General features: G+C 52.8%; 1 protein-coding gene across 1 annotated transcript; it reads right to left on the bottom strand.

Moving 5' to 3' along the window:
* Positions 1–7,491: 7,491 nt before the first annotated feature.
* On the bottom strand, positions 7,492–45,704 carry LOC141977658 (nuclear receptor ROR-beta-like). Its single transcript, XM_074939206.1, has 10 exons — positions 45,427–45,704; positions 21,507–21,592; positions 20,779–20,920; positions 19,907–20,320; positions 18,756–18,877; positions 17,531–17,663; positions 13,080–13,187; positions 10,339–10,449; positions 9,303–9,415; positions 7,492–8,259 (listed from the first exon to the last, which is right to left on the bottom strand). The coding sequence occupies exons 1-10, from the start codon at positions 45,431–45,433 to the stop codon at positions 8,098–8,100; spliced, it is 1,398 nt and encodes a 465-aa protein (XP_074795307.1). The 5' UTR covers positions 45,434–45,704; the 3' UTR covers positions 7,492–8,097.
* Between the last annotated feature and the right edge of the window lie 20,693 nt (positions 45,705–66,397).

Below are 66,397 nucleotides of genomic sequence, written 5' to 3'. Positions count from 1 at the left end.
CAGGTTAGCTAACCTGAGTTAAGAATACACCTTTTTTTGTAGTGTAGAAATACCCAATGAAGCTACTCCAAGGTTAACAAGTACGCAAGGCAGAGGAGAATCAGGTCCAATGTCTCACGTCCCTCTGTGAGAATGGCTGAAGCAAAGTCAGGATTTCAGCTCTACGCCAGCAGAGCTCATTCTGTCTCTAGTGCAGAGGTCCCCAAACTGTGGGGGTGTGCCCCTGTAGGGGGGCATGGCAGGGCCTAGGCCAGCCCCCATGGGGTGCTGGAAGGGAGCACCAGCCAGCCCCTCCCCACCCCCCGCTCTGCTCCAGTCCCGCCTCCAGCCACGTCCCTGGGTCTCGGCCCCACGCCTGTCCCTGCCCCCAGCCTCGGTGTGGCTCCGCTTCTGGTCCTGCACCAGCCGCGGCCCCAGCCTCAACCCCCTTACCCCTGTCTGCTTTCCCCCTCCTCCCACGGAGCTGTGGTCTTGATCCTGCCCTGGCTCCGGGGAGGTGTGACCCTCAAAAGTTTGGGGACTGCTGTTCTAGTGAAGCATCTGAAAACCCAGCAAGGCTGGAAGCTTGATTGGGCTGCAACTGGGGAAGAAGGGGAGTTACATTGCACAAAACCTATCACCACCTTTTAATGTGTCCCTGTTTATTGAGGAGCACTTCCAATATAATTGAATTCTTAGCCAGTTTACACACATCTGTGGATATTAAACATTCATAATGGATTTCCAGCTTGTTATATGTAGGGCTGGCTGGCAAGAAAAATTTTCAGCACTTCCTTTTTGATGAAAAAGGTTATTTCAAATGGGAACGAAGATTTTCTGATTTTGAATGTATTGAAATTTCCTGACAGTGTCCATGAAAAATCAGAAACTGAGCAATTTCGATATAAAGTTTCAGTTTTGTAAAACTGAACATTTTTACCGAAAGCATTTTGTACAAAAAAAACCCCCAAAACAAACAAACCCCAAACAAACACACAAGAATGAGAGTCGCTTACTGTTTAAAAGATGGCTTAGTCTAAGTGCTCTAAAATCCATGTGCCAACTCAGAGTGTCTCAAAACGGGCTGGGCTTCATGTGGGCATAGGGTAGAGCGAGTGATCCAAATTTGGGGTTATTTGAGCCAGGTGTTGTGAGGTATAGCCCCCTAAAAAGCACATGTACAAAAATCGCCTGGTGTGAGGGAGGTATTGTTCAAAGAGGGCACAGTTAAGGCTGTGTTGCAGGGGTGAAACGATGTGCTAGGAGTTTTGGGCTGACCCAAGACAGACAAATCCCAGCTCAGACCCTGTCCCTGGGCAGCCCCTGCTTGAGCACCCTCCAGCCCCACAACAGACATGCCTGCCTTAGCTCCTCTTTGATTCTCCTCTCTAAGGAATATTGTCTCTCAGTAGGAAATTCAAACCCTTTTTATTCATGGAAAGTGACACAGCCTGCAGATCCCTCATAGGAAAACAGTTCCTCCCCAAAACAAAGTGACAAGTAAAACAAAGTGACAAGGCAGCAGCTCCTCAATCCCATTCAAAGGTCACTTTTCCCAGGTCACCCACCTTACAGTCATTAATCACTCTGTCCCCGTTCCTTTAGCCCCTGTTCCAGGGCCCCACTCTCCAGGGCATCCACCTGAGAGTTTCCAGACTTGCTTCTCTCCCACAAGTCTTCTCCTGTAGTCCTGAATCAGGTCTCCCATGAGAGGGCTCCCTGCAATATTTCACTCCCACAGGCCTCCTCCCCTTTGATTGCTATCCCCTGCTCAGGGGAACCTCCCTTCAGATCTTGTTCCTGGGCTCCTCCCGCAACCCTCCACTCAGGTCTTCTGCCAGAGGGTTCCTTGCAGTGTTTATACTCCCCAGATCTCCAAACCTGACAATCCTCCTACCCCTGCTCGTGGGTCTCTCCCTCTGGAGTCAACCCCTTGCTTCTGGGCCTGCCTTACACTGACCATGCAGGTTCTTCCGCTCATTCCTAGGGGACCTGCGCAAGCTTCCCTACCATCTGGCAGGGTTCCCCAGCTCTATCCAGGCCTCCTTGCAGGTTTCCTCAGAACTCAGCAGCAGCTCACAGGTTTCCCTAGATTCGTAGATTCTAAGGGAGGATTGTAATCATCTAAGTCTGACTTCCTGCGTAGCCCAGGTCAGAGCACTGCCCCCAAATCGTTCCTAGAGCAGATCTGTTAGAAAAACAGCCACTCTTGATTTTCAGCAATGGAGACCATGACTCTTGGTAGATTGCTAATTAAAAACATACACGTTATTTCCTGTCTGAATTTGTCTGGCTTTCAACTTCCAGCCCTTGGATTGTATTGGACCTATCTCTGAAAGATTGAAGAGCCCATTATTAAATATTATTCCCCAGGCAGGTACTTAGGATGGAAATCAAGTCACTCCTTAGCCTTCTCTTTGTTAAGCTAAATACATTGAGCTCCTTGCCTGTGTCACTCTAAGGCAGGTTTTCTAGTCCTTTAATCTTTCTCATGGCTCTTCTCTGAACCCTCTCCAATTTATCAAAATTCTTCTTGAATTGTGGGTACCAGAACTGGACAGTAACTCACCATGTACCACTTCCCTTCAGCGCTTTCCCTCAGGCAATTTGCCAATTCAACCAGGCACGTAAGCATATGCCTAACTGTAAGGATGTGAATAGTAGCATCGGTGCTTAAAGTCAGGCATTGAGTACCTTGTGAATGGGGCTTCAGTGACAGCCTGTCCCAAAAAGCCCCTTGAAATCCATGAAAAGACTCTCCCTGGATTCAAGTGGGCTTTCTGCTAAGAAACAGGAGTCAAATTCAATACTTCCAACACATTTTCCTCCTGTAAAACAGACTTTATTTTTCTTTCCATAAATCTTGTGCAATATACATCTATATCTCTATAGAATCCACCTCATTAAAAGGTCGCCCCCATACATTATAGTACTTTTATGAAAAATCCAAACAAAGCCCCCTCCCCCGCGCCTTAAATTAACATTTCCCCTCCCCCACCCGCCCCTTCCTAGCTGGCCAATTCATAAGAGGAAGTTTCATTATTTTCTAAGGTTTTTTTTTTCCTTTAAAAAAATAGAAATTACAATCTTACAAGATTCAGAGTAGCAGCCGTGTTAGTCTGTATTCGCAAAAAGAAAAGGAGGACTTGTGGCACCTTAGAGACTAACAAATTTATTTGAGCATAAGCTTTCGTGAGCTACAGCTCACTTCATCGGATGCATCTTACAAGACAGGACATTCAATGAGAACAGAAGTGTTTTCCTAAGTCTAAAAAGTAAAACATTTCCATAGAACCTGTCTGTACCTACAGGTGGTGGTGGTGGGTGTGTGTGTGTGTGTGTGTGTGTGTGTGTGTTGTGTTAGATGGAAAAATGCTTTGCATTTCTTCCTTTCATTCATCTAGATAAAAAATAACATAAAACTGACTGCAATGTTCTATATTTTCTCTTTTGCACCAACATTCACAAGAATATATATTAGCCATTTCTTCTTTTTATACACAGTGTGAGGGGTCTAGAGGTGGAAAAACACACTCAGCTAAATGTTCATATAAAACAATATATTAGATCTTCATCTGGGAAATAGTGAGCTCTCACTTTTTGTTTGGTTCCGCAATTCAACTTTTTTTTTTTTTTTTAAATAAAAAAGGAAAGCAAATGAATGAAACTCATCCAACTATCTAAAGTCTGCTCAGCCTGGAGCTATGAGTCAGAGACATTTGGTGTGAAATTTTCGAAAGCACCTGACTTAGGCTCTTAAGAGTCATTGGCCAAAATGACGTGGGAGCCTAAGACTCATTGAAAGTTAGAGGCTCCTAAGTACCCAAGTTTCTTTTGAAAACAGCACTTAGGTTCCTAGGCCCCCATTCTCAAAGGGATGTAGACGTCTGACTTCCACCAAAATCTGTAGTATTCAGACCAAGAGCCTCAAAGGTGTTTAAGTGCCTAAGTCACATAGGCACTTTTGAAAATGTTACCTGTGATCTTACCTTTATATCGCTTGGTGTGTGTGTATGTTGCATGTATCAACCAGGTCCGATTCCCACTTACACTGAGCCTCATTTAATCCACTCTGACAGCATAAAGGGGCCTTAAACTGTGCGTAATTGCACTTTAAGTCCACTTCATATTGCCAGAGTGGTGTAAAAAGGCCTTAATCTCATTTACACTAAGGCCCACCATGTATACTGGCATATAAACTGAGAAATGTATGTATACCCCATTGGTGCAGCATATGTTACAGGCCTGGCCTCTAATCTCTTACCCACATAAGTGGATAAGAGCCCATTATTGCTACCAGCCTGTGGAGTTACTCCTTTAGCTCAAGCAATAGAGGTCCCTACTTTCAGCCCTGCAATTCCCAGTTTCCTTCCCATATGGGGGAAGGGGCGCATTCATTACATCTGTTAGAATGCCAAGACATTAATTTGCGAGGCAGGTGGGTGACACACTCCTATGCCACTTTAGTACGGTGATTATGATAACCCAGTGACTGAACCTGGGGCCCGATCCCGCAAGGTGCAGAGCACCGTCAAGTGGCATACATGTCAGTGGGAGATGAGGGTGCTCAGCAGCTAGGTGTATCAGGCCCCACTGGCAAAACTACCCTTGACTACACTGGGAATAACATTGAACAGAAAGGGCAAAGGTGAGAGAAGCAGAGGGAAAGGTGTATAAGGTTCGGAAAGCTTGGGTGGGGGGGTGGAGGTTGACAGTGCAGCCAGAACAAGAGTATATGGAAACTGGCCTACGTGGGACACTGAGCTTTGCAGTGCTAAATTAGGGGGTAATTTATACAAGGGGTTAGCTTATATGCAAGTATATACGGTACACATGTAGGTGGAGATTTGCAATAGCGCCTAGAGGAGTTAGATGTCCAACTCCCATTCATTTCAACATGCCTAAATCCCCTAGGTGGCTTTGAAGATCTCAGCTGTAACAGGTTGTTTTAAATAATCACGCATGCCCTACTCTCGTTCAGCTGTTGGAGGTTGATGTCACTTGTGAAAAGGGCCAAAACTCCATGAGTTTTGACAAACTGGTTTATATATTTAAAAAAAAAAAATTCATTTCACCAACAATTCAGTGCCTTGAAAAAGAAAAAAGTCCTGCTTCCTGCACGTTGGCAGGTTGGGTTACAATGTCTTATGCTTCCAGTCTCTTGCTTAAATTTCCCTGGGGGCTTTTATTGCTCAGAATCCAAAATATCTCCCCCTTTGACATATGCTGTGTCGCAAGCAGGGAAATTGCCATTTCAGCGGCGAGGGCTCAGTCTTTCCAGATTTAAGGTGCTCTCTTGGCTTCTTCGCTGATGAAATGAAAATGGCGACTTTCAACCTAGTGCACATTGTCCGGAGAACATCAAAGACACAAGGGGGGGTGGGGCGGGGGTTGTGCCTTTTTTTTCAAACATTTCGGAACACCTGTGGCTATTGCCTTTAAGAAAGGGACTTCTGTCCTCTCGCAGAAACTGACAAAAGCCTCTTTAACAAAGCACCTCGCTCTGCTCGCCCCCTAAGGTCTGCCTTCCATCAAGGAAGATAGCCGATAAGCAACTGGTGCTGTGGGAAATGAGTTTTAAAAAGGCACAACCCCATGTATGAAAAAGGCAATACTGACTTTTCAAGTCCACAAAGCTCTGGGATCGGAGGGTGTAGCAAAAAAAGGAATATTACGTCCCCACCCTGGCTAACCCTGCCTTGGAGAACAATATATGGCACTCGATACTGCAAGGGGCTACTGGGAAAGCCAGCAGCCTTCTTCTGAAAGATGAGTGAATTTGGGAACATGCCATCAGTGGAGAAAAATGCCATGATAATAAACGGAGGTGGAGAATTCTGATATGTCCCACGACAGACATCTAACAGTGGTTAACGAGAAAAGAAATAATGCTCAGCTTTATTTTGTGTATGGTGGCTTTAAGGGAAATAAAGCCCCAAGTTCTGACTCCGTTTTTACTCCACCTTTAGTCCGGCAGAGTTCCCACTGACTCCATGGGGAGGTTTGCCTGAATAAGTGCCAAGCATGTTTCTCTCCAGGAGCTGGGCCACACGCAGAAGAAAAACCAATGACTAGTGCTGGCTAATGGAGTTACTTGCTCACCTCAGGAGATGGAGCGGGTTGGACTATAGATATGAAGATAGTAGGTTCAAACCTTCCTGGTGACTTATAGGATGGGGGAGGTTAATTACGTAAGGAATAAGTACGAAAAAGGGCAAGGAGTTGGAACTTTGATTATTTATCAGTAGGAACCACTGTTCCTCTGGCAACCAGGTTTTCTCCTTGTACGATTTGGCATTGACAACAATGGGAGCAGGAGCAGGAACTAAAAAATAATCCACAGCAGGTGACTGTTTAATCTCTCCCGCAGTATAACCAACCTCTGGGCTGTGCGTGGAAGGAGACGGTATCCCTCCACCCAAATGATTGCACAAGTACAGTCCCTCTTCTTTTTCCTCAGAGGCATCACCTTCTTCCAAAATTGCAACTCTGGGGAGGGGAAGATGCTAGAGGGGAGAATAATAACCTCTGCCCCCATCCCCGCCTAGTAACTTTGCTGTCACTAAAAAGATCCACTGAGAGAGAACCCTGATTTCTGTTCAACTCAGAGAGCGAATCCTAAAAGCTAGGATCCAAAAAGCTAAAAGCTCCTGAAAAATGGGGTCAAGGATGATTCAACCTCCAGGAACAGAGCAGGCACAGAGCCGCCACTCACTGCTTTTTCCTAATCCTGTTACACTTGGCAGGTACTGCGCTGTGCAGCATATGTTGCCTGGAGAACGAGAACATTAACCACCCTTACAGTGAGGTACAAGGCTTTGTGTGGGAACCAGCACCAAAGGAGGCCCGGGATGCCTTGGTAACACTGCTTTCCCAGCTGAGTGGGTTGCACTGAGTGGGTTACACCTCTGGGAGAAGAAGGGTTAACATGGCAGCGCTGGATGCAGTTAGGGAGAAGAAAAAGTCACCGGACCTGATCCGAGACGGGGAATTTCATGGGAGAGCGTTAAAAGGGGACTCTATACAAATAAATAAATACGGCAGCCGTGGCTGGAACGAACGACTGCTTACAATGCCAACAGTAACCACGGTGCTTGGCACCCCAAAGCACAGACGCTATGTACACACAGCACCTCTAAAATGCAGCTGCCTCTGGAAAGGACAACGCACAGCAGCACTGTACAGGAGCCGGAGAGCGGTATTTGGCCACAGGTCGAGCGGCAAACCCCTTCTCTTAGAGAAAGGGCCCGGGATCGTACAGGGCAGACAGGGACTTCCCTGAAAGTCTCACATGTATGGCATTCGGAGGGGTGAGAGGAACAGCTGACCCTGCATTCAAACCACTGATCACAGGGAGTCCACCCCTGTGCAGACCCCACTAAAGCATCCCTTCTGGTTAGGTTTGGACACTTACCCTGCTAGATTCTTCAGAAGGGGATATGATGTTGAATTTCTACTTCCCTGTTTTCCACAGAGCAGCCCAGTCATTACAGGCCTGGTTCGGTCCCCCTTCTCCTTGGGTAGTCATTAACCCCAGGGCACATTAAGAGTAAGATGCTATTTTTGTCTTCTTTTCCCCCATGCTTCAGTCCAATTCAACTCCGGACTTTATTTCTCTTCCCAACCCCTGCCTGGTTTTGGTGAGCCAGCTATCCCACCAAGTCTGTATTGCCCCTTTTTCATTCCATCTTTCTGGTGTTTATTTCATTTAAAACGAACAAATACATATGAAACAAGAGGAGAACAAGGGCTGGTCCTGGGATGAGTGCTGGCGGCTGGGCTCCTTTGCTGTATTGCATGAGCGTGTGTGTGCCCCATGGTGGTTCATGCATTAAGGAAAGGTATTGGTACGGTACTGGAGTGTCTCCTCGAGGGAGTGGAGATTTCACATTCATTTCACCGGTATGGCAAAGTCAGTTCACTTGTCCTTCAAGGTGCATTACATTCAAGAGCTATTGCAAACGACAGCGAGGAGGTGGGGCAGAGGGGCAGATCACCTCACCCCGTAGGGTCTCTCGGGTTTGGTTATTTGAGTTAAATGAACCTCCTCCTGGCCCCCAATGTTTCTGTCCCTCTCCAGGCTTTGGGAAATGAAACAGGGTCTGGCGGCTCCGAGCCTTAGCTCTCTCGCGGGTCGCTGTACTGGAGCTCCGAGTTGAATACTTCCTTGTACAGGGGCGGAAAGTTCATGGCTGTCTCCGGATGCAGGATCCGGAAAAACTCCAACTTGTCCAAGTGCAGGTTGCAGATGGTTTTCATCAAGGGCAGCTTGGAAATCAACTACAGGGGAGAGAAGGAGGGGAAGGAAGTGAGATTTGGGCTTGCGATCAGCATTGCTGTGCACCGGTCACGCCCAAGCTTTGCGGTCGCTGGATGGGGCTTCGCTAGCCGTGGTGTGGTGTCATGACAGTGATGCGGCGACAGCGATGTGAAACCCTGAAGATGGCGTGCTGCGTCTGGGTGACTGTCCCTGGGAATGGACCAGGACTGAGAGGCATCAGGTCAAGCCCCGTTTTGAACCGGTGCAATGCATCTATCCTAGGGGCTTGCTGTTTTCAGGGGGAAATGATTTGGCTCCCCCTGGATAACCATGCCTGGGAGAATAAAGGGAGCAGCTGAGCTGGTTTTCAACACCCTGAAAATTCAAGGCTGAGGTTTCCCCCTCTTGCTCACTGTCGCGCCTGCCCAATGGTACCATAATCCGTCGATCCTGAGAGTAACAAACGAGCCTTTGCGCTACAGACGGCTGATACATAAACCTCACCCACACCTGGTACTCGAACCGTAACCCCTCCGTTCTTAACACACAGGCCTCTTGCACTTGAGTGAGAGGAGAACTTCCTTGGCTGGTCCCTGCAGCAGGTTCCACTATAATTAAGCAACAAAGCTCACCCCAGGCTGTGGGAGAAGAACTCTGTGGTGATGCTCTGCCCCCTCCCAGCCCAGGCTGTATGTCATGCCAGAATAAAGCCTCGATGAAGCACCGTTAGCCCTTTCACTCAATGCTAGAGGCCTTGTGCTATGCAGGAAGTCAGGTTAGAAGATTCTAATGGCCTTAACATTTATGGAGTGAGACCTATTCCCATAGGACCTAGTGAATCCAGCCAAAGCAGGAGGATCCCTACGGTCTATCCATGAGGGGCTTTGTCCAGTTTAGTTGTAAATGTCCCCAGGAGTAAGGCTACCCTCCCCCACTGAGAGCCAATCCCACAATACAACGGTCCTCGGTGTCAGGACCATTGTCCCTTGACGTTCAGCCCTTGTTTTTCCTTAGTGCAGTTCCACCCCTGTTCTGCCTGGCTGCTCCCAGTCAGCTCCATTACCTTCGAGAGCTTATCCTCGCTGGAGTGTTTCTTCTGGATCTCGTGCTGCAGGGCTATGTAGATCTTGTCCTGGAGCTTCTGCACCTTCTTGGATTCCGTGAGCCAAGGGCGATCTACGAATCGATAGCCAAAGCTCACGTCAGCCCTGGGAAATGGATCTGAATCCTTCATAGCATGGCAATGCTGCGGGGGAGGGGGTATTTCCTTAACTGATTTTCCGGCCCTTCATATGCAGGGAGCTACAGGTCAACGCTTTGCTTTGTGATCATTTGCCACCCCCAGTGATGTGTCTTGGCTGGAGAGGGCTCCAAATTCCAGAGCCGGATCTGGTGGGAAGTGGAGAAAAGGGGTTGCGGGGGGGGGGGGGCGGGGGGGACGGGATGCTCAGTACAGCATTTAAGGTTACAGGGATTTTCCACTGGGACGTTGGTCTGACATGCTGCCTCTGTTGGTGGCGAATGCCTGATGCTTGAGAACAGTTTAGCCCCCACTAGTGCCCAATTGTGTACAGGGGCAGTTCTTTCCTGACACCAGCCGCCATTAGTTTTACACCCTTTCGCATGAGAGTTAATTACCCTTGTATACCAGGCTTTGAGGCTTGAAAGAGGAGAGCAAAGTTGGAGAAGGTCAGGATTTTGGAGTGGGATTTCTGTTTAGTACAAGCCTCTTCAACTAAAGGGCTCAGTCCCTCCAGCAAAGAGCTGAACGATATGCTACATGCAAGCAACTTCCCAAGCAACTGCTTTGCCCCTTGAGGGCAACCTCTGCTACCCCTAAAAGCAGCAGAAGCTCACGCTTCAGTCTTGCTCTCCCTGGGGAGTTTTGCCATGGACTCCAGCAGCAGCTAGCTCAGCTCCATGCGCTTAATTTGTTCCACCTGACAATGGTCTAGTGGGTCTTCAATTTCTCTAATAAGGTTTCGGGTTAACTCTCCCCAGAATCACAGCCAAAACCCTCTCTCCTGGAGCTCGTGGCTCTGCGAGCTCCTTGAATGGAGAACGGACATTGCCATTCGCCTGTCCCCCTCTGCACCTACCTGGAGCGAGCAGGACGGCTGCAGTGAACAGCGCAATCTCCTCGTCCGAGAGCTGTAGCCGGCACAGGTTCCTCCCCAGCTCGAAGACAGCATTGATAAGGTCGTCGCAGCCTAAAGAGAAGACATGGGAACGAGAAGCACATTACGTCCCAGTGCCGCAGACCCCTTCACTGCAAGAAATTTGCCTCTGTCCACGCAGGGCAACTCCTGCTCACAACGACAGCCAAGTCTCTGGGCTCCTCTCCTGAAGCAGGAGGGGGAAGGGAGTCACTTAGAAGGTTCCCGGAGACTAAGCAGGCAAATGGGGAGGAACCCAGCCGGTCTCCAGTAAAAGAATCCCTGCATCACAAGCCAAAGGCACTGGGGTGAATGCCACCTCCACATGGCTGGAGCTCATACCCCAGCCCGTCCTCTTTGTTAGTAGAAATAAGACAAGAAGCGTTCTTCCCCATGCAAGCCGCAAACGCCCTTCTGACAGCAGCCCAAGCAGCCGGCGAGCTCCCATCCAAGTTCTGGCCCAGCCTAGCTCAGGAAAGCCAGGAAGAGCTCAGCCCCACATAGGACACGTCTTCGGCAGGACTAGCTCTTCTGAGAATTCAGCCTTTCAAAACCCACCCACCCCTCCACCAGGCGTGCAAGAAGCGCACAGCACCCTGCAGGGCCACTGAGACCAGCATGGGAAAAGCGCCCCCTAGTGGGCCCCAGTGCCACTTTCTGGAGCACCCTGGAGGTCTCCCCCTCTCCTCCTGGGGATTATAGCCCAAAGCTGTACGGCTGCAGGCTTTCTGCACCATTGCCCAGGACAGCTCATAATCTGCCTCCCCGCTCCTATTTGCTATGACCCTGTGAACTCCCCCAAGTTAAGCAGGTGCAGGCTAGATCAGTAGCTGGCGGGGAGAACTGCAAGGACACTGAATGGCTGGTGCTCCAGCAAGTGATATTGCCCCATTTGCTCCAGTACAGAACTAGCAGCCCAGGGGGACGCTGTGCTCTACTTTGAATGATTCTAACTCTGCGGGCCTGCCTAGCACTAGTCGTTTAACGATCCCCTGGCACTTTTTGCAAGAGTTGGGGTATCAGTGCTGACTTGGCCGAAGTCCAATGTTAGTAATTTTGCTCGGCCGCCCTAACCTCTCCTGTGGGTTCAGGCAGAGCCAGCGCTGTTCACTGCCTGCTCTAAGATGTTGTGTAGCGTTGCTGGGGGTTGTTCTACCTCAGAGGGAGTGGCACTGCAGTGGTGGGTTAAATAATCCCTAGATATCTGAACCTCGTAAGGGTGTCTAAGGGATCAGAGAACTAGGGCCCGATCTGTCATTGCCCTACATCAGATGAGAATGGTAGCATTTTAAACTCCCTCTCCATGGGTATAATTGACCATCCAGGCTGGGGTTTGCATAGACACATAAGGGAGCTCGATGTCCAACTCCCAGTAACTGAACTCCCCGATGCATCTTCAAAAATCCCAGCCAGAGTGTGCAGGGGAATGGGGAATCAGGCCTGTCTGTCTGCAAAGAACTTGGAGATCCACAGATGGAAGATGCTAGAGGACGGCTTTGAGCAGGGGGTTGGACTAGATGACCTCCTGAGGTCTCTTCCAACCCTCATCTTCTAGGATTCTATGACTTCAAAAGAGCTTGTTTCATTTGCTCCTGGGACTTTGCAGGTAGGTGCGGAGCCACAAGCTGAACATTACGGGGCACGTGAGAGAGAAGCAGCAGGTGAACGTGAAGTAACCAACGTTGTGGTTTATCTCCAACCTCCCCGCCAGTAAAGAATGGGAGAGAAGGGGAAGATCCCAGGAAGCAGGCATGACCTAGGGGCAGTACAGAAGCAGTTACCATGGGTGAGAGGACTCAGGGCTCTTTGGGTTGTGCCTTCTCCTTCTGCCCCATCCGTCGGACCAGGTGCTGCCCAGGAGCCACGCTGCTGCTGACGTCAGTGGGAGATCCTGGGGGTGAGTCAAGGCCAAAGTGTGGCCCATGGGCAATATTTCCCCTTAACTGTGTTTAGTGCACCGAGCTGTCAGGCCCGGAGGACAAAGGGCTCCTTCCCCAGCACGCTGCAGCATGGGCAGCAGCAGATGGATTTTTCCGGACACTGCTCCACTGATGTACCTGAAGGGACTGCTTCTCAGGGCTGTGGGGTTTGGCCTCTGCCACCTGTTTGTGAGATTGCCAACGAGGGAAGCCAGCATGGCTCCCGACCCTGCAATTGCATATGCCCAGGCGGAAGCCCTGCACCGCTGCCAATGCCCATTGAAATCAATGGGTACAGGGTCCACCCATATGGATCCCATTGCAGGATCGGGGCCTACACTTTGTTAGCACACGTCCACTAGGACCCAGACTGAGACCCATCAGCTTGTGGCACAAAGAACAACCAGCCATTAGCTGGAGGCACCCAATCTAGGCTGGGGTCAGAATACAGCCTAGAGCCCATTAGCCATTGTCCCATATGCTAGCCAGCCTCTGAGAATATATACCATGGGATTCTGCAAGAAGAAGCACTAGACAGTTATGCGGAGACAGGAGGACAAGACTCAGTGACTTTCTTTGTGTTCCTAAATCCCCTAGGTGTTTCTGATGCTCTCCCCCTTACTCCTTGCCATGAAGTTAATGCAGTGACTGGGACCCTTCCTGTAGGATTCACTGCTGTGTTTTCACCATAAGAAGCTTTAAAGAAGAGTCATAAATCCACCCCCATCACCCCGCGAGGACAAAAGCAAACAAACCAGCTCTTACCAAGCGACTTGAATATCTGCATGCCACCGTATTTCCCCTCGAAGAGCACCGTGTTATTTAAAGGGTTGAATGCCCGAATCATTCGGATCAGAAGCACTTCCAGGCAACCTAATGCAGGCAGAAAGATAACAATCCATGAGGAGGAGGAGGGAAAGGAGGAGGGTAAGGGAGCATTTCCGTCATCCAAGGACAAAAAAAAAAAAAGAAAAAAAAATCCAGACCAACAACCCCACCATCCACAATTCAAGTGTAAATTCCAAACGATTTTTTAAAAAGTATTTAAAAAAATCTCAATTTTGTTTTTTTAAAGAGCAATTTGTGACCATAATATTTCAACAAAGGGAAATATGACCTAGTCAGTTAGCAACAGAAAGCAGAGAGATCAAATGGTCAATGTAATGGTGGATTACAAAGAAAGGAGAAGGTAAAAAAAAATTTAAAAATGGAAGGAAGAAATGAAGAGGTTGGTTAGATTCCATGCACTAAGACATATAAACTAGGCAGCATTTGGTTTTAAGTGAAGCAACCTGCATGGAACTTGGAGGGAGAAGCATGGATTGCAGGAGGGAAGACATTGGTGGAGGAACCAATGCAGGTTGCTATATAAACAGATGTAGCCAGGAGGTGCCCAGCTATCTGTATTATCTCTCTCAGCCATGCGCAGCGGCAGGGTGGACGTGGGGTGTGACGGCAGTGTGCAGTACTAGATAGTGTGGCTGTGCTCTAGGAAGTTGGGTTCCTGTGAGATGACTAACCCAAGATTGCACAGCTTGCAGGTAGCCTGCACTGAAGACACGGCCTGATTCTCCATCACGCCTCCATCACCTTGTGTGGTGGTTTATATTTGGGCAAAATGGACGGATGCTTTTCCCTGGTGTAAATGGCAGTGCAATTGAGAATCAGACCCGGGGGAGCTTAACACCAAATTTTGGCTCCCCAATCCCACAGTCTGATCTGCTAGCATGGACCTGACTGTAGGATCGGGGCCTTCATGTGTGAAAATCTACCAGGAAGGGAGTGTCGGAGACAGTACACGTGGTGCGAGCTCTCAATGGTAAATGACCATCAGTACGCAATCAGAAAGCACACTGGATTGGCTGCAGGCCCCAGGGTCAGAGGCTCCTCCTTCACCTTTCCTCCTCAGTAGCAAAAGTGCACAGATGTTCCTGTACTTCTGCTATAGTTTATAAATGGCAATGAAAGCAGGGTTTGCATTTTAAGCCAGTCCCGATGTGCTGGGATTGCACCAGCGCTTGACGCAAACAAAAAACTAATTTGGGACTTCGGAGTGGAACACAAAAGTGAAATCGATTAATCTGTTCCCTCCGCCCCAAGAGCTGAATATAGCACAGAAAACCAATGAGTACCATCCACTCTCTTAAATGCACCAAGGGGTTGTTAGAAACCTAGGGGATTTGTTTCTCTGTTTGCTGGTTCTTAAAAAGAACAACTTTTAACCTGGCACTTTCCTGGTAAGATTCACTGCCCTTAAAACAAAAACAACAACAAAACAATGGACAGCTGGACGTAAGCTAGCATCCAGCCATAAGGAAGCGCCCCCACCAATTCAAATCGGCTGCTAAGAGTCCATCAACAGTTTTTGTGTGCCACAAGGGACCTGTAACATTGGCTGAACGAACAACTGTAGCTTCCTCATTTGGACCTGATCCCATTCGAGTCAATGGCAAAACTCTCCTTGACTTCAGTGGGTGCAGGACTTTCCTTCAAGGGAGTGACCTTGCTGATGCAATGCAGACCAGGGCCAGCTTTGTGATCCGAGAACCTGAAGGCTTGGAGACAATCATTGTGGCACTATTGCTACTTTGACCTCTGCCTCTTTGGGGCAGGACAACATCTTGCACAGGGGGACCTGATCTGTGAGTGGGGCTCGAAGGCCCTCCTGCAACCCACATCAGAAATAATAATAATAAAAGTGGTTTCTAGGCTTGGCTCTGGCTGCTGGGATATTTCTAGAGGGGAGAAGGTCAGAGCAGTCGCTTTAGAGTTCAGAGCGGACCAGTAGTTGCAGTAATGGGAAATTTGACCCCACCAGCGTGGGGTTAGTGTCTGAGCCGGTCAGGAAAGGAGTCTTAATTCCCAGGGAAACATAGACAAGAACAAAGAACGTGTCATTTTCACTGATATTTTTCTTCAAAAGTTTTCTGGGTTTTCAATTAAAAATTTCAGTAACATCCGACAATTCCTAGGGAAATTTCCACTTTGACGAAAAAGCCATTTTTTGTTGACAACACCCCCTTCCGCCATTGCGAAGGAAAAATTCCAACCAGCTTTAGTTAGTGCCTGAGAGCTGGAAGGTGAAACTGACTAGAAACCCAGGGCCTGATTCTTTAGTACTTCTGGACAGTTATTTACACCAGTGCCAAGTGCTGCCAGATCACAGCGGGATCATTTTATACCCGCTGTGCGCTGGCAAGAGAGAATCCATGCTATGCAGGCCTAAAAGTGTATAAAGCAGCCAGCATTGTCACTACGACATTTATACAGTGCTGCAGATGTGTAGGGCACTGCTCAGACGTTCACTAAGTTACCCTCACAACACCCCTGGGAGGTAGGTATGGGAAACTGAGGCACGGAGAGGGGACGCGATTTGCCCCGTGAGTCATTGGCTGAATCAGTATTAGAACTCAGTCCTTTCGGACTCTATGAGGGCAAAGATACCAAAGAGACGTATGCTGTGAGAACGAGCTAGATTCACAGGGGTTTTCAGAAGGGCTGAGGATCTTCAGCACCCACTGACACAGCTGGAGTTGGAGCACTGCTGAAGATCAGGCCCCTAGGAGGCAGAGATGGAAGAGACTTATCAGGTCTCATCCAGGATTATCGGGGCAGGATCGTTCCCTTCTGTCTATTCCTCAGTGGTCGTGGGGTGCGAGGGAGATCCCCAGGGGTTAAGAGGTTGGAGCTGGAAGCTGCAGGGAGACACACCTGGTGCCCCCCAAGATCCCAACACCCCTGTATTTGTGGGGAGTGGGAGGGCATTGAAAACCAGACCTGGATCCAAAATCTGCCACTTTCTTTGAGCTTCCTAATGAGCCAAAGCGAAACTCTGGATCTGAACCCCTCCAAACCTGGTGGGGCTGAACTCCAGACCTGGACATTAATAGTTGAGCCCATGTACATGCAGGACCTTTAATAAAGGTGGGCCTGGGAAGGGGGAAGCTTGGTGAGCAGGGGGGAATGTGCTTTCCCCTGACTCTGCTAATCCCGGAGCATTCCCAGCCTGGCACCCTGGGGCATGTTACCTCTGGAGGTTAAGGACCATCAAGGCTGCGGCTCTACGAGATCCTTCACGGTTCCTGTTCTCTCTCCCTTACCCAGCACCACCAGCTGCTGATTGTGATCAGGAAGAGGCCAGGCAGCAAAATGTGTCTCCAAGCTGCCCAGGCCACCAGGCTGACGGCAGAGAGGCTGCTCCCGGCTGGGCCCACTCTATGTGTGCGAGACATACCTCGGGGATGCCTCCATCTCTCCAGGAAGGGGAGGGTGCTGGGAGGTGCCCCTACTCCGTAGCTCCTCCCAAGCAGGAGAGCCAGTGAGGAGGCTCTTGAGCTGGGTGCCCCATACTGTGAGATGCCCCCTGGGCCTCCCACTATTACCAGTGGGATCTGAGGGGCTCCCCCATTGGCTCTGGGCTCCAGCTCCTGCCAGTGCTTTGGATCCTCCTCCCCATCCACAGTGGGAAGTGGGACCTGCATGCGTCATGGGGTGGGAGATTCAGAGGGGCAGCGGGGCTCAGTGTGTGCTAAGAAGATGAGCCATACCCACCTCAGTCCGGAGATAAGAGTGAGGAAGCAGGAGGGATGCAGACTGCAGGGGAAGGAGGAGGGTGGGGGTGAGTAAGAGGGAGAAGTGTTGGTGGGGGACAGAGAGAACGGAGGAAGAGAAAGGCAGAGCTGAGAAGGGAAGGAACGAGGAAGTGGCCCTGTGGATGCCCCCCTGTTGAAATCCCAGGCTGAGCCTCCAGGAGGTTGGACTAGATGACCTCCTGAGGTCTCTTCCAACCCTAATCTTCTATGAGGTGCAGCACGGTGGGGAGAAGGCGGCTTTCAGCCATTCTTCAATGTGGGCTGCTCTGGGAATGGCCCGGATGTAAATCAGAGCAGCCCCAAGGGGTCGAACGTACAGCAGCCTCTGGAGAGCAGCTTATGGGCTTCTCCATAGACCAGAGCAGCCCAGAGTCTCCATAGTGCCCTGTGCTAAATGGCCCTGAAGCCTCCCACATTGGCTCCACCCCCTCCCAACCTAGCCCCGCCCCCACGCAGCACTGAGGTTCCGATGGGGGCATGTAAGGGGACCTGTGCTTCCTGGGAACTAGGCCAGGGGCCAGACTGTCTATCAGTGCCTAGAAGGCTGGGGGGGATTTTGCCACCCCAGCAGGGCGTAGGGAGGAACCTGTCTGCGCGGTGGGGTCCGTCTCCCCGCTCTCTCACCTGCTTTGAGGAGGATGATCTGGTCGTTCTGGCAGAGCTCCATGAAGCCGTCGATGCGCTTGGCGAACTCCACCACGTACTGAATGGCGTTGGAGATCTGCAGGGAGCACTGCTGCCACATGGTCTCGCAGCTCTGTGAGCACAATTGGGGAGCATCAGGCACAGCCAGCTCCCTTCCATGCATCACCCCCGCCCAGGCCACAGGGGACCAAGCACGGGGGCTCCTTTTTGTACGGTGCCATCCTGCAGGGTGCACTGCGTGGGGTTCGGCACCCCGCACCCCAGAATGCACACCTCCACCCGCAAATCTTCATGCATCTCCCTTCCCATGGTGTTCAACTCCCGCTGAAATCCAAGGCGTCCCTGGGCCATTTGCTCCATCCCAAGACCGAATCGAAGTGGGGGTGAGGAAAATAAGCAGTGGTTCTCTCCCAGGTGCCACTCACTAACTAAGCTCCACCCACTGGTCACCAAAATGAGACTCCACTCACAGTGGATCTTCATAGTATGATGGATCTGCCTCTTTTTTGCTTTGATCAGCCATTTAAATTGGCCATCATTAAACTTCAGAGTGAACGACCCTTGAAATAGACAGAGGCTTCACGGAGCCCTTAAAGGCAGTCTTTCACGCTGCCTGCAGACTCAGGCTGACATGGCTTCAGCCATTACACTTGGTTCTGGGATATTACGTCTATTTCACAATATTAAGTCTAAAGGCATCTGGTTCCCTCCCCTCCCCAAAATGTTAGCTTGGATTTTCGAGCTCAAGGAGATGGCTTCCAGAAAGACCCTGCCTTGCTGTGACCCAATCTGGTTCATCCCTGTCTCCACTCTCCTGCCCCACTAGGTGATGGTCTGGAACGCCAGGGTACGTGGTCTGGGGATTCTGCCCAACCAACCCTAGGGCATGTGTACCCCCAGCCACAAAGCTGTGCTCCTCCACCCGCAGATCCACGCCAGGGGGTTCTGCCCCTAACCGCAGGGCATGCTCAGCCCCATGAGGCAGTGACAGCATCCTCATCACAGCCGATATCCCTTCCGCAACCCCATCCCCATCCCACTCCCGGGGCACCATGTATGATGCAGCTGGCACCATGATGAGCTCCCGTACGTGTGCCCTGACCCGGAAGAGATTAGTGCCGGGGATTGGGTATCTAGAGCAGCCTGTTGTGTGGGGCAGTGAGGCACGGACCCCGGGGACTGGTAGGAAGCAAGGGGAAGTTACCTTGTTCTGCAAGCTCCTGATCTCCTCCTGGGTGTACAGCATCCACGCTAGCGTCTTGAGCTCCTCCGTCGTGTACTGGCAGGTCTCCAGGTGGGACTTGACTACGTTCTGGGCGATGCGGTCTGCCGAAGCAAGCACAATGCGCAGCTGAGACTCAGGGCCTGGGAGACAGGGCTTTGGCTCCTACAGGGGCAGACAGGCTTCCTCGAAGACAGAGCAGCCCCAGGGCTCCTGGCGCGTTGCCAGCATGGCCTCTCAGCTACGGACGTGTTGTGATGAACTGTCACATGTCTATATGTGCCACTGCCTTCTCTTGGGTGGAGTCAGAACTGATCAAGTTGTGTGCCGTAGGCCCTATAGTGACAGCGGGGATTCTCCTTAGCTCAGGTGCAAGGAGCCTTGTGCTTTCAGAGCAGGAGGATCTAGGGTCTATCCCTGCTACAAAGTTCTTAGCTGCCTGGGGTTTGTTACAGGATTTGTGTGTTGTGAGTGACTGGAATTCAGGCAGTTGGCTGACCGGGGGGTACGGGCTGGACTGCAGCTTAGCAGGGTGTGGGGCATGTTCTGGGTCTCAAGAACACTAGGAGCTGAGTTTGGGGGGACTATTTTCCTCCTGCCGCTGCTCAGTTCTGGTGGGAGTGGGAGAGGACAGTTCCTGCCACAGCTGCCCTATCCCCCCCAAGGGCTTTCCTGCCCCTTTGTGGGGACAGGGAAAGGGGTTGAGGGGCTGCAGACCAGTCTTAGAGCTTCTTCTCCATCCTCCATCCTTGTAGCTGGGGGTGCACTAGCCCTGCATGGACCCACACTCCCAGAGTGGGGCACTTTAGGTGGCTGGGTGCCAGACTCATGGGGAGGGGACTGCAGGAGGCTCCAGGAGAGAGCAGGACCAGAGACTGGGAGTCCCCACTTTATCTTCCGCTATCAGCATGTAGCCCCCTGTTTAGGGGCAGGCCCACATGACATGATAGCCTACTCCTGTTCCCCACTAGAAGAAATGCTCCTTTAGCTCAAGCAGTAGAGACCTGCGCTTTCAGTGCTGAAGGTCTGGGGGTCAGCCCTACCTATGGGTGGTTGCTCTGAGCCCTGCAAAATTCAGCTCATGCCTTCTCTTATGACTGGGTTTGCGGGGGGGGGGGGGGGGAGGTACTGACCGATCTCGAGCATCGACATGTCCGAGGCGAGCTGGCTGCCCTCCAGGGTGCTGTGGGCAAAGAGGCCGGGCTCCAGCATCAGCTCGTAGATGGACTCCTGCTTGATGAGCTTGGCATCGCTGACGTCCACGCTGGACTGGTCGGGCGAGGGCTGGGCCGAGGTCAGGAGGTCGAGGTTGTAGTAAGCGCTGCCTCCCTCGGGGGTGAGGGGGAAGTCGAAGAGGAGCCCGTCCGACAGCGGGGAGATGTCGTCCAGGTCCGAGACCCCGCTGCTCACGCTGGTGGGGTAGACCCGGGCCAGGGCCTCGGAGTCGTCCTTGGAGACGCCGTTCTGCTCCTGGCTCTGCTGGTGCTTCTGCACCTCGGCATACAAGCTGTCCCGCTGCTTCTTGGACATGCGGCCGAACTTCACCGCTGGGGAGAAGGAAGCAGGGCCAGTGGGCTTGGGCGCATGGATGGGGCCCAGTGGCCAACGAAGGGTTAACAACAACGCCACTGCCCCCAGGCAGGGGCCAAAGCAGTAGGAGGGGGGCAGGGCAATGCCCCTGAGGCTCCAGGGCTGGGGTGATTATTTTGGTTCATTCTGATGATGGGATCTTTCCCTCCTTTGGCAAGCAGCAGCGAGCAGAGCCCCTAGCTGGGATCAGGGCCCCCACCTTGGTAGGTGCTGAGCACACAGACTGGGGGACAGTCCCTGCTCCAAGGCGCTTACAGCTGAAACTGACGAGACTTACCCCAGGTCCCTGGCACTGCCAGGGATCCAGGAGTCCTAGCTCACAGCCCTATTACTTTTTCCCGCTGAGTGGCCCAGCCCGCAACTCCCCAGTCCCCCAGGGGCCCCGCCGCCCCCCGGGCCTTGGGAGCAGACTCACCATCACGCGACATGCCCAGCGCCAGACATTTCTGCAGGCGGCAGTGCTGGCACCGGTTCCGGTTGGTCCGGTCGATCAGGCAGTTCCTCTGGCGCGAGCAGGAGTAGCTGGCGTTATTCTGCTGGCTTCTCCGGAAGAAGCCCTGCGTGGGAAGGAGGACGGTTCAAAACTGGGGGGGCAGGGAATCCCCCACATGGTCTCCACCTGCCTGGGGAGTGACTGGAGGAGGGGGTCTTGTGAGGGTGGGGATGGAAAAGGCCCAGCGGGGGCACCTGGCCCAGCCCAAGCTCGTTCCTGGGGAGACGGTCTCTTGTGCTTTGTCCAGCCGTGGCCCACGCAGAGGGAACCAGGGGCTGTCACAGAGTGCGGAGGGAGCAATGCCAGACCCAGGGAAGGGGCGAATGGGTGGGGGAGGGCACTAGGCCAGCAATGGTGCTGGTAGGATGGTGACCACAGCCAGGGAGGTGCCATGAAGTTTGTCCCCAAGCAGCTCAACCAGGGTATCCGGCTCCTGCCCGGCAATGCACCTAGGCTGGGACCTTCAATGGGAGCTGGCGTCTAGCCGGCATAGGCGCTTTTGGAAACCTCTGCTCCAGCACTGGGCGTGCAGACAGCTCATGCCAAAGAGGTGTGTAAACCAAGGCCACCATCCCCTGAATCACTGGGCTGAGAATGCCCAACTCATTACACTTGCTGAATGCCAGGGCCGGACATAGCCCATCGCTTACCTTACAGCCTTCGCAGGTGATGACGCCATAGTGAATCCCTGAAGACTTATCTCCGCAGATCTTACATGGGATCACTTCGATTTGGGCTGCAGCAGGGAGGGGAACAAAACAGACAAGCCCAGGTCAGTTCACTGCGGCCTCTCTCTCTAGGGACCAGAGCAGTTAAGACACTTGGCCCTTGTGTGGAGACAGGGTCCTCACAGAGCTTTACAAACAGACATTGACGAAACCTTCTGGGAGGTGGGTAGCATCGTCCCCATCTTGAGGGAAACTGAGGCACACAGCAGGGCTGTGACTTGCCCAAGGTCACCCAGCAGGCCAGTAATGGAGCTGGGAACAGAACTCAGGTCTGCCAACCCTGTGCTCTAGTCAGTAGATCCCACTGTCTACACCAGGGGTGGCCAACCTGGGCTCTTCAGACGTTAATATGCGGCTCCTTGTCTAGGCACCGACTCTGGGGCTGGAGCTACAGGTGCCAACTTTCCAATGTGCTCAACCCCTGGCTCTGCCCCAGGCCCTGCCCCCACTCCCCCCCTTCCCACCTCCTCCCCTGAGCCTGCCGTGCCCTCGCTCCTCCCCCCAGAGCTGCCTGCACACCACGAAACAGCTGATCAGGAGATGCGGGGAGGGAGGGGCAGGCGCTGATCGGCGGGGCTGCCGGTGGGCGGGAGGCACTGGGAGGTGGAGCTGATGGGGGGTTGCTGACGGGTTACTGTGGCTCTTTGGCAATGTCCATTGGTAAATTCTGGCTCCTTCTCAGGCTCAGGTTGGTCACCCCTGGTTTAAACCCTCCGAAATGATCCTCTTAAGAGTCCAGCCCTCCTGCTCCGCGCACCTGGGAAACGAGCCACACCATCTACTCAGCTGAGCAAGCAGCCGCTCTCTTCCCAGCCTCACGCCAAGCACCGCAAGACCCCGCCTAGGCCCCGTTCCAAGTGGCCACAGAATCCCCTCCAGGTTTTCCTCTTCCTTATTCCTGATGGCGAGTGAGGAGGCTGAGGGACTCATTGACCCTCGGCTTGACTCTGTACCTGTACTGTCTGCACTTATAGGCACGGGTGGATCTGAGCACTCAGAAGGAATGGATCTCTGCCTGCCGGGATCCCACACACCTGCCCTGGCTGGGTCTCTTTGCAGGGACTGAACCCTGGAACCTCTGGATCCCAAAGCCCATATTAAACCTCCAGACCTGCTCCACCCCATAGTGGGAGACAAAGCCGCGCACTGTGCTAGCTTGAGGTACACACCCAGGTGCTGTCTGTCTGCAGCACTTAAATGGCCACTTTTCTCCATCTTTTTTATGGCAGGCTGGCAGCCTTTCAAGTATTTGGAGACCTCTTAATCTCCTCTTTTCCAAACTAAACATACCCAGTTCCTTCAGCCTTTGCTCATATGGCTTGCGTTCCATCCCTTTGATCATCTTGGTTGTTCACCTCTGGATCCTCTCCCGTTTCTCTACGTCCTTTCTATACACTGTGACCCAAATTGGACACTCTTCTCCAGCTGAGACCTAACCCGCGCCAAGTAGAGCGGTACTATCACCTCCCGGGGCTTGCATGCTCTGCCTCTGGTAATGCAACCTAAAATTGCATTTGCTTTTTTTGCAACAGCATCGCATGGCTGGCTCCGGTTGAGGTGGTGATCCGCCCCAACTCCCAAGGCCTTGCGCAGCCCTGGCCCTCAACAGCATGGAAGTCCTGAGTGGTACAGATGGACAAGCATTACAGACTGCTGGGGCAGTGTTCTCGGTAGCGGGGACTGCAGGGGATCCAGAACCTGGGCGACCTGCCTATGCAGGATATAATACAAGAGCAGAGGACGAATCAGTACAGTGAAGAGGGCTGCAATTCCCCACGTGCTCAGGGGATGGCAGTGAAGTGCTGTTCCCGGCCATTAGGAGCTCTAGGGTGGATTACAGCTGGGTGGGCGTGTGAAGGGAAAGGTCTCTTGCAGCAGCCGCAAGGCAAGGACAAGGATTTCACAGCTCAGCTGCACAGAGACTCCCTGTCCCCTGACGCCCAACACCCACCCCTCCAGAGCCACATCTGCCTGTGCTGAAACTGGTTCCCCAACCCTCGCCATAGCTACCAGTTCCCGGCACAGGGCTGCCTTGCATGTCCCGGACACGGGGTAGCGGGCTAGGTGTGCCAGCAAGCACTGGTGGTGCCTCAAACCCTAGGCCTCCTTATCCTGGGTGCGCTCCCATTGTATGCACACGCAGCTAGCAGGGAAGGGTCTGGCAAGGGAGAAATGGGGCAGGTCCCAGAGGCCATGAGTGTAGTTAGTTGGAGGCCCCCCAGGGACTGGATATCATCAGTCAAAGGCAACAGAGAATGCAGCAGGGTGGCCCCATGGAGCAGGAATTCCCACGTCCCCTGTAAGCGTCCCCAGTGTTGCAAGAGGGAGGGCTGGGCTGGGCTGGATCTAAAAGAGCTTGGCTTGTTTAGCCTAAGTAAAAGGAGGCCGAGGGGAGAGCTGATTGCTCTCTATAAATACATCAGAGGGATACATACCACACAGGGAGAGGATTATTTAAGTTAAGCGCCAATGTGGACACAAGAATACATGGAGATAAACTGGCCATCAACAAGTTTAGGCTCGAAATCAGGTAAAGGTTTCTAACCATCAGAGGAGTGAAGTCCTGGAACAGCCTTCCCAGGGGGGAAGTGGGGGAAAAAAAACCCCTAACTGGCTTCAAGCGTGAGCTTGATAAGTTTCTGGAGGGGATGGTCTGAAGGGACTGCCTACAATGGCGTGTGGCCCATCGGCGACGGCCAGTAGCAAAAATCCCCAACAGCTGGAGATGGGACACTAGACGGGGAGGGCTCTGAGTTACTGCAGATAATTCTCTCCCAGGTTTCTGCCTGGCGGGTCTTGCCCACATGCTCAGGGTCTAACCGATCGCCATATGTGGGGTTGGGAAGGAATTTCCCCCCGGGTCAGATTGGCAGAGACCCTGGGGGTTTTTCACCTTCCTTTGCACCATGGGGCCCAAGTCACTTGCAGGTTTAAACTAGTGTAAGTGGTGGATTCTCTGTAACTTGAAGTCTTTTAACCATGATTTGAGGACGTCAGTAACTCAGCCAGAGGCTGGGGGGTCTCTTCCAGGAGGTTCTATAGTCTGCAATGTGCAGGAGATCAGACTAGGTGATCATGATCGTCCCTCTGACCCACAGGGGAGCCTGGACTGAGGCTGCTGGACACAGACAGACCCTGCGGTCCTCTCTGCCTGTCCAGCTGGCAGCCTAGGGTCACTACACAGGGCAGCCCTAAGGCCCAGCCTGGATTTGGCAGCCACGGATTGGGATTGCTGACTGCACTGTAGTTCCGGGGGGCACTGCCAGTGAGCCTGGTCCCCACCGTATGTCAAACTACCCCTTCAAGCCCTTTCTACCTGCAGCCCTTAGTGTCCTGGGGCGCCACCTGGTGTTCGTGGGGGTGGAGCCTTTCATGCCATCTCTGCTGGTTTGCTCGTCACGTGGGTAGAGCACTCGGACTCCAGTGACCTGGGTTCTAGCCCCAGCTCTGCTGCTGGGTGACCTTGGGCAAGCCACCTCCCCTCCCCCTGCCTCAGTTTCCTCATGTGCAAAATGGGGAGAATGATACTGCCCTCCTTGGTAAAGTGCTTTTAGATCTAGAGATGAGAAGTGCTATGCGGTCTTTATTTGCACTACAGTAGCACCAGGGTCCCTAGTCACAGACCAGGATTCCACCGTGCTAGGCGCTGTACAAACACAAGGAAAAGATGGTCCCTGCCCCAAAGAGCTTCTGGTTGAAATATAAGACAAGAGACAACACATTCAGACAGACAGACAGACAGACGGGGAGCACAAGGAAACAATGAGCCAACAACAATGAGTCATCTCTGCAGCAGCTGGAGTCATTCGCATTTCCCTGGTGAGGTTGCTGGCCTGCCCGTCGGATGAGCATCGGGATGGGGACTGGTTGCAAAGGGGATGCCGAACAGGCCTGATTCTGCTTTGTACCTCCTGCGCTGATTTCCATGGCACTCTTCAGGATTGGGGCCCGCCGCAGTGGGGCTGCACGTTGACCCGCCAAGGCTTTGGTTGTGTGGTTTTAAAATCAAAAGCCCAGGCAAGAGGCGACACGAGGCAGGTACCTAGGCAGCCAGTCAGCAGACTGGCCCAGCTGGGCAGGCCCAGGGCACCACAATCATGACAATAATGGCTGGAGGGATAGAGGCAGGGATCTGGCATGCAGGAGAGACACCTGGAACTCCCAGTGCCGGGGTCAGTGGGGCTGTGTCTAGGGCAGGCCTGGGCTTGTTGCCAGGATACTGTATGGGAGGGGGCTGGGAGTCTTCGGCCAGAACGACTGGGCCAGATTCTGACCTCACACTGGTGTTAAATCCAAAGTATGGTCAACGGAGTCCCACCAGTGTGAGACTCAGCGCGTCTGTGGGCTCGGCCTGTCTACGGCACGTCTGCAGCACGGCCTGTCTACGGCACGGCCTGTCTACAGCACCCCGGGCCGCGCATCGTGTGGGGTCATGTAGCGGGGAAGGGAATGGAGTGTCCTACCTGCACATCTCCTCTGCGCTCATTCCCCGGCCCCCAAAACTGCCAGGGTGGAGGGCACCCCGGATGAGGGACATCGGGGGTTTGGAAACATTCCTTTCACACAGCTCTGTCTTTGCAAACATCCATGCACTGGGAGAGGGGGCAGAAACAGGCCTCCAGATGGGCTTATCAGAACCTGATTAACAGCTGCATAATAACCAGGCTTTTCATTAGAGCTAAGGCATTGCTGTAGGGAACAGCTGTGCGTAGAGAGGACGGCTGCCTTCAAAGTGTCCTGTGCCTTGGAATAAACCTCTCAGCAAATGCTCAGCTTTGCTCCCTCCTTCCCTTCAGCGCAAAGTAACATCCTCTGTTCCTGGTGTACTAGCGGGATTTCTGAATGCTTTACATGCCACTAGAAAAGCGATCTCTTCACCCAGCACTGCAATGCAGCCAGCTCTGTGACAGAACATGGCAGCTGTTTAACAATGCACAGCACTGGTTTAGCACAAGAAGTAAAGAAAAGCACTGAATCCACCAAAGGGAATTTCTAGAGGGAGACTGAATGGAATGAGCCAAGCTGGCATCTGGCCACAACGGCGGGGTTGTCTCGAGCAGAAAGAGCCATGGGATCCTGAGAGATTATAGTGGTTAGAACCTGGGTTTTACACCTCACTTGTGCAAATGCCTGGCAGAGAAAGGAGCCATGCCAGAGGGAGTGCAAAGAGAAATCCAGTCCAGAGCTTGCTTACAACTGTCCCAGGTGGCACAAGTGAGCTCCAGCCCAGTTTAGAACGGAATAAATAACTGGGGGTGGATTCCCCTGCCCATCTGCAATGGCCTTGGGGGGGGAAAATACCCTGGAGTGGCTCTCTCTTCTCCCCTGGGGCCTGATCCAATGGAAAGTCTCTCACTGACATCAGTGGCCTTTGGAACCAGCCCCTCGAATGGCTCTCTGCCACGAAAGCCCCATGCAGCAGCATGGACGTGCTGAGTCCGGGGCTAGAGAGTGCCTCCTGGCAGCCAGAGCACGGCCCTCTTCCCTATGGCTGCTGCAGTGGCTGGGTGCCCAACCACGGAAACAACTTGCCAGTTGGATTCTCCATCCCTGAAAATCTGGCAGCATTGCTAGGAGAGCCGCTGTAGTTCACACAGGACAGAACCCAGGGAAGCCACATTGGTCCCTTCTGGCTTGGAAACGATGACCCTAAGGGGTCTGCTTGCAGCCCCTTCCCTGTAGCAGGCAGCCACCTGGGACCGTTATGGAAAACCGCCTTGGCATTAGGCCCCCCAGCAGCACTGCCCTGCATCCGCTCTCCCAGCCCGGGAGAGGGCTTGGCAGCCGTTCCCTGCTCTGCTTGAGCTGAGCTGCGAACAGGTCTTTAGCCCCTCCTTCTTCCAGGCTGCCCCAGATCTGGGGGGTGATCTCCAGCCCCCTAACCCAGGCAGCCCTTGGCCTTCTTGGCAGGTATTACACGGGTCCTGGTGCCTGGGAAATAGTTCATGCCATTCGGATCAGGCCTTGCCCACTATATCGCTAGTGACTCAACACCCCATTGTGGCACTAGGGGGCGCTAGGCCGCCATCTTTTACATGAGACTTAAAACCAAGGTCCTGGTCACTACAGATTCCAGGGTGCTTTGGGCTCCACCATGGTCATGCTTAAATCCCCAGCTCAAGTAATTCCATTCTGCCTCCCTACATTCCCCTCAGCATTTCCAGTGGATTCTTCTTTGCCGGCTGTTGCATGGTGCTGCCCCGAGCTATGTTCCACCCCAGAGAAGGCTGCATTTCAGCGGCGGGGTCAGCGCTGTGTATCATTATCCCGGGTGTTTTGGGGTCCCTTGAGATGAACGACATGAGGGAAATCATCACCTTTATTGTTATTCTCCGGCTCCAGAGGCTGATTTTGTACAGCTATTTGTTCTCCCCCGTCTAACCCATGTTTTCATAGCACCTTTCACCTTAGAGGACCCCAAAACAATTCAGAAACTAGAAGTGCTGAGCACCCCCCAGTCCACTTGAAGTCAATGGGAGCTGTGGGGCCTCAGCACCTCCCAAAAATCAGACATTATATCCAGGGATTCCTTCATCCACTGCTGACATGCAGCCACCTCTGGGGTGGAATGAAGCAGCCATCCTGCTCAGCGGGTGGAAGGGAGTCCAAGTAGGAAGAAGGGGTGGGACAGAAGGGGGGGAATACAGCAGGCAAGGAAGCAGAATGGGGGCGGGGCAGGTGATGACATACCAAGGTGATGGGCGTGTTATAAACACAAGGCATTGGGTGGGTGGAAGGGTGTGTAGAGGGCGAGAGAGAAGAGTTGTACACTGCGTAACAATCCTGCAATTGTGGGTTGTCGCAACTCTATTTTCTATATGAATACAACCCAACAACTGCAAACCAATCAATAAGAATTCACCCAGCACGGGATCTCAGGGCAACTTGCCAATCATCGTCGACCAAGCCACACAACCGCAACGTTAGACGGAGGGGAAACTGAGGCACATGCTCACGTGCAGCCAGGGCCTCAAGTGTCAGCAGTGGAAATGGGTCCCTGGAGTCTGACCTCCCTCTCGCCTGCCTCCCCACCAACTGCGCACATGTGTGCGGAGCTCCTGTTATTTAAAGCCCCGGCAGCAGGGGGCCCTGGCACAAAAGCCCAGCGGTAGGCCTCTTGGTGCAGTTCGTCATGCAGCGATATCAGTGAGTGGAGAATCTCCCTCACAGTAACAGTATGGGGAGAATGATCTTTTTCCCTCAGAAAGATCGAGTGACTTACCCCAGGCGCCTGGCCTTGAACCCAGATCTCCTGAGTCACTGGCCCAGGCCCCACTCACAAGAGCATCCTTCCTCCCTACAGCACAGCATTAACCTTGTCCCTTTCTCATGACTGGCCGACAAGAAGCTTTGGAGACTTCCCCTCGTAAAAAGAACACAGCTAGTATGGTGCAGCGGAGGGGTGCCTGGCTTATTATATTAACCCCTGGCTCTTCCACTGCACTTTCCACCAGGAGATCTGAAAGCATGTTACCCAGGAGCCCAGTATCATTATCCCCATTTCACAGATGGGGAAACTGAGGCACAGAGCGGCGCAATGACTTGCCCAAGGTCCCCCAGCAAGCTAGTAGCAGAGGCAGGACTAGACCCCAGGGCTCCCCAGTGCAGGGCTCCACTCACCAGGATACCTGCGCCTCTGAGGCCAGCACTAAGCAAAGATAACACAGCACTGCAAAAGGCAGAGCAGTCCACCGATTCCTTCTGTATGTTCTGTGAGAGGGAGACGCCCCGCAAGGCTCATTTCCCACCGTAGGGGGCCCCCATTCCCAGAATGCAATGCTCCTATCATCTGCGTCTCCCGTCACCCCGATTCTCATCTCACCTCTCATTTCCGATGACCAGAAAGATTCTCTTCTCATGTGCACGTGTGCACGTGTTTGTGTGTGTGCGTTTGTGCGTGAGCGTTTGTGTGTGTACATGCATTTGTGCACGTGTGCGAGCACACGGATTTGTGCATGTGCATTGGTGTGTGTCCATGCATTTGTCTGTGTTTGTCTGTACATGTGTTTGTGCGCATGCGTTGGTGTGTGTCCATGCGTTTGCGATGTGTTGGCACACGCCCTTCTTTTAGGCGAGGGTCGTTTTGGGCGAGGACGGGGTGGACTGGGTATGGGCAGGAAGTGGCACAGGTGTGCCAGCTGGGCACGACAACAGTGGGATGGGAATGCTGCGGGAGGGATGCACGTTTGAACCTCGCTCCCTACCTCAGCCCCTATAAAGGGGGTGCATCCCTCTCACCCCCAGCCTCCCCTCCCCTTCCACCAGCAATTCAAACGGAATTGAGCGTGTCTGAGGACCAAGGTGGGAGACCTGGAAGAGCACCCTGGGCCCAGCTGTGCGGTGAGCGAGGGCACCTCTGAACGGAAGGGGTTGGCAGTCAGGCTGGGAACTCGGAGAGGGACAGACCCTGTGTACTTGTGTGAGCACACGTGGGAGTGCGCAGCTGGAGCTGGGGGGCTCTCTGTCACCCTGGGGGTGCTGGCAGGAGGAACATGCTGGACAACAGCTGAGACTCGGTGCGTATAAGCCACGAAGGAGTTATTGGGGGAGCATTTCATTCCCTTTTATATCTCTTCTCTTCCCCCATGCCTGGCCCTGCCCCACTGGCAGGTCAGTCAGAAGATCACAGAGCTTGCTTCCAAAGCATCGCCCATTCATACGTGACCCAGGCCCTGATCCTGAGCCCACGCCTCCCACTGGGCCCAGCTTGGCAGGTTCGGTACCTCCAGGGCCCAAAGTAAGCGGAGCCAAAGAACAACAAAACCCACCTCTGCCAAGCTGAACACTGTCAGATCTTTTGCCTTCTAGACTTGCTGTGATGGCATGGCAGGAAACCCAACAACTGGAACGGATGCCAGCAGGCCCAGCCTGTGACATCACAGCCCCACTGCCATGGAGACAGGTATGACTGCACAGGTAAACGTGGATACAGTTACGACAGTACGTCGATACAGTAGCACGTAAGTTCAGCCATCTGCAACAGATCAGACTCTGAAGGCACTTTGATTTCATGGTGTAACACACGGACAGCAAAGAAGAAGCTATATTGTCCAAAAAGACCTATAAACAATCCACTTCCTGGAAGAAATGGGGACGAAAACACTAGGTCAGAGTTAAGGTTATTGAGGGAATTATACATTTCCAGACTTGCAATCTTTTTTTAAACTTGAATTTTAGCTGAGAATTTTTTGCCTTTCGAGCAGCTATGAAGAAAAAACAAATCAAATGTATTTGTATCATGGTAGCTTCTTCGAGTCCTAATCAGGATCGCAGCCCCATTGCGCTAGGACACACGGGGACAGTCTAATGAGATACTCTTCCTCGGTAACCGATTTAGAGATACAAGCTCAACTCAAACTTTGTGGCGCTTGAGCGTGGAAATGGCCTTTAATTGCAATCCTGTTTGCAACTTATCGCGGAATCATTTTAATGCAATCCAGAGCAGAACTCGTCCCAATTATCCCCACGTATCCTGTTAACCCACAATTGAGAGTAAACAAAAGGAGGGAATGAAACCAACAGCTGGAGCTGGTGACTTCTTGGAAAGGAAAGGGCTCATTTTTAGTATAAATATCAAATCCTACTTTCCCGCAGTGTCAGTTCTGCTGTAGGTGCCACAGCCGTGGGAGAGGTTAGCGTGACCAATGGGCCCGATCCACGACAGCGGGAGCTGGATCGGTGCATTCTCCTGTGGGTGTTTAGAGCTCCACTGTGCTTTGAGCCCCTCTCCAGTTGTCAGGTCTTGTCTCCTAATGAGGCACAGAGGAATATTGTTCTTTGGTCTTTACCTCCCCTCTCCTTACTCCCTCCCCAAGCTCTTTGCTTTCAAATCAACAGAGAGATTTGGCAAATTTCACTCCGCAAGGAAAGAGAAGGCAGCGAGGAAGGCTGGCATCGCACGAAGACAGAGTGTCTGGCCTCACACACAGCTCTGCAGTGCTGGACAACAACGAGACTCGTGACTCTGCTGTACGGAGGCAAGGAGCCCTCCAACACAGGACGGCCCAGTGGGTAGGGTGCTAGCCAAGGACTCAGGAAAGCTGGGTTGAGTTCCTGGCTCTGCCACCCTGGGCAAATCCTTTAGCTTTTCTGTGCGACTGTTCTCCATGTGTGAACTGGGCATAGTGGCCCTGCCTGACCTCATCGGGACACTGGGAGGAGAAATACATCATGTTCAGATCGCGATGGCAGCCAGTGGCTAAACCAAGGCAGATAGGCAACACCTGGCACCCGTCACACTGGCTGTCCTCCCCAGCCCTGGCAGTGAATGAGAGGGCAGGTGCCCACGAAGTGGGTCCCATTAGCCCCTGAGAGGTAGAGAAATTTTACCCCCTTTCATAGACGGTGATCTGAGACTCACAGGGGCTGTGGATCAAGGGCTGCACCCCAGTCGAGTCCCAGGCCAGCACCCTACCCACCTAACTGGTCAAGGAGGGAATCTGACGGCTACAATAGAGACTGGTGCATCCTCTGGGTCAGTTGCCTGCTCTGCCACAGACATCTCGGGTGACCTTGGGAAAGTTACTTAGAACCAGATCCTCAAAGCATTAAGGACCTAAATATCCCTGCGGAGCTGATCCTTAGCTTCTCTGTGCCTCACTTCCCCCTCTGTGCCATGGGGAAAATAGCCCACCCCTGCCTGCCAGGGAGCGGTGAGGATCAACACGCCGATGATCAGGAAGCACTCGGAGATGGGGGCCAGAGAGGTGCCTAGGACTGACAGCTGGAGCCTCTTCCAAACACCCGACTGGCGGCGTGTCGACGCAACGAATTATCCTGGTTCTTAACGAGGGGTTTATAGGACAGCAGGCCCTTCCCCATCAGTGGGGAAAGAGGGATCAGAATTAAAAACAAAAGAAACAAAGCCAGCAATTAAAATGTCCCAGCCCTGGGATTTGCTCCTTCCCACTGTCAACACCTCTTGCCTAACTCCCCGCCCCACTGGCATCGTGGGCCTGAGACCGCAGGGGTTATATAACCAGCCTGAGCGCAACGTAACGCTGACGACACCAGCCAGGACCTGCCCCGCTTCCGCACGCCCGCTGGGCCAAGAGGCTTGCTTGCTGACTCTGTGCGGGCCGCGGTTGGTCCCTGGACCTGTCAGTCAGGCTTGTGCCAAGCTCATGAAGTCACGCTGTCCTACTAACATACTTTCAGCTTCTAATGCCACTTAATAGGCTTGTATAAGCAGAGCCGCTCTGGATGAACCCTTCTGAAGCCAGGGGCGCGTTCACTGCTTCCTGCTCGCCTTGTCTTGGCGGACTGGGTCTCTCTCCAGCCTGCCCCTTGCACCAGGGCTGAGCCGTGGAGAATCAGAGTTATTTGGGGACTGGGAATCTCTGGCACCCGACTGCTCCCTGGCAAGGAACTGGAAATCAATGTCTTTCAGGCCTGGTCCACCGCCAGTGGCTTCTGCAGGGCGACTCCTGATTTACAGTGGCGTAGCGTAGGGGAGAAGCAGGCCCTGCCTGTTGTTGCCCGCTCACACCTTGTTCCTATCATTTCCTATCCCCCAAGTGAGAGTGCCAGAATCTGATCTCACCTGCACCAGTGTAAATCGGGAGTCACTCCACTGACACATAGGGAGTTACTCCAGGTTCACACCAGCGTGTGACCCAGACCAGACTCTGTCCCAGAGTCTATATGCCTAACAGGGAAGCAGCCCCAGAGGAGCGTACACATGGCTGAATGCAAAGCGGGGTCCCTGCTACGGTGCAGACGGGCTGGGATCTCCTGGGTGCCTTCCTCTAGGGAAGGGATGTAGGAAAGGTGGATATAGGGTTGCCAACAGTCCCTTATTACAAGGGACGTCCCTTATTTTTTCATCTCTACAACAAGATGGGGAGTTGCCGAGTGCTACAAAAAGCAGCAAGAAAAACCCCTGCAAATCTCACCGAACTGGGTGACTGGACAACAAAATGGCAGATGAAATTCAATGTTGATATATGCAAAGTAACGCACATTGGAAATGATAATCCCAACTATCCATATAAAATGATGGGGTCTAAATTAGCTGTTACCACTCAAGAAAGAGATCTTGGAGTCATTGTGGAGAGTTCTCTGAACACATCCACTCAGCGTGCAGCGGCAGTCAAAAAAGCGAACAGAATGTTAAGAAAGGGATAGGTAATGAGACAGAAAATATCCTCTTGCCTCTATAGAACTCCAAGGTTCGCCCACATCTTAAATACTGCGTGCAGATGTGATCGTCCCAACTCAAAAAAGATATTTTGGAATTGGAAAAGGTTCAGAAAAAGGCAACAAAAATGATTAGGGGTATGGAGCAGCTACCATATTAGGGGAGATTAATAAGACTGAGACTTTTCAGCTTGGAAAAGAAACAACTAAGGGGGGATATGATAGAGGTCTATAAAATCATGACTGGTGTGGAGAAAGTAAATAAGGAAGTGTTATTTACTCCTTCTCATAACACAAGAATGAGGGGTCAGCAAATGAAATTAATAGGCAGCAGGTTTAAAACAAACAAAAGGAAGTATTTTTTTACACAACGCACAATCAACCTGTGGAACTCCTTGCCAGAGGATGTTGTGAAGGCCAAGACTATAACAGGGTTCAAAAACGAAGTAGATAAAATCATGAAGGATAGATCCATCAATGGCTATTAGCCAGGATGGACAGGGATGGTGTCCCTAGCCTCTGTTTGCCAGAAGCCGGGAATGGGCAACAGGGGATGGATCACTTGATGATTACCTGTTCTGTTTATTCCCTCTGGGGCACCTGGCATTGGCCACTGTTGGAAGACAGGACACTGGGCTAGATGGACCTTTGGTCTGACCTAGTATGGCCGTTCTTACGTTAAATGCAGGTGAATACTGGTTATTATTATTAATAATAATTAATAATATAAGGAGGCGAGGTGGGGGTGTTAAGAAAACAGTCCCTTATTTTGGAAGTACAATGTTGGTAATCCTGTGTGGATACTTTTGCAGGCTAGGAAACCCAACGAAGTGTCTACACAACAGGCCCAAGGCCTAGCTAGGAAAGAAACTTTCCTTTCCTGTCTGGAAGAGGTCCCCAGTCTAGGTAACTCTCTCCCCAGCACGCACACATGGCATTTCTCCCTGCACTTCCCAAAACCCTGAAGCCAAGAAATCGCCACCCTTCCCAGTCCTGGATGAGGCCCCACTGAATGGGGACGCGCTGCTCGCAGGAGACAACTCCCAAGGTTTTAGCAGAGTGGGCAACGCCCTCATCCAGGCAGGAATTGGCACCGGCACGGGTAACCCAACTGCATTCCTCCCAGGCTGGCAAAGGGTAGCAGGGCGTGCCCTCCACCTCATCCTCTTCCTCCGCCCGCTCCCGCCCCCCCGGCTAAACGTCCCCACTCATTGCTGGGATACTGCTATAAACAAACAGGGCGGGGGCCTCTCTCTCCGTGGTGCCCAACCAGAAGTCCCAGAGCCCCACCCTTGGAGCGGCCGCGATGCTCACACATGCCAGTGCTTTGCTACCCAGCAGGGAACGCTTGCCTCCCTGGAAGCGGTGAGCTAGTCCTTGCTTGTCTCACTGTAACAGGGAACAGGAACGGAGACACGGCCCCATGGAGAAGGGCAAAGTTCCCTCCAGGAGTTCCAAAGAGTCATCTCCTTGGAGTCGGGACTGTGCTGGCAGAACAAATACAGCCTGGCCTATCTGTCACCCTTAGGGACACAGTAATGTGGGCAACCAGCCTTCATGCTTCAGGGCATGAGCTGATGGCTGGCTGGGGTCAGGAAGAAACTCCCTCTGCCCAATGTACAGAACAATGGAGTGTAGCACAGAGGTCATCCTGTAGCAGTGTCCAAGGCAGGATACTGGGCGCAATGGAGTATCAGTGTGTTCTGGCAGCATCTCATGCTACATGGAACTTGCCTGGGGGAGGCCATGGTAGAGGGTCCATTGATTTCTGCTGGCAAGATAGGAGGGGCTCCTCATAATTAATCTTACATTACTGAAGCGCGTGGAGGCCCCGACAAAGGTCAGGGCCCCGTTGTGCTAAGCGCTGTACGCGCACATTGGGAGACACAGTCCCTGCCCCCAGGAGCTTACAATCGCTACCAGCCCAAGGGTTGGAGGGGAAACACAAAGAGAGAAAGGGCTCTGCAGACAATCCGGGCTGGAGCTGGGACAAGGCTCCCTGGCAAAGCCTATAGCCCAGCTCCTCAAAGGGGTTTGGGCACCTTTGATTTCACTGGGAGTTAGGCGCCGAGATCTCCACGAGGAGGAGCTGGGCCTGTAATTCCTTCCTGGGCCCTGTGCATTCCCGCTCTCTGGGCTGAAGTAGCGCCTCCTGCTGTCAGTCGTGGCATCCTGCTCTGAGCAGCGTGGCTGGCGAGGGGCTGCGATTGTGTGAGGATGGAGGGTGGGGAACCAGAGAGGAAAGAAGGGGAGGGAGAGCGCCCATTCCCTTCCTGCTTGGGGGGCTGCATTGCCGAGCGGTCAGAGCAAGGGGCTAGGAATCAGGGCTCCCAGCTCGACCACTGATTCACAGCGGGACTGGGGACAAGTTGCTTCCCTGCCTCAGTTTCCCCTTTGACCTGTGTGCATTGTGCTATTGCCTCTCCCTGTGCCCCTGCATCCCCTCCCTTCTGCGGGCCCAGGACACCTCAACTCAAGCACTGCAGCTCCCTGCATCCTCCAACAGAGGTGGAGCGAGAACCAGAAATCCCCCAAAGGAAATCCCCCACGGGCTGGCTGGCCAAACTTCCCACAGATGTTGCGGGAGCTGCTTTGCCATTGCAGGACTGGCTGGGGAATCAGATGAGGGGGAGACAATCCCAGCAGCTGGGCCCCAGCTGGCTCCCTTTTCCATTTAAATCCCAGCAGAAGTAAAGATTTGGGTCCCCCTGCCTCTCCCCCCGTCACCTCTCCATGTCCCCCATATTTTGTCACTGTCCCACCAGGAATCAATCTCATAAATCCCAGCCACCCGCATGAGGCTTAGACAACCCCAGCGGTCCCGTGGCCACACGAGACCCTTTCAAATTGAATCCCGACTCTCTGTTGTTATTTCATAACTGAATGCCCAGATTGCATGGAGCGGGGCTGGGGTTAATTAAATCAGATGGTGTCTCCAGGGATGATGTAATTACGAAACATCTGGTGGGTGAACAGAAAGGAGGAAAGTTTGTAATCTAGCCCCAGACTCCCTATTGGTTATGAGACACGCATGCAGCGGAGGGGTGCTGGAGGCAACGGCTGTGTGGTCTAGTGGTTGCAGAAGGTGACAGAGAGGCTGGAGGTCTGGTTTATTGTCCTAGCTCTGCCACGGGGATGCTCTGGGATTATGGGGGAGGGAAGCAGAAATCAGGACTCCTAGGTTCTACCCCTAGCGCAGGATCCTCAGCCAGTGCAGTGCTGAGGAGCCAGCCCCTGGGACGCGTCACTGCCCTGTTCTGTGCCTCATCTTCCCCATCTGTAAAACAGAAAGTTATTCACCTTTCAAAAGCGCTTTGAGAGCCTCCAGCCTGGGGGATCCCCACTGCTCTCTGATCGCAGGCAGGCCCTATGGGCCCTGCCCTAACCGCTAGACCACACAGCTGCCCCTTTGCACAGGATCGGTTGCCCTCGGCCCAGCTCCCCCCTTTGCAAGTGCAGTGCCCCGCGCGGATGCGGGGTTTCTCTCAGGTGCGGGATGCATCATTGCGGGGGCTTTGGGCAGCACAGAGCGGACACTGCCATTATCAGACCCTGACCCTCCCTGGCCTCGTTTCCTACTGGAGGAGTCTGGTTAGGGCGTCATGAGCAAACCGCGCCACAGGGCTGAGGTACCTGCTCCAGTGCTGGGGGAGCCAGTGCCCAGGCCCCCCGGGAAGCGTTATCCTTCCACCCACAGTGGGGGCAAGCAGCTTTGTGGCGCTGCAGCTAATTACCCAGCAGGCCTGTGGGGAAAGTAGGTCCCTGCCCCATCCTGCTGCGGGGAATCAATGCCTCCGAACAGGGCAGGGGAAGCGAGTGGCAATTAGTGTCTGTTCCCCCCTTGCCTTCGTGGATCCCACTGCTGCATAACGGGGCACAGCTCCGGCCAAGGAGACAGCGGGGGCAGGGGAGAAATTGGCTTTAATGAGGAAGATGACGGAGCAGCTCAGTGAGCTCCCTGGGGGCGAAGGCTGTTCCATGGAGGATGCTGTCCGCTTCAGCCCCACGGAAGCCCCATGAGGGAGCTTTGCTCCCTGGAGGAGGATGCGGTCTGGGATGTTGGGTACAAGAGGCCATGACCAGCCTCCTCTGCTGGCTGGCTCGTCCAGGGTAAATCTTGGAGGCTTAGGTGTGTGGGAAGATGGCTGGTTGGGTCTCCCCGCTGGAAAGCCTAGCCGAGATTCCCCATGTCCCAAGAGGTAACTTCCTCGGCTTCCCTGCTGCCAAGAAGGAGCCCCTGGCTCTTTGCAATCCCACCAGCCAGCCTGGGGAATGCAAATCTGGCTCAGCTCATGCCAAGAGGAAACGGGCCAGGGTCGTGGTGGTGGAGGGCGGGGAGAGAGAGCAAGTTCGTTAGCGAGAGGTGGGTGGGGGGGAAGCACTGGCATGGCTTTGGCTGAGGGGAAAATTGGCTTTAACGAGGAAGCCCCTGTGAGCTGGGGGACCGGGAGACCCACGCTGCACAGAAAGCTGCTCACGGTCACACACCTCACTAGCAGAGCCAGGGCCAGCACTCAGCACCTGCTGCCCAGTGCCCCGCCGCTCTAACCATTAGCCCCCGCTCCCTTCCCAGTGCTGGGAGCAGCATGCTAGCGTCCTCAGCCCCACTTCACAGACCACGAGATCACAGCCCTCTCCCAGCCCCGCAAACAGAGCCCAAGCGTTGGGATTCCAAGCCACCACTTCGAACCACTGGAAATCAGGACAGGTGAGGAGTCCTGGCTCCCAGCCCCCTCTGCTATAAGTACTAGACCCACCTCTTACCCAGAGCTGGAAACAGCACCCAGTATCCTGACTCCCACTCCAACCACTACACCATACTGCCCTCCCAGGGCCGGGGCTGCTACCTAGGAGTTGTGTTTCCCAGTCCCCTTCTTTATCCACTAGACCCTCCCAGAATTGGCGCTAGAACCCAGGCAGCCTGACTCCCAGGTCTAACCACAGCACTCACATCCCTAATGTGCACGTTGACAGCCATGGGTCCTGCCCTTCGCTGGCAACTGCACCCCAGGAAAATGGGGAGAGTCTGAAACCCGCCCTTAATTCTCTGCTCTTTGCTCCTCCTTAGATCACGTGGGCCTTTTTCGCTGCAATTACTGTTTATCATCATTTGCTGAGGAGCCCAGTGGCCTCAGGGCACAGATGTCCAAGAAAAAATTAAAGTGGCTCTGATTAAATATGTTGTTGTTTGTATCTTCTAGGAACGCGATATAGGGGAACTCTGTGATCCCCCATCGACTCCTCTACACTGCATTCCCTATGGTCTCTGAGCATCTGCCTCTGGCGGCTTTCAAGGCTCAGCTGCCCACCCGAGATATCCAATTACATACCAAGAGCAGGCTAATGTGTACATGCCCCACTGCCTTCTGTTGGGTGGGGACTGGACTTCTCAGATGTGTGTCATAGCCCCTACACTGCTACCGCTGCCCTAAGATTCTCCTTTAGCTCAAGTAGTAGGGCCCTGGGCCTTTGGATCAGCAGGATCTGGGTTCTATCCCTACTGTTGCTGAGACGTTCTGTGTAACAGCCACAAAGTTACTGCTGTAGGTGGGCAGGGCTCTGTAGACCCCTTGGCCTGTATCTCCACTATCCCACCGCACCAGTGGCCAGATGTGGGGCCATCCAGAGATTAGGCTACAGTGCAGCAAGGTAGGGGGCATCTTTCCCCCCAAAGGCTGGTAGTCACCCACCAGGTTCCTGGGGTCCCACCTTCATGCTCAGAGCCAGCAAATTCGCCCCCAGTGGCTCCGTCCCTCCCCGGTTCTACATGTGTCTTTGAGCTGAGATGTTCCAGGCCGTTACAGATCAATGGGCCATCTACTTCAGCACCCTGCTCCAGGCCAGATGTTCCCTCCAGGAGAGCTCTTGATACACCTAAGTGCTCGGTTAATTTTTAATAGCCGGGTCACGGGGGAAGAGCGACACTGCACCCCAGTGGAACGCCACTGCCTTCCACTGGGGATGGATCAGGCTGTTTGGGGACTCTTCGCTTGCCATTCAAACTTCAGGCATGGTTAATAATGAAGGCCCGTCCCAGCTGGTTGGGTGGCTGGGGTGGTCGTCAGCCTGACAAAGTGCAGGAGGAAAACAAAACCTCGAAGAGATGTGGGGGCTGATTCTGAGATGTGCCGCTGCACACCCCCAGCGACTTGTGCACCCCCCAGTGCAGGCTGGGACCCCGCCAGCCAACGGGAGCCTCCCAATCCAAGGGTGCCTCATGCATTCAGGAGCAGCAGGGGCTTGGGGCTTGATGTATGATCCCCCTGCTCCAGGCCCATCTCCCTGCTCCACGAGACCGGACTGTGGCAGGTGCTTCTTCTCTGCCTTGAACAGCTCTTCAGTCCAGGTCAGAACCAGGGGGGTGCTACCCTAAGCAGGCAAGAGCAGCTCATTTGCACTGCAGCAGTGACCTCCCTAAGCGGTTTAACTAAGTCTGGTTAGAAACCGGTTTAATTTAATCAGTGCCATCTCTCTGTGTGCACGCGGTTTCCGAGCGCCCAATACCGATTTAGCATCAGTTGGTTTCTTCCCAGCTTACGTGAAGTATATCTCAGGAGTTCTTCAATCCCTAGAAGACCTCCCTGCTCTGGTGGTGCATTCGATGTAGCTAAGTCAGTTTCTAAGTCAGTTTAGTCACATTGGTACCGTTTTCTCGTGTAGACAAGGCCTTCGATTGGAAGCTCCTGGGGGCAGGGACCATCTTTTCAACACACTCGTCTGTGCAGCACCTGGCACACCTGGCTCACGGCTGAAGGACAGGACTTGGAGAGTTGTGTCTGTGCATGTGAGGACAGAACTGAGCCCAGCTGATGTAAATTCACAGCAGAGGGAATCTTTCCCCCTCCCTACTCGGGGTGCCAAGAGGACTGGCTGCCTGGGAATCATCAGTTCACCTCTCGCACTGGCGAGGAGCCACTCTGCTGAAGTTAACAGAGCGACACTGGCATAAGCGAGCTGATATGAGGCTCAACAGGTCTGACCAAGGGGTAGCCAGGGTTCAAGAATGTGCTTTGAGATCCTCGGCTAAATGTGCTAGAACAGTGGTTCTCAATCAAGAGTACTCATACCCCAGGGGTACGCAGAGCTCTTCCGGGGGTCCATCAACTCATCTAGAGATTTGCCTAGTTTTACAACAGGCTACATGAAAAGCACTAGCCGAGCCAGTACAGACTAAAATTTCACACAGACAATGACTTGTTCATACTGCTCTATGTACTATCCACTGAATTGTAAGGACAGTATTTATATCCCGAAGGATTTATTTTATAATTACATGGTAAAAATGAGAAAGAAGCAACTGTTCAGAGCCTAGTGCGTTGTGACACTTGTCCGTTTACGTCTGAGTTTATGGGCAAGTCGTTTTTAAGTGAGGGGAAACTTGTGTGGGACACAAGACAAATCAGACTCCTGAACGGGGGACAGCGGTCTGGAAAGGGTGAGAGCCACAGGACTAGAACAGAGTCCAGCCGCTGACAGCAGCTCAGACGGGGCTCATTCGTCTCCTGAGCTCACTAAGCAACGGGCTCTCCTTTAGAAACAGAACGGCGCAGATGTCTCGCATCAGGGCTCACAGTGCTGGGGCAATCGCTGCAGTACAAGGTGTGACCCCCCTCCATGCAGTATCCCCCCATCTCAGTTAACCATATGGGAAGGGCAGGGTGGCCGTGACTCCCTGACAGCTGTTTGTGATGCCCAGGTGGAGGGGCCCTGGGATAAGGGACAGCACCTCCCTCCTGATGAGCCTCTGCTGGGAAGGGTCTGTGCAGCTCGCCGAGCAAACCTGTGCTCAGCTAACAGTGCCGGAGGTTCGGGGCGGAGGGTGGAGGACATCGGCTCCGATGTTCCATAAGGCACCCGGGTGCAGGTGCCCCGGTGCTGGCTCCCTGACTTGTTTCCAGCGAGGCGGTGCCTGGCCAGAACGAAGACCATGATGCCGTGCCCGACTTGCGGATAGGTGGGTGAAAAAACCACTTGTGGTGGCAGGAACTCTGCACGGGGGGCTGGCCAACGCGCATCCAGCCATCGCCATGTGGGGGGCTGGGTAGGGCAGGCGTCACCTCAGGTGCAGCAGCCTGGCTCTGAGCACAGCTTCCCCACCTGTCGGCCGCTCAGAGGTCCCCTGCATGGTGCTAGCCAGGGCATGAGTCACTCTGCCCATTAGAGGCCGGCTGTGGGGGTCAGACCCTGTGTGCCTGGGTCACCAGCGCCAGCTCTAGATGACGGGGATCTGAGGCAAAGGGAAGCCCCAGGGTGCAACACACAGAAATGGTCTGTCCTCTGTATTGCGGCTTCAGAGGGAAGCGAACCAGCGGGCGGTTTGCTTTAGATAACCGCATCAGTTAAATCCCCAGCATGGGGCTATCGTTTGGAAAGGGACGCACGGTCCTGTTTATTTTGATGCAGCGCAACCTGCTATTACATTAGGCCCAGATCCAAATTCACCGCAGGGCGAGAGTGAAGCGCATGGAGCCTTTTCACCACGTCCCAGATTTTACATAAGAGAATCAAGAGGGTGTGTTCAGCTAGGCAGCGTCTCAAGAGCCAGGTGTGCTTACGTACAGTGCACGTGGCTATAAAATGACTCTCACAGAACTGCAAGGGCCCGCACATACCAGCCAGCGCTCAGAGATACTGACAAGGTGCCATCCTTGCATGGACACACACACACACACACACACACGGTCTGTATCAGATACCAGCTGGCTGCCAAGGTCAGCCAGCTACATTTCAACCGGGGCCACTGAAACCTTAAATCTGGAGTCCATTTTCCCAGTGGCTCAGCATTAGCTGAGGAGATATAAACTGCATTCCAGCCCACATAATCCTAACACACACAGACGCCCAAATTATACACACACACACATATTACGTATGCACTGACACGCTACACAAACACACCTGGCTCTCATGTGAACACACACTTCTTTTACATAAGCCGAGGGCCTGATCCTGACACCTTTACTCCTGGGGGTAAGGGTGACGCAGCTGGGCCCTTCAGATGTAAGCGGCTTGGGGCAGGGACTTGGGTCCCATTATTTGTCTGTACAGCCCCATACACACCAGCCGGGGTCTAGAATCACTACTGTTATCTGACATAGCATACCTGTGGGTAGGGGTGTACGGGCTCTTTTGCAAATCCCAGACTAAGGGATTCTCAAGTCCTGCTGTATTGCAATAGGAGTTGGGTGCTGAATTCTCTTCAGATTTTTTGAAACTTCCAAGCCATCATCATCTTTGCACCCACACATCTCCTGGGTGAGTTTTAAGCCTCATTTGGTGCTGCCCTAACTGGCTCCCTGGTTATTACCCAGTGTGGAGAGTTACTTTCCCATCCTGGTCAGCACTGGGGTCCCGGCACACAAGATCTCTTTCCTAGCACAGGGTGGGTGTGTTGGCTGAAGCACGCCCTTCGTAGCTCCAGGAAGGCCGAGACTACCGACTACTCCACATTGCGTGCAATGCCGGAGTAACTCGAGCTAGGTCCCTTCTCACCCAGATGAGTGTACACATGCTGTATAAATGGGAAAGGAAGCTCCTCCTACCCCACCCCCCCTTTCTGATTTTCCAATGACAGATCTAGGTCACTAGGACAACTTCTAATACTTGCCAAGCCCACAGCACACTCTTAGCCATGCTGGCTTTCAAAACAAGAGGCCAGGAGCTTTATAAAACCAATAGGATTATACAATGCGTCTCAGTCTACACAGAATGCCGTCCTAGCTAGTTGAAACAGGGAAGGGTGAGGAAAGCCACAGAGAGAACAAACAGCTGAGTATAATTAATAGGGAAGGGTATCCGTACACAGGAGGTGGTGAAAAGGCAATTCAGATCAAGACAATTTTTTATTTGAATTCAAACGGAGAACCCAACCTGCGCTCGCCAGGTATCTCGGGCCACCCATCCTCCACTGGCGTAAATCGGCGTCACTCCAGACAGCCGAGACAACTAACAACCCCCCCAAAAATGCAAAGGAAGGAAACTTCACCCCCCTGCTAATTAATTGCTCAGTGTTTATGCTGTGCTTTGGCCATGCGAAGCGCTACCTAATGGCTAGGCGTTGTTATTAATTGGGAGGGCGTTAACACTCTCCTCCCCGTCAACAAGCCTGGACGTCAGGCCGAGAAAGAAAAGGCAATCGATGGCCACACGGGCCCAATTCCCCATCGGCCTGCGCCCCGTGCTGTCAATGTACCCCCCTGCGTGTAGAATGCCATTGCTCTGATGTGGCGACATTTTCCATCCACCTCACGCTGGTGCCAATGGCGACACGGGGCGCAGGGAGATGGAGAAAACGAAGACCTCTGCGGCAAGAGGAAAATCAGGCCAATATGTATCTATGTAAGGAGTTGTGTGAGGTTAGTCACACACACACACACAGTAACATCCAACAGCTCCTCAGATAGCCACCCAGGGAACACCGATCCCAGGAAAGTCACCAGAACGTGATGGAAACAGAAAATCACTTGAAAGGAGGAAAGAAATCGGCACAACACGACCATCACACTCTATACATCTACCGCGGGGGGACCAGCAGGAAGGGTCCAATCCTCAGCCAGCGGCCATCGGACCCTTTCTACGCTTCGGGGGCAGAATCAGTCCCGAGCCTTACAGCTGTATCCATTACTTCCTGCAGGATCGTTCCCAATGCAATCTCTCGCTCCTCAATCTTCCCCCCCCTTGCACCTAATTCGTTTGATTCCTATTTGCATTGTTTTAAAAAAAGGAAGGCTTTAATAATAACAGAAGGGGGATTTGAACTGTCAGATCGTCATGCCAGTGGCTTCTGACCAAGTCAGATATTATCAGACAAGTGTACCCCCAGATGAAGACTAACTCCCCCCCCGTTCCTCGTATGAAATCACCTGCTTCAAAACACTTTTTCAGCCTCCCCTTCCATCCCTCCTGTAAAGGAAAATAATCAAAATCCTTAATAATCACCAAAAAAATCAAATTATAACAGGAGCAACATATTGAAAAGGAGCTTAAGAGCTTTTCCTAGCAGCGAAATCCTAAGTGGGGTCTAAGCTGGTGCATAAAATGGAACAAAACAAATAAGAATTGGATTCATAATCACAAACGATTCAAACCTCCCCCCCCCCGGCAAAAAGTCAGATTTACCCATATGCATCTCCACGCAAATGGACAGTCAGTTTCAAACCCCTCCTAGCAACAAACAACTTTAGCAGCAGAAAAATATTTTCCCTTGTCTGCTTTGCCCAGAGCCTAAAATACCGTGCAGCTCTTTTGGAGTATAGAAGAAAAAACCCCACGATTCTGTGTGTGTTCTGAGCGCCAAGCGATGGGTGGCTGTATCTTTTGTCCAAATCCCACAAAAACAACCGTACTGTCAGGGAAATGTGCACTCTAATTTACAAAAAAAAAAATTACAAGAAAGAAAGTCCAACCCCCCACCCCCTCAGGAATATACATAAACAGGCTAAATCTCTCCAAGAGCTCTCCACACACAGAGACCAAACAATATACATTACAAGTCACAATCTGCGGTGTGCTTTTTCAAATGCACTTTAAAAAAAAAAAATCTTCCAGACTTTTTTAATAGTCACAAAGGATACAGTTCTTGGACTTGGCTATCCAAGTTGAAGTGATGCACACTCCGGGCTGGTAATAAGAGGAAAAGGGTCATCTGTGTGACCAAGCAAAAGTTGCCTGCACTGTAGACACGCATGCATCATAATAATCTTACCTCGCATCTTGGGGCTTTCTGGTATTAGGACTGTGTTGAGAATATCATGAAAACAGGAAGCGCAGGTGCCTAGGACAGCAGCAATTCCTTCGATAAATCAAGTCTCCAGGATTGGGTCCTTGTTCTGTGGTGGTGTTTTGCTCTTCTAATTATGGGTAAGTGACTGGATCTTCCTCTTCAGCCACTCTAGGTACCTGCCCCTCTCTCTCTCTCCCTCTCCTGGGCTGCTAGTCCCTGCTACCGCTCTGTTAACCTACTTTCCCCTGGAGCCCATGGAGCATGTGGAAATTCACATGACAAACCCTGCTCAGACCCCGCCCACCTCAAGTCAGTTTCACTTTGCGCCCCGCCCCCTTCTCTCTCTCTCTCTCCTGCATCCTCAGCTCCCTGTATCCACTTTCTTAGACATATTTCCTCTTCTTACGCCCTCCCCTCTGATATGAATCAGGCCTGTGGCTGGCTTCTTTTTTAACGCAGGGGAAATGAATGAACAGGACAACCGGGGAAAGCCAGAGGACCTGGCCAAGGGCTTGCCATACCAGGCCTGCACCACCAGCCACCCATGCGTACCCTTGGATTACATGGAAGGGCCTGATCCTTCCGGCAGTTTCCCCCACAAGTAGGTTTATTCCAGTAGGTAGCCCTGCTGAAGTCTAGGGCCTGTCCTGGGCTTCTCAACTTCTTTTGATGTCACTGTGCCTAATCCCTGCCCCATTGGAGCAGAAGGTACTGGGTATGTGTAAAATGATGTGCCAGCCCTGTAAGTGCCTCCTGCTGGCTGGGCATGGCTCTGCAGAGACCTGCCTCAGTTTCCCCTTCTCTCAGGGCCCTTTAAGAACTCCACACAGCCCACAGGTGTAAGGCAAAATTCCCCTGCAGGGGTTTTACTCTATTAAGTCCTAATAAAGTCTCTTCCGCCCAGACTCAAAATAAAGTCTCCCTGGCCTGTCAGGAGGCTGCACAGCTCTGCTTTCTTGGGGCCTGTGTTTCTGTGCTCTCAGCAGCTTCCCCACCTGCTTCCTTCAGGACTCTCCCAGCCGCTCTCTATGTCATTCTTTCCCTGACCTCCTGGGGCTGAGAGAATGCCACCAGTGCGGGCCTTGCCTTGCTCCTCTCTTGCCATATATAAGGCCCAGCTGCCTTCCTGCAAGCCCAGCTAAGCAGCAGGTGATTAGTTCAGGTGCTCTCCTCCCACTCTCTCTTAAAGGGTCCTCCACCCGCTGACCGTGTCTCAGGATCAGCCTTTCAGCATGGAGCCACACACGTCAGCCCTAGTGTTTGCAGCTCCAGGCTCTGTAACATGCATGCAAACATCCGCCATCGTCAATTTCTCCCTTCACCTTAAAACCCATGAGGGGGACCTGTCCAACAGTAACCCCTGAGACTGACAGACAGGGAAAGCTGTATTTAAACAAGCCATGGATCGAGGGCTAAAGAGTGCATCTCTGCCTGCGTGTTAGAGGCGACAGTTGTCTTTCTACAAGCTGTGCTCTAGCTGAGCTGCAAGCGATGGGCTCGAGGCAGGAATCAGCTGTGAGATTCTCGGGCCTGTGCCACCAGGTCAGACTAGACCAGTGGTTCTCAATCTGTTTACCATTGTGGGCCGCATATGCAGCTCTCTGTGCGTTGTGTGGGCCGCATCCACACAATATATACACTACCTGGATGGCCCAGAGGATGTCACACGGGCTGCAGCTGTGTGCTGATTGGGCCACTAATGGCCCGTGGGCCATGGGTTGAGAACCATTGGACTAAATCATCAGAATGGTCCTTTCTGGCCATAGAACCTAGAAACTGCTTATTATTCCACAACGCTTAAGAATGAAACATTAAGAGATTATAACGAAACATTGCTTCCCTGTACTCCCCCATCTGTTGTCTCTTGACTTACACTTAGATTGGAAGCTCTCTGGGGCAGGGACTGTCTTTGTGTCCTGTCTTTGTACAGCACCTAGCACAGGAGGGTCCCGGTCTGGGGCTAGGGCTCCTAGGTGCTGCGGTCATACAAACAATAAATAATCCTAATCATGAATCTGGGCCTGTATAATTAGTATCTTTGTACAAGAGCCGAGGCTAGCTGCTGTTTCCTAGAGCCGAGAGTGAATGTTGCGGGGTGGAGGTCACTGCTCTGTGTCCTCTGCAGCTTCGGACGAGACCCTGACATGTGTGAGCCTGCAACGCAGCACTGCAGCAGAGGGTACAAGTCCAATGGGATCCCATGCTGCATGCGCAATGGCATTGCTCCAACTTTTGCTTCTGTGTGACCTGGTGGGGGTAGCCTCTGGCATCAGTGGCTACTGCCCCGGGACCTTTTTATAACCCCGACCCATGCCAGCTGACTGGGACCTGGACACAAAGACCAGACTTTTATTAGTGCTCCTGTGTGCCATGCCTTAAAACGGTGGTGTCAGCAGTGGGATAGCAGAGCGTGAGCAGTCATGTTAAATAGAAACTTGTCATCTAAAGTCCCTGGCAGGCTTGGAAGTTCTGCTGATGTGCTTTGCCATGCTGGGGAGTGAAGTGGGGGGATAAAGACTGAAGGATGAGTTTAATATGCCCTATTCCCCTTGACTTGCTGTACTTTGCCAGGTGCAATGCAAGAATGCTGGTTCCAATGGCAAAACAAGGTGGGACCATGGAAGGCTGGTCTTCATGGCCTGGCCCCAGGTTCATTGCAAAGCCCTGGTAGATTCTGGGGAGCCATTCTTCAAATGCTGCAATGCTCACACTAGTTTATTAGATCACGGGCAGGGGCAGGGGTCAATAGCTGTTGAAACAGAAAGGGAGACTGAGTTGCACCAGCCAGGGACAGGTGGGGGAGCTGTGAGGGATGCCAGGTGGGGGAGTTCCCATCTCCCTGCTCCCCCTACTTCAACTCCCAGACAGAAAGACGAACACTGTAGTGCCAGCATCTGAGAAGCTTCTTTAGCCAAAGGATGACTCATCTGGAAGCTACGCGGCAGGAAACCAAAGCCAAAGAATAACCACATCAAGAGGGACCAGCAGCTCCGCCCAGTGAGAGGGAGAGAGAATGACAGATCCCAGAGGGTTCAAGGCAACCTGCCCAGGTAACAATCCCGGCATCTAGCATAACCGCCCAAGGGTCATTCCTGCAGGATGGAGAGAAGACACCTGAACAGTCTCAAGAATGGGGTTGGGGGAAGCTCTGCCACTGACCTTGCAGGTGACCTTGGACAACTCCCTTGTCTACTCTGTGCCTGTTTCCCCTCCTGCCCTTTGTCAACAGGAAGCTCCCTGGGACCGGGGCTGTCTCTCGCTATGTGTTTGCCCCACGCATTGCTGGTTGCAAATCCATCTGAGCTCCTCCAACAGAAGGGCAAACTACTAGCCCAGAGCTGGGGGGCGGGGGTTGGGATGGCTAGGGGCCTGAGCCAAAGCCCACTGAGGTCGACATGAGTATTACCCCTGGAACAGGCCTTCGGAGCACTGGAAAATGTACATTGGAGCCAGGAAGCAATGAGACCTAGCAGCCTGCGGAATAATCTCCTTGGAGAAGTGCTGAAAGCTCCAGGAGATTGGACAAAGCAGTGGAGAATATGGTGCATGGAACAATCCTGGCAGGGAATAAGTGTCTGAGTCTCTACTACAGCCGTAGGTCTTTCACAGCCCTGGTTTCCGTAACTCTGGTGGCTGGGGACTTTACATTATACCAGCCTCAGTGCGAACCCTGCCCCAGCTCAGGCAGCCAGGGCTGTCCCCACCCCTTATATAATCTGTTCCACACAGATTCATTGCACCCATGACAGTAAAGTCTTACCCAACGCGCTCATCAGCTAAGTACAGCCTGGAATGGGTTTGCCATATGATCATGTGCAGTTCCTGTGCAAAGGCCCTGGGTGCGGCAGGGTGCTGAGGCTTGGAGGGGATAATACCCACAATAGTTTCCTTGGTCAATGGAAGGGAGAGAGAGGAGATTTGGGGGAGGAAAGGAACTTGGGGGCAAAGTGGCTGGGAGAGAGGGGGGAGACGGAGGGATGTGGTGGGTGCGTAGGCGGTACAGGCTTGGACCTGGGTTCGAATGTTGGTCTAGGTCACAAGGTGAGTTTGGTGCATGGACCTCAAACAGCAAACAGCCCCCTTCCCACGCTCAGTTTGACAGCGGCTCGTGGTGAGGACTATGGTCCTGATTCAGCAGAGCACGTGCTTCAAGTTAATCTGTCCTGAGTGAGCACAGGATGGGACTATTCGAGGGCAAGCAGTGTGGCCTAGATTAGGACTCAGGAGTCCCCAGTCCTGGTCTGTCAGCTGGGTGACACGGAGCTAGTCGCTGCCTGGCTCCGTGCCTCAGTTTCCCCTTCTGTGAAACGGGGGTGAAGATGCTGACCTCCCTTTGTACAGTGCATTGAGATCGCCCGAAGAAAAGAGCTAGGCAGTATTACCACTAAAATGGTCCACGTTCTTTGCAGAATCGGGCCCCCGGCAGCCCTCAGACACCCATGTAAACACATATGGGCAATTAACTATCCCCTGACTCCCCACCGGACCCCGAGGGTTTCCAGGACAGGAAGTGAAACACAAAGTAATGGAAGTTGTGCTGCCCTGGGTGAGTGGAGTACACAGGCGCTCCCAAACAAGCAGAGCCAGCGCAGTGGAGGGAGGTGCATCTCGCCCTGCTGTCCTCAGATGCTGCTGCCTATGATTTTGCTGAGGGCAAATAGGATCCGATTAATTTCTAATGCTGTTCGAATTCGCTCTTTTCCTCCCTCCCTTTCGCCTCCTCCTCGGAGCCTTCTCCGCATGGATAGACACAGACGTAGATGGAGGCTGACACATCCGCTCGGTATTTATAGACTATGCTTCCACCAGAGTCCTGAGAGCGTGTCTCGTGATTCTGGCAAGGTAGTCCTGGCAGCTCAGAGAGAGGGGCATTCCCGCCATGAAAAAGCAGTGCTGAGAGCTTTTTAAACTCCCAACCCACCCTGAGAAAAAGCAGGTGATGATCTTCGCCTCTGTTCTGAGAACAAACAACAGGAGAGTCTAAGAGAACAACAAGGAACCAAAGCAGTCTCCATAAGAGAGAGCACAGTGTGTGTTTGCCTTAGCACAAAGTGGCCACAGACAGCAGAGTCCTTAATTACACCTAGCTCTTACATAGCGCTGTCCAGCTGTAGCACTCAAAGGGCTTTACCAAGGAGGTCCGTATCATTTATCCCCATTGTACAGATGGGCAAACTGAGGCCCAGAGAGGGGAAGTGGCTTGCCTAAGTAGGCCAGTGCCAGAGCCAGGAATAGACCTCAGCTCTCTTAGGCCAGTGCTTTATCCACTAGACCATGATTATTGTTAATTATTATTAGGGTGGCACCTAACAGCCTTAATCACTAACCTAGACCTCATTGTGCCAAGCTTTAGAGATGTAAAGGTGCAGTAGACGGAAAACAAAAGCATGAGGGTTACATAACTAAACACGCCACACCTGTAATTAAAAATGCCTATTACTGGTAAGCCATTGCATGGTGACCCGGAACTGAAATTTCTATAGCACACTGCACCCCATTGGTGTTAAGAGCACCACACTGAGGAAGCCACTTGCAGTAAGAACATAAGAACGGCCATAGTGGGTCAGACCAAAGGTCCATCTAGCCCAATATCCTGTCTTCTGACAGTGGTCAATGCCAGGTACCCCAGAGGGAATGAACAGAACTGGTAATCATCAAGTGATCCATCCCCTGTCACCCATTCCCAGCTTCTGGAAAACAGAGGTTAGGGACACCATTCCTGCCCATCTTGGCTAATAGCCATTGGTGGACCAGGAAATTATCTAGTTCTTTTTTGAACCCTCTCATAGTCTTGGCCTTCACAACATCCTCTGGTAAGGAGTTCCACTTCCTTTTGTTTGTTTTAAACCTGCTGCCTATTAACTTCATTTGGTGACTTCCAGTTCTTGTGTTATGAGGAGTAAATAACACTTCCTTATTTACTTTCTCCACACCAGTCATGATTTTATAGACCTCAATCATATCCCCCCTTAGTCATCTCTTTTCCAAGCTGAAAAGTCCCAGTCTTATTGTCAGGGTTCCCTCCCCACTCTGAACTCTGGTGTACAGATGTGGGGACCTGCATGAAAGACCCCCTAAGCTTATTTCTACCAGCTTAGGTTGAAAACTTCCCCAAGGCACAAATCCTTCCTTGTCCTTGAATGGTACTACTGCTACCACCAAGTAAGCTAGACAAAGATTCAGGAAAAGGACCACTTGGAGGTCCTGTTTCCCCAAAATATCCCCCCAAGCCCCTTCACCCCCTTTCCTGGGGAGGCTTGAGAATCATATACCAACCAAATAGGTAAACCAGGTGAGCACAGACCAGACCCGTGAGTTTTTAGGACACTAAAAACCAATCAGATTTTTAAAAACAGAACTTTATTATAAAAAAAAAAGTAAAAGAAGCACCTCTGTAAAATCAGGATGGAAGGTAATTTTACAGGGTAATAAGATTTAAAACACAGAGGATTCCCCTCTAGGCAAAACTTTAAAGTTACAAAAAACCAGGAATAAACCTCCCTCTTAGCATAGGGAAAATTCACAAGCTAAAACAAAACATAAGCTAACGCATTTCCTTGCTATTACTTATAATTTACACACTGACCTCAGCTGAGTTTTCAGAGAACTGTCCACAATGACTTCAACATCTCTTTCTTGAGTGGTAGTCCCCATTTCTGAAATTAAATGCTACAGTGTTGGGCTGCTGTGGTGTTTTCCCCGCCACAGGGATGTTAAATTTAATTACATTATGGTCACTATTACCAAGTCGTCCCGCTATATTCACCTCTTGGATCAGATCCTGTGCTGTACTTAGGACTAAACCAAGAATTGCCTTTCCTCGTGTGGGTTCCAGGACCAGCTGCTCCAAGAAGCAGTCATTTAAGGTGTCAGGAAACTTTATCTTTGAATCCTGTCCTGAGGTGACGTGTACCCAGTCTATATGGGGACAGATGAACTCCCCCATTATTATGGAGTGTTTTGTTTTTATAGCCTTTCTAATCTCTCTGAGCATTTCACAGTCACTATCACCATCCTGGTCAGGTGGTCTGTAATACATCCCTACTGCTATATTCTTATTATTAGAGCATGGAATTACTATCCATAGGGATTCTATGGTACCGTTTGGTTCATTTAAGATTTTTACTTCATTTGATTCCACGCTTTCTTTCACATATAGTGCCGCTCCCCCACCAGCTGCGCGACCTGTTCTGTCCTTCCAATATATTTTGTACCCTGGTATTACTGTGTCCCATTGATTATCCTCATTCCACAATGCACAACAAACTATGTCGATCCTACAAAAACCAGGAACTATGAGGGATATTCTTGAGCATCACCTACTGGCACTGTATCTAGTCATTTACACTTACCTATGTACAGCTATAGAGCACTCCTGGTATAGTTGGAGCCCGAAAAGCAGTACTGATTTGTACCTTTTTAATCACAGACCATACACAGAGACCCCTTCACTCAGCACTGAAATGTAGCCACCTCTGGGGTGGAACACGGCCACTGCTTGGAAGCTCACAGCAATGCTGTCAAAAGGAGACAACTGCAGTATCCAATGGAAAGAGCAGGGGTGAACTTTAAGGAGGCAGAACAGAACAGGGATTTGGCTGGGATACAGGAGTTAAAAACCTGATTCCTGCTAAAAGGACCACAATGACCACAAGGGACCATGCCCTTTGGTATTGTGGCTTGGCTTGAAGATGGTGCCTCCATCATGTCTCAGAGACAGTTTCTCCTAGAGCGTGCTGATGTACTAGGACAGTGTTGGGTCAAATGAAAGAATATCATCTGCACCAAGCCCACCAACCAGCACCTGTGCTCTTCCCCTGTACAGCCTCCACCCCTAGATCCTATCCCAGACAATCTCTGGTTAACATGGGAGGGATGACAAGCCACCACCCAGGTGTATCTTGCCCAACTCTGAAGAGGGTTTATGAAGCTGAGACCACCCTTCTCATTTCACCTCTGGGCCACTGGACACCAAGGAGATGGGTAACGCCTCTTGGTTCCTACAGACTTGGACTAGATGGAAATGGGAGACGTACGACTAACTTCTGCTCCTAGTGACACTGGTGTCAATGTGGAGTCACTCCACTGGCTTCCAGGGAACCGCTCTGGATTGACGATGGCGTCATAGAGGGTAGGGTTTGCTTCCTAGATGTGAAAGGTTCCAACCCCCCTACTAGCCCCTGGAACCATTTCAATCCAAACACACACTGATGGTCAGTGAGGCTATTGTCAATGGTGTCAGAGCAAAGCCCAGCACGTCTTTCCCCTTCTGAGCTGGGTGGGAGTCCCTGCCAGGCACAACACAGGAGCTGATGCCGAAGGAATCCGGCTTCCCCCCAGGTATATATTTTAGCTGCTCAACCCCACACTCTCTGAGGTGTCCTGTCCACCATCTAAAAACAACACTGAAGCAAAACTGGCGTGCTACCTCTCTGGTTTCCAAGGGCACAGCCAGTCCCATGAGGGCATACCCAGTCCCATGGGGCCCAGCAGGAACTTCTGTCCCATGCTGGTCATCTGCCAACATTTCGAGGGATTAATGTTCTTGGCTGGCCTGCTGCCAGCCATGTAACCCAGTGGATCCCTCTGGATGTGTTAATTCAACCATTGATCAGAACTTCCCTAGCCTCGCTGAAAATCATTTGAATGATTGGAGCTGGCGGGGCAGGTAGGGCATGGGGGGCTGGCTGTGATTCAGAGGGAGGTTTCTTGTTTGGGTCTGACAGAGACCGTGGCTTTGGTTGATGTGCGTTTGGGGTGCAGTTCCTGGGTGCCAGTATGAGTCAAAACAAGAAAGATGCCCACTAGCAAATACCCTCTCTCTGCAAGCGCTCAGAGCCTATGCGGAAGGGATACCTAGAGAGACAGAACATGGGTGTGAGGCAGCATGCGGGATGTCTTGCCCTTGGAAAGGGCACCTGCTGTGCCCTTTGAGACAATTTGGGGAATCATATATAACCAAGTAATGCCAACAGCAGGGTATGGATCGATCCATATCACAGAAGGGAACAGACAGCTCTAGAAATCAGCAATGAGGTCAAGCTCACCCAGCTGGGGAGGAAGTAATTATTCAGAAGCAGAGAAGTAGAGAAATAAAAACTTTACAACGTTGGAATAGAGCAAACCAAAACAAGAGCTGCCCTCCTGGCCAAATTCCAACTTGGCTAATTACATTCTGCTGACCTAAATTCCCCTTGCATTTTCCACTGGATACACTTTTTTTCTTTCCTTTTAATCAGGAGTTGGACATATTAGCCTGTTCGGTTGTGGAGGGCTTATCAGCTCCCTTGTTCCACCCCAGAGTTGGTTGTATTTCAGTGCCTGACCCCTGCGCATAATTTGTATTTCGTTTCTGACATGCTCTGGCTGCAAGGTTCTATGTGATTCTGCAGGTCTGTCTGGGTTTCAGTTATTCTTTGTGCGTGTTAACAGGATCTTTTTTATTAAAATAAATCTCCGAAGCAGGTTGGCTGCAAAACTAAAAGAATGGGTGCAAACAAACAGGTGAATTACAAACAGTATTTGCAAATAGTGAGATGGATCTTAAAGTGTCTTGGATGTACAGTACATGTCTAAAGTGCATTTAACAGGGGTAGGGAGTAGCTTCAACCAGGTTGTCTAGACTAAGGAAATTTGGACTGAGGTAATCCATGTAATTACACTGATGGAAATCTCTCATGGATACACGCTTGTGCAAAAGGGGTTTGCACGTTAATCACACTTAGTGCGAGCCCCATGTAGTGCATCTGCACTGTGGGTTTGCACAGGTGAAACGACATTGGCTTAGCTCTACCTGTGCAACCCCCCCAGCAGAGACAGAGCGTCTGCCCCATTCTCCAGCGGCTTCTGTGGAGGGGCACAAGCTGAAGAGCCTCCAAAGGAAAAAAAACCCTAAGGAGGGGAGCCTCAGTCTAAGCTCACTGGGACAGCGAGCTACCCCCACCCCTGGACAGCGCCTAGCACACATGGTTCTTGTCCCTGACCGGGGCCTCTGGGCACAACCTCAAGAGAACAATGCATATGTAAGTGGGAGAATGGATCCGCTAGCGTGGGGAACTTTCCTGGCTTTTACACAACCCCGGTGAAATGGGCTAGCGAAAAGATCTGAGTCCTTGCTCCCACTCCCTTTACCCAGACGCTGCCTGACCTCGAGGGCTCCCCTTCCTCCTTCCGGTGTGGCAGATCCCTTGTAACCCTGACAAGGCTGGGCCCAGGTTTCTGGGGTGGCTCAAACCCCAACCTTGGCGTGGTCACTTAGGGCAGGGGCTAGGGTGTCCCCACTCCAGGGTGCTCTCTCTGCACTGGATGCTTCCCTGACCCACTGATCATTACATACAATTCAAAGCACGTACAATTTATTAAACAGAAATCAATTTTAAAAAATAAGGAGAAATGGGAAAGGCTAAAGGAAAACTCGTCACCCTGCTCTGTGGCCCGGGGACGTCACAGCCTGCGTCTCTGGGACATCAGGGCAGTTCACAGTCTGTTCCTCACATGTCCCAGGCCCCTGCCGAGGCCCCAGCTGAGCTGCAGGGATGCTGCGGGTCAGACACTTGCTTTGGTGGTGGCCACACGCCCTCAGGCTCTGGGTGGCAGGGCCCTTTGCCTGCCCCCGTTGGGCTTACAATCCCTCTCCCAGTGCCACCTGCAAGGGCTCTTGGCTGGGGGCGTCTCCCTGCGCTGGGCCCACTGCTCAGGGTCCCCCTCGCTCTTCCCAGCTGCTCGTCGCACCCGGCTCCGGACTGCTCCAGCTCCAGCCTCTGCCCCAGCGCCAGCCCCACTCTGCCCCAGAGCTGCTGTTGCCCTCCCACATACTAAATTGGAGTCACGCATGCCTGTCCCCCAGCAACCTCCTGCCTTATGTCAGCTCAGACACCCCCAGACCCAGCTGCGCCACCTCTGACTCAGGCCCCTAACTCGGGCCCCTCAGGAAAGTTACGTGCAGTCGGGAGAATGCATCCCTCTGTGGGCTGGGCACAGGCACTGAGGGAAGATGGCCTGAGCTTCCCCTAGCCAGAGGCTGCCCATGGCTGGCTTGGCCCCTAGAACATAAGAACGGCCACACTGGGTCAGAGCAAAGGTCCATCTAGTCCGGTATCCTGTCGTCCGACAGTGGCCAGTGCCAGCTGCCCCAGAGGGAATGAACAGAACAGGGAATCATCAAGTGATCCATCCCCTGTCGCCCATTTCCAGCTTCTGGCAAACAGAGCCTAGGGACCCCATCCCTGCCCATCCTGGCTAATAGCCCTTGATGGACCTATCCTCCAGGAACTTATCTAGGAATGGCTGGGGGAGGATGTCTGGCCTGTGCTAGGCAGCCTGGATGGACCCTTCTGGCCTTAACAATCTACCTTCACCTCGGGGGCTTGCAGCAGCTGGGGACGGCCAGGGCCTGGGACTATTCTAGCAACAGCTCCTCTCACCCCAACATGCCTCCGTCCCATCCCGGAATGCCCGTGTCAGGGGCTCCTGCTGGAAAAACACCTGGAGAGGGATTCGGCGCTGGAGCACATCCCTGCAGCTGAGCCACGGGCCTGGGCTGGAGCCCTCCCAGCCACCCCTTTGACTGGTGGGCGACAGAGTCGGACTCCAGGCTGGAGGAGCTGATCTGAAATGGGCTTGCAAGAAGGTAAAGATCAAAGGGCTGCTTTCACTCTCCAATCAGTCTGCTGTACTCCTGTCTCCTGGCCCCTCCGTGCGTAACATATACAGACCTAGAGGGGCTTGCGCCTGGAACTTACACTTCCCCTCAGACTGTGGTCTGGGGAGACCTGTAGGAGAAGGATGCAGGTAAATGTACCTACTCAGATCAAGAAATATTCCATGCAGGCATTCGAAAGCAATGCCCAGGCTGTTCTCAACAGTAATATCTTGTTTGCGGTGTTGGTCGCAGGATATGAGAGATAAGGTGCTGAGGTCTTTTACTGGACCGCCTTCTTCTGGTGGGAATGGACAAGCTTTCTGGCTATGTCTCCACTGCAATTAAACACCTGCAGCTGGCCTGTGTCACCTGACTCGGGCTATGGGGAGTGCAGACGTTTGGGGGTGGGCCTGAGCCCAGGCTCTGAGACCCTGCCCCTTCTCGGGGTCCCAGAGCCCGGGGTCCAGCCCGAGCTTGAATGTCTGCACCGGAATTAAAGAACCCTGGAGCCCGAGTCAGCTGACATGGGCCAGCCCTGGGTTTAATTGGAGTGCTGACATCCCCTCTGTGACCTGACAGAGAGCTCTGTGTAAGCTCAAAAGATTGTCCCTTCCACCAACAGAAGCTGGTCCAATAAAAGAAATCACCTGCCCCGCCTTGTCTCTCTCCCCAGTAATAGGAACTTGGTATTATGCCATCTCCCCTGGCTAGTCGGGCTAATTATGAATTGTTTGCTCTTGTTAGACCCCTCCCAAGAACAGGTTAAAAAGCTAAGCCTGTTATTAGGAATTTTCCATGAGGCTCATCCCAGCTTCTGGATCAAACCTCTTTAATTTTGTCCTCCTACTGACGCTCCTGGAACCAAGAAAAACCAGCCCATCCATGCAAAGGCCTGTTGTTGGAGTAGGCGGGTGGCTCAAGAGGTCATCCTGTGGCTGCTGAACTCCTGTCCTGTGAGCTGGCAGGTTTCTGAGAAGGTGTCAGAGGAAGGATGGTCCAGCAGTCAGAGTGCCAGCCTAGCACTGGGCTCAGTCCCCTTCTCTGCCACATGCTTCCTGTGGGTCCTTGGGCATGTCACTTAGCCCCAGATCATCCAAGGTATTTAGGCACCTAACTTCCATTGATCACCCAATGTATTCAGAGGTGCCTAACTCTCATTGACCTAAATACCTTTGAGGATCTGGGCCTTAGTCACTCTCTGTCTCAGTTTCCCCATCTGTGCAATGGGGATAATGGAACTTCCTTACCTCTCGGGGGGCAGGCGGGCTGTGAGACTGAATACATTAAAGATGACGAGGTGCTCAGAAGCTCTGGTAATGAGGACTGGGCTGATACCTAAAATGGACAGGCTGTGGGGATGGGGTGGCTGAGGGGTCAGAACCTTTGCCTTGGCAGGGTCAGATTTCCAAAAGGATTTAGGTACTAAAGATGCAGTTAAGCGCCTAGTGAGATTTTCAGAAGTACCCGGGCACCTCTCTGCATCTTTAGGTTCCTAAGTACCTTAAAAATCTGGCCCAAAGCCCCTGGTGTGAAGAGGCTGCATCCTGCTAACCTTTGAGACCTGGGCGGTGGCCTGTGTGAAATGACCTGCTGGTCTCAGTCTCCAGTGCCCGGCCTCGCCAGGCCAGGGCTGGCCCAGCTCGGTGAAATCTGCACTCACGTGACTCCGGTTTGCCCGGCGGGTGCCAAGGTCCCCAGCAGAGGCAGGACCAGGGCCTTGACCCTACCGCTCATTCTGAAGTGTCACTAGCCCAACCTTGAGCTCTCCTGCAGATAAAGAGAGGCTCCCTCTGGCCGGCAGTGTGCGGGCAGCCTCTGCTGCCACGGGCTGAACACTCCCTCCCGAAGCCTGGCAGCAGCACTCCTCCTGGGGGAGCCTTCCCCAGCCGGGCTGGCTCCATCAGCTGCTCTGGCCGGGGGAAGTCCTGCTCTCTGGATTCCTAATGGCTGAAGCCTAGCCCCTGGGAGCCGCAGATGGCGTCACTATGCAATCTATGGCCCTGGCAGTTGGCGATGGGCTCTCGGGGTGAGCCAGAGGGAAGCTTTCTCTCTGTCAGGCTAGCCATGGAGAAACAGCCTGATCCAGGAAACCAGGGTTCAATCCTTAGCTCTACCACTGACCCCCTGTGTGACCCTCTCTCCTTACCCGTTGTCTGTCTTGACTCTTTAGATTGTATGTGCTTTGGGGCAGGCTCTGTGTCTGTGCAGCACCCAGCACCGGAGGGCCCTGGTTTCTGTTGGGACCATCCCTGTGAGTCTGCGGGGTCTCCATCTAGCCTGGGTTTAAAGTTAGGAATTTCCTTACTCCCCTGATTCGCTCTAAGGAAAGACGATTCCTTCACTCACTATTGAAAAGCAGCCACCTCTGGGGCCACACAGGGCCCCTCTTTAACAGCACACAGCAATAGTGGAAGGCGGGGAGCTGAGAAGAAGCCTGGCCACGACTGAAACTGCAGCGCCAGTTAGGGAGGCCGAATAGAGTTGCATGAGTCACGCTTTGGCCAGGGAGAGGGTAACTTTCCTTTTCTCACTCAAAAAGACAGCCCTGGGGGACCTCAGTTTTACCTCTCGTTTGGCATATGGCAACTCTGCCTTTCCTGCAACAACACTGCTGGGCATGTGCCCCGTATTGGACAGACACGGTCAAACCTCTTGGGTCACACTCCTGTTGCAGGAGCCCCGTCATCTGACACCTGCTCACTCTGACCTTTGTCAAGCTCCATCGTCAGACTCATTAGGATGGTTGCCTCCGCCAGCTCCTAGGGGGAGGCTGTTCCAGGGCCTGCCTCCTCTGACGGTTAGAAATCTTCTTCTCATTTCCAGGCTGTGTTTATTCCTGGCCGGTTGATCCCCATTTGTTCTTGTGCCAACATCGGCCCTTAGCGTCGATAGCTCTTCTCCCTGCCTGGGTTTGCCTCCCGATGTGTTTATAGACAGCCATCGCCTCCCTCTCCCCCTTTGTCTGGCCACGCTAACCAAGCCCAGATCTTTTAGTCTCTTCCGGTAAGATCGGCCTCCGTTCCCCTGCTCATCCTGAGAGCCCTTCTCAGCACCGGCTCCAGCCTGACTTCAGCTTCTTTGACGTGGGTGACCACAGCTGTGCACGGGATTCCAGATGAGGTCTCACCCGGGCCTTGTCCAATAGCATGAAACTGTCCCTCTCTCTCCTGGAAATGCCTCCCCCGATACCCCTTAGGCTCCTCTTTGATCAGTTGCAGGAGACTGTGCAGTGAAGCCTCTTAAACCCAGATCCCCACGTACTAGTAATGCCTTAAACAGAGGGAGACTTTTTATTTTGCTTCTTTCTTGAATCATCTACCAGACCTGAGACATCTGTGGAGGCTCCAAAAAGCCAGTGGGGAGCCCAAGGGTGTGTTGGATGGGCTCCCCTTGCTCCATGCTGGAGCCCTGGCAGAGCGAAGCAGGAAAAGTGCCCCAGGCTAAAGAGGATTACCCAGAACACCATGGGAACACAAATCTGAGGACCGGATTAAGGAGGCTGAGGTTTATAGACTGGAGATCCTGGTTTTTTCCCGGGTGAAGTTCAGCATGCCCCCGGTCAATACCTATGCTCATCTATCGGCATTGCTAAAGCAAAGCACTTGTTGCTCGAGTACACAGACACCCGCTAGGGCCCTGGGAGCACCCAGTGGGCTGACACCTGCATGCAAAGGGCAGCACCGGCTAGCAGACTTGTGTTCTAGACCTGGCTGGCACTAACCAGCTGCATGACCTTGGGCAAGTCATTGCCCCTCTTGGGGTCTTTTCTGGAGCTCAGTGGCAGAGCTGGGAACAGAGCCCAGGTCACCTGACTCCCCAGGCAGGGGGCCTGTCCACTAGACCACACTGCCTCTGTCATGCAGCTGAAAATGTCATCCCAGGGGGCACTTTGGGCCTGACCCAAAGCTCATTCAAGTCAATGGAATGACATCTACTGGCATCAGAGAGCACTGGTTCAGGCCCAATCACCAGCTAATACCGGAGATGGCCCCAAGCCAACCACCTCCAAGCCTCTCCATGAACTTTGGGGGCATCCACACCTGGACCCAGCTCCAAACCTTCTCACAGGGGCCCAAGTCTGGTTAATGATGAGCCAGGATTCACCCCCTGAACCATCCTGGATCATGGTCCAGGAGAGCTGTTGATTGGTCAGTGGCTCCTTGTAGCTAGAAGCAGCCCCCATCTCCAAGAGCCAGAGGTAGCTATGGAAGCCACCTAAATATAGATCCCCATGGCTCAGAACCTGGCACCAGGCTTTAAATCCCACCTCAAATCAAGGACACTGGGATCAACCCAAGACCTAACGGCCTGTGTTCCCGTCCTAATAATATTGCTGTTGGCTCCTCCCACGTGGTGCCCACCACCCACTCAAGGTGGTGGATGGGATCCAAGACATTTTTGGCACTAAGAAAACCATCAAGCCTTGACCCTATAGCTCATTCTAAAGTGTCACCAGCCCAACCTTGACCTCCCCTAATCTGCTCTCCATCATCCATCACCAGGGGGAGGCGCTGGCTGCATCTAGATTCCATGGTCAGAACGGACCAATGGGATCATCTGGTCTGACCACCTGTATCACACAGGCCAGAGCACTGCCCCAGAATCATTCCTAGAGCAGACCTGTTAGAAAAACATCCCGTCTTGATTTAAAAACTGTCGGTGATGGAGAATCCACTGGGACCCTTGGGAAATTGTTCCACTGTTACAAATTTACGCCTTATTTCCAGTCTGAATCTGTCTAGTTTCAACTTCCAGCCATTGATCGCGGTAGACCTTTCTCTGCTAGACTGAAGAGGCCATTATTAAATATTTGTTCCCCACATAGGTACTCATGGACTGCAATCAAGTCCCCCCTTATTCTTCTCGCTGATAAATTGAAAATCTCCCTCCTCAGTCCACGAGCTGAAAGCTGCAGCTCCCAGCAGAGTTTTAATCTCCAAACAATGTTATTTGCCTTAATCCTTTTATGTAGAAAAGAAGTACCTTTGCCAGCAAGGACACCTTGCTGTCAAGCCCACACTGGAGACAGATAGACACAAGCCAGGCTTGCATCCAAGGAATGAAGGATATAGAGACAGCTCACCTACCCCATCGCTCGGGCCTGTAGTCCAGAGAGGGAGGAGGAGCAAGGTTCATTTATCCCAGAGAGTGTGCGGGAACGGAAGCACACTTGGGTCTGTCCCACATAGGGAGTTTGTTGTTCTCTAAAGAAATCACTTCCCTTGCTTCTCGTCAGCTTTCCTCAGTCTCCAAAGCCACTGGTGCTTCTGCAGCTCAATTGCCCTTGTCACAGGACACTGCTGGGAAAATGCTCTTCAGATCTAGGATTAGGTCGGTCCAGATGGTCTCCCACCCCACATCGCCAGGAGGAGGCCGGTTTTCCCTGCAGGATTCCTGCTAGAGCAGACCCATTATTGCTGCAGCTACAGACAAACCATTCCCAGATTGGTCATGCTAACCTTGGGAAGCTGGCCGATTCCCGACTCTGGGGGGTGGGGAACGAGCTAGTCTCCAGGATGTTGGTAAGCCAGCAGGGGGTGCTGTATGGTGTGGGAGAGAGGGAGGGCTGCTGGCCTCTGAGAGGCAGAGCTGATCAGGACTGGTGTCTGCAGGAGGGGTCTACCTTGTGGATCTTTGGGAATCCCCTCTCCCCATAGCCTGAACTCCAGGCCTGACTGCCCCCCTCCTGCAGCAGGACGGAACCTCCTGAGTCAGGCCCAGAATGGGGAAGGACCCAGCAAGGAGCCATCGGGGTAACAGAGTGGGGAGACATGCTGTAGGGCAAGTGGGAAGCAAGGAAGCTGTCAGCCCACCGGGTCGGGGGGGAGAGACCTTGCGGGGTGGGGGAGAGTAAAAGGACAGGCTAGGGAGGCAGCAGGGGTCTTTGCTGATGTGGGCTGGTGCCAGGAGGTGGACAGGGATCCCCTTGGGCTCGTCAGGGCAGAGCACAGGGGCTAGGCGCACTTGGCCTCAGTGCGCTGGCTGGGGGCAGCTCTGTGAAGCAGCTGGTGGGCCCATCCAGCTCCCTTTCCCCTGTCTCTGGTGGGCTCTGGAAAGCATCTGGCCATGCTGGCTGCTAAGGGCCCTACAGAAAAAGAATACACCTGCGGCAACCAGGAGGTTCCCTGCCACCGCGAGAGCTTCCTGAGCGTTGGTAGGAGGTGAGGGGGAAGTAAACCATCGGCCCCTCCCTTCACTCCCCCCTCCCTGTTCCTCCTGGATGTGCAGCCCTGCATGGCCCCTGGAGACAGGTGGGGCACCATGCTGCAGGAGCTCGGGGAGCTCTCTACCTGGGGAGGGGGCAATGGGGCTTCAGACCTGGGATCCTTGGGAAGCGAGCTTCAGCAACGGGACTTAGGGAGCCTGGCTGCCCGGACCAGCCATGGGGCTTCAGGCACCAACACCCGGCTCCGGCTGCAGGGTTTTGGGCGCTGACCCCCAGCTCTGGCCATGTGGCCCTGGCCTTCAGCCATGGGGCTTCAGTTCAGTCTCCAACCCCTGGCCACGTAGCAGCAGGCTCCAATCCCCGTCTCTGGCCTCGGGCCCCGATCCTGGCGGCAGCTGCTGGTACCGACCCCGGCGGCAGCCGCTGGCCCCAGGCACCGACCTCCAGCCTCATGCTCCGACCCCCAGTCCTGCCCGCTGACCTGGGGCACCAACCTGTAGTCCCAGCTGCGTGGCAGCAGGCACCGGCTCCGGGCGCCAATCCCCGGACCCGAGCACATGGCAGCAGGTGCCGATCCCCAGCCCCAGGCGCGTGGCAGCGGGTGCTGGCTTCGGCCTAGTGGCAGTGGGCACTGAGCCCCGGATCCGGCCACGCGGACCCCGGCTCCAGCACCCAGCTCCGGGCTCTGGCCATGTGGCGGCGGGCACTGGCCCTGCTCTCCAACTTCCTGCCCTGGCCGTGCAGCTCCTGCTCCAGGTGCTGGCACTGGTCCCCTCCCTGGCTGTGCAGCTCCTGCCCCCAGCTCTGGGCTCTGGTCACAGGCACCGGGCACTGACCCCCAGCCACATGGCAGTGGGCACCAAGCCCTGGCTCCAGCCACGCAGCTGCGGGGCTCACCACCCACCCTCCTCTCTCTTGGCCCCACATCTATGTTCCCCTCCCCATCATCCCTGGCCCTGCATCCATCCCACCATATCCCCCCCTGCCTCCGCCTCCCCCCACCCTTCAATCCAGGGCTTAATTTGTCCTGGGACTTGCTGAGACAAGTGATATTGACAACCATGCAAGTATCACTTTTCACAGCCTTGGAGATAGCTACTAAGAGGCCTATGAAAAGTGATCCATATTAAAATACAAATATCACTTTTCACAGTCATATTTGTATTATTGAGTCTGCAAAACAAAAACCCAGACAAACAAAAGCCACCCTACGTGATGTGTTTGTGTGTATTTCTTTTTCCTAAAGTTAATCAAGTATTTTAGGGAAACGTGTCCGTGCGGCCACCAGCAAGAGTTGGTGGCCACACTCTGAGGCCACCAAAACACCTGTTGCAAGAGCCCCTGTGCTAGAACACATGGGACCAGTGTTCACCAAGGGAAGTTCTGCGGAAAAGGACCTAGGGGTGACAGTGGACGAGAAGCTGGATATGAGTCAGCAGTGTGCCCTTGTTGCCAAGAAGGCCAATGGCATTTTGGGATGTATAAGTAGGGGCATAGCGAGCAGATCGAGGGACGTGATCGTTCCCCTCTATTCGACACTGGTGAGGCCTCATCTGGAGTACTGTGTCCAGTTTTGGGCCCCACACTACAAGAAGGATGTGGATAAATTGGAGAGAGTCCAGCGAAGGGCAACAAAAATGATTAGGGGTCTAGAGCACATGATTTATGAGGAGAGGCTGAGGGAGCTGGGATTGTTTAGTCTGCAGAAGAGAAGAATGAGGGGGGATTTGATAGCTGCTTTCAACTACCTGAAAGGGGGTTCCAAAGAGGATGGCTCTAGACTGTTCTCAATGGTAGCAGATGACAGAACGAGGAGTAATGGTCTCAAGTTGCAATGGGGGAGGTTTAGATTGGATATTAGGAAAAACTTTTTCACTAAGAGGGTGGTGAAACACTGGAATGCGTTACCTAGGGAGGTGGTAGAATCTCCTTCCTTAGAGGTTTTTAAGGTCAGGCTTGACAAAGCCCTGGCTGGGATGATTTAACTGGGAATTGGTCCTGCTTCGAGCAGGGGGTTGGACTAGATGACCTTCTGGGGTCCCTTCCAACCCTGATATTCTGTGATTCTATGATTCTATGAGTGTGTGGGCATGTCTCCCCCTAGTGGCTGGCCCCAGGGACTGGAACAGCCTGCTGCTACGGCCCCGGAGACAATGGAGGGCTCTGGGCTGCTCAAGCGTTAGGGGCTTATGCTTTTGGGGCTTGCAGTCAGGGGATTTGGTGAACGTGGCCAAGGCATGATACAAACCCCCCCCTTTGTGTAGCGTAGCTACTAGGGAGACAGTATGGCGTAAGCTTTCGTGAGTAAAAGATGCATCTGAGGAAGTGGGTTTTTTACCCACGAAAGCTTATGCCCCAAAAAATCTGTTAGTCTTTAAGGTGCCACCGGACTCCTCGTTGTTTTTGTGGATACAGACTAACACGACTACCCCCTGATACTTGAGTATGGCCTAGTGGATAGAGCACCAAACCAACCCTGTGCTTAGGGAATCTGGGTTCCATTCCTAGCTCTCCCACTGGGGGAACCTTAGACTACGGCCTTCCCTGTTCTGTGCCCCATCTGTAAAATGGGGCTAATGATCCTTTGATGAAGAGGTGGGTATTGTTAGGCTTAGTTAGCAGCATATGAGCAGTGTGAAAGCAAGGATCCCTGAGCCCCAACCATCCTGGGCAAGGGGTTTGGGGCCCAGCAGGTGAGCAGAGGTGGAGCTTGGGTGGTACCTCCCCGGGATGGTGGAGCACCATTAGGCGTGTAATCCAGCTGCTCAGTGCCAGGTGGGAGAGGCTAGAACGTGGTCTTTTATTTTGTAGTCATCCTTGAGTAGCTACTGTCGCACTGAAGAGATGAGTCGCCTAGATCAGGGGTTCTCAACCTTCTTCTTTCTGAGCCTCCCCACCCCCCGCCCCAACAAGCTATAAGAGGAGGGGGGGCGGAGCTCTCGGCTTCAGTCACCAAACGGGGGGAGGGGCTCAGGGCTACACTGGGGCTTATACCTTCTGCTCTGCAGGGCGCTGGGGCTCAGGGCTTGGGCTTTAGCCCTGCGGGGTGCCAGGGCTCGGGGCTTCTGCCCATGAGGCACTGGGGCTTGGGCTCCAACCTTTAGCTCCACAGGGAGGGGGGCTCAGAGCTCATGGGCACCTGAAAC

This window comes from Natator depressus, chromosome 25 (assembly GCF_965152275.1).
Source record: "Natator depressus isolate rNatDep1 chromosome 25, rNatDep2.hap1, whole genome shotgun sequence".
Taxonomy (NCBI): Eukaryota; Metazoa; Chordata; order Testudines; family Cheloniidae; genus Natator; species Natator depressus.
The sequence above is the reverse complement of the archived record's forward strand: the minus strand, read 5'-3'. Positions and strand labels throughout refer to the sequence as shown.

Bases quoted from the DNA above. Each gene is read 5' to 3' on its own strand.
- LOC141977658 (XM_074939206.1), bottom strand. The intron at 13,188-17,530 runs GTGAGAGAGCGG...TGCCTGCATTAG, and splicing joins GATCATCCTCCTCAAAGCAG to GTTGCCTGGAAGTGCTTCTG. The intron at 8,260-9,302 runs GTAATGGAGCTG...TCTCCCCTGTAG, and splicing joins GCGAGGATAAGCTCTCGAAG to TTGATTTCCAAGCTGCCCTT.